The sequence below is a fragment of the Chionomys nivalis genome, chromosome 1 (genome assembly GCF_950005125.1).
Source record: "Chionomys nivalis chromosome 1, mChiNiv1.1, whole genome shotgun sequence".
NCBI classification, from domain to species: Eukaryota; Metazoa; Chordata; class Mammalia; order Rodentia; family Cricetidae; genus Chionomys; species Chionomys nivalis.
This window is the reverse complement of record NC_080086.1, coordinates 126,419,150-126,491,238: the sequence shown is the minus strand read 5'-3', so window position 1 is coordinate 126,491,238 and position 72,089 is coordinate 126,419,150. Positions and strand designations below refer to the sequence as shown.

The 72,089-nt window shown below is 40.6% G+C and overlaps 1 protein-coding gene across 4 annotated transcripts; it reads right to left on the bottom strand.

Moving 5' to 3' along the window:
- Positions 1–19,372: 19,372 nt before the first annotated feature.
- On the bottom strand, positions 19,373–62,305 carry Atl2 (atlastin GTPase 2). 4 transcript variants are annotated; one of them, XM_057768650.1, is made up of 15 exons: positions 62,174–62,305; positions 44,778–45,022; positions 35,778–35,912; positions 35,425–35,529; positions 32,442–32,492; positions 32,068–32,124; positions 30,704–30,796; positions 27,698–27,836; positions 26,532–26,659; positions 24,797–24,853; positions 23,800–23,871; positions 22,763–23,194; positions 21,179–21,193; positions 20,973–21,083; positions 20,443–20,580 (listed from the first exon to the last, which is right to left on the bottom strand). In XM_057768650.1, exons 1-14 carry the CDS (start codon positions 62,289–62,291, stop codon positions 20,976–20,978), a joined length of 1,755 nt encoding a protein of 584 aa, XP_057624633.1. In that variant the 5' UTR covers positions 62,292–62,305; the 3' UTR covers positions 20,443–20,580; positions 20,973–20,975. The 4 variants fall into 4 exon arrangements, with proteins under 4 accessions (XP_057624644.1, XP_057624626.1, XP_057624633.1 ...); XM_057768643.1 differs by having other exon boundaries at positions 20,438–21,083; XM_057768661.1 differs by lacking the exons at positions 20,973–21,083; positions 21,179–21,193 and having other exon boundaries at positions 19,373–20,580.
- Between the last annotated feature and the right edge of the window lie 9,784 nt (positions 62,306–72,089).

Here is a 72,089-nt window from a genome sequence, read left to right as displayed (position 1 = left end):
GGAGCAGCGAAGTATATATCCTATCTAAGGGAGCCATCTTAGGGTTGGCAAGAGACTTGACTCTTGAGGGGTTCGCAGGTGTCCAGGAATATGTCCCCAGCTGGTACCTTGGGCAACTAAGGAGAGGGAACCTGAAATGACCCTATCCTATACTGGGAATGTTTTTACAGAGAGGAGAGGGGAGTCTTTTTGAGTCCTGTCCCACAAAACCCAGAGCCACAACTTAGCAGATCAAACCGTATAACCGTAAGCAAAATGTCAGCCTGCAGACTGTACCAAAGCTCGTGTGCTGTGTGCGCGGTGGTTGGGGTAGATAAATATCCATGCGGAGGGTGGGGCTATGCGCGACACGACAATCTCTCGCGCTGGTTCTTGAGAGCCTTCCACCTTTTGTCTCTCACTGGCCTGGAACTCCACGTGGATCAGACTAACTGGATCGCAAGCTCTCAGGATCCCCCTGTCTCTGCTTCCTACGTCACAGCAAGGGGGCCACAGGTATGCACTGTACCTGGATTTTGGAGATGGCAAAGGCTTTACCAACTGAACCGTCTCCCCAATCCTCTGCCTATGAATTTCGAATTCATTCTAGTCACTTTGGGACATGTTAGAGTGGAAAGGGGGCACCACATAGTCGTCACCAGCAGGAGGGAAGACCGCATTTTGCACAGAACAGTTGCATGAACATCCATGCGCTCCTGGCCCCACTTTAGGAGACCTTGGCACCATCTGCCCCAAAGGAAATGACCATACAGCTCATCACTGTATGATGGATGCTTCACAGGTCAGAATAAAGGCACCAGCAAGAAATCATTTGTTTGGATGCTGGAAACCCATCTTTCTTTTGAGAGCCTAACGACCAAAGGTTATCCTAAGTTTAGAAGGGACTTTTTCTCCTTAATGAGCTTTTTCGTTCAGAATAATTCGAGATTTGCAGGAAGGTTGTTGATGCAGTTCCGAGAAGTCCCGTATCCCTCCATTCTGCTGATGCTCACAACTTTCGCTCCCTTTGACAGAATGGAAAAGTAGATGTTGGCACAGGTGCCATTGAGACTCCTCGGGTTTCCTGCCGGTGCCCCCAGACCCTCATACTTGATTCACAATTTCTCCTTAGTCTCAGTCAGTCTGCGATGCTGTCTGACTTGCCCCGTTTGCCACAATCTTCATGGTTTTAAAGGGCACTGGTCCAGTAGTTGGTAGGATGTTCCTCAGTTGGTTTGGTCCTGATGCTGTCACAGGCTAGAACTGCAAGCTTTTTAGGAAGAGGTAGGTGCCTAGAGAAGATAATTTTTAGAAAGTGGGTATCTCAGAAGTGACCAACTTGCCTTAAAGACAAATCTCACTTTGTCTGCTCCAGTCTATTGTTTTAATGATGTCATGTGCGGTGAATTTTTCCATTTCACGTTTCCATGTTCTTTACACACACACACACACACACACACACACCCTTGCCAGGCCTCTGCAGCCGTCAGCAATGGATGCTGAGAAGCAAGTGGTTCCTTTTAGAGGGTTGAGCACATCTTTTTTGGGTCCTAGCTACGATGTCCCAGCACCAAGGTTCAGTATCAGCTGCCATGGCCCTTGCCCATAGTGTTCTGCTGAAGCGGAATTCTCTACGAGTCTATCAGACTGCCTTCATAATGGAAAGTGACCAGAAGATGTCACTTCATAATGGAAAGTGACCAGAAGACTCAGACAGCTGAGTCTCAGGGAGACTTCATTTTCCTAGTGATGTGAAATGGAACGAATTCACCCTAAGGACTTCATGTGAGTCTCTATCCTCCGGGCCACAGAGCTCAACTTTCTGACTTCTCTTCCCCTGTGCACCCCGTCTGGGTCTCACCTTCCCTCCATCACTCCTTCCTTTATTTTGTTTGAAGATAGTGTTTCCTTCTGTTGTCCAGGCTGGCCTGAACTCCTGGAATCAAGCAATCTCCTGCTCTGCCTCCCCAGCCAGAGATTACAAGCTCATAGCTGTGCCCAGCTACGGATGCTGTCACAGAATCTAGACTCCCCTGTCACAGAGGCCAGAATTCTACCCCTCATCTCCTCTTTACAGACAGTAATAATAGCCCCCATTTCCTCCCTTCTCCCATACTTCCTTAGTACCCTACCTTTAGGACCCTCACAAGCATTGAAGAGACCATGGGATATTTCCAAGCACCCCACTAATGTGATTATCCCAGCCAAGAGCATACCCAGGACAGCGGAGGATAAGTGAGTTCTAGATCAGGCACCAGGGTGGGTTGGGGGTGGATCTCATGGTCCTGGTTCCAACGCTGTTGGTACCAGGCAACTACCTAACCCCTCTCTTATCAGCAGTCAAACCAGATGCCATTTTCTCCTCCTTACCTACCTCCTGGTCTCTGGGATGTGTAAATGTAACCAAGACAGCACACTTGTCTCACTTTTCTCCCACAAGCACCTGCCGAGTCCTTCCCATCTGCCCTGGAGCCTCAGCGAGCTCTCTCACTGGGCTCTCATCTGTTCTTCCCCTGCTGCTTATGCCTGCGCTCTTCTCCGGATAGCAGTGTGCAGAGGACAGCACACTCCTGTGTGAGCACGGGCCCCGTCAGCTGCTCCTGCTCTGATACCCGATGTAGGCGGGGCATACCCAGAAGTGATGAAGGAACACAAAGAACCAAGCAGGTGAACGGGCACTGCAGGCGAGCGTGTTTGTAAGCTGTCAGGCTGTGCATGTGCGAGCATTCTAAGTCCTGGCCACCTAACCTGTCCAGACCAGCTGCTCTGGCCTGTGGCCTGTGTCCCAAACCTGACCCTGCCCTCTATCCAAAGCTGACTGAAGCCGAAGCCGAAGACACCTGACTCCAGTCTGCTTGTCACCTGACTGACGAACTGCTAATGGCTTTTCCCAGTATCCGAGCTATCATATAGACAATAAATCAGAAGATGAAAATGATTGAATTGGAACGGTTTTTAGAGTCAGAGCTGGGACAGCCATGTTGGTCCACTTCAAGGACCAGACTCCGACAAAGCAAGAGGAGCTGGAAAGAAAGACAGACACGGGAGGGATCATCTGGGCCTCGGAACTTGAGAGGACAACTGAGTCCCCAAACCCCAATGGCACTTCCAGTTCCCAGATCTTTGTCTTGTCCTTGGACATCTAGAAATTGCGGCTGGGCAATTATACAAATTCTTCACTTTATCTGCAGTAGGGTTGGGCTTCGGGTGCCTGTTCCTTCCACAAACATACTCTTCCGTAGAGGCACTGGGCCATAGCACAAACAAGCTTAGCATGTGGTGCAGGGAGCACCTGCTAGGGCTGAGACGCTTGCTGATATAAGAGAAGAAGCAAAGACTCTCCTCTGGCCCACAGCAAACTCTGAACTGACCATGGCAGGCTCCCTCCTAGGGCTAAACATGCCAAGATCCTGCGCTGGCTGAGGAGAGAGCGGGCAGAATTTCCAAAGAAGAAAGTCTTAGCTGACTGGCAGCTTACAGCTGGAGCTGAGGATCAGTCCAGGAGGCACCCCATCCTCTGTAGAGACTGACTGGCTCTGGAGGGCTGGGCTGTCTACCAAGCCAGGAGGTGACCAAGCTTATATCCGACTGAGATGCAAACCAATCAGAAGAGCAAAGGAGAAAAGAGACCCCGCCAACCTGAGACGCTGCCACTTAGAAGGAAAAAATTCCCATCCAGGACTGAAAAATGGTTCAGATGGCGCTTGTTACAACGACTGGGAAACCCTGGAATTTTGTGGTTCTAATTTGTCTGCCTCAGAGGACCTTGTGTTTATTGGTTTTCTTCTGTAGGAGGCAGAGTCATCAATTTTGTATGCCATTGTTGAAAGCTCTCTGGTTTCTGCACAGCACTTGAAGCAAAAGAATTGAACCGGCCGTTTCCAGGCTGGGCTGCACCCTAAGCGTAGAGCAGACACGGGAGGGATCATCTGGGCCTCGGAACTTGAGAGGACAACTGAGTCCCCAAACCCCAATGGCACTTCCAGTTCCCAGATCTTTGTCTTGTCCTTGGACATCTAGAAATTGCGGCTGGGCAATTATACAAATTCTTCACTTTATCTGCAGTAGGAGCAGACATGGCTGTCCACACATCTAACATTCAGATTTTTCCCAACCTGGAAACTGGAAACAGTGGAAGGAAGTGAGCATTTATTCTCTACCATGTGCCCGTGTACATGCAGGACAGAGGACAACTCTGTGGAGTTGATTCCCGCCTTCCACCTTTACACAGATTCCAGGGGTCAAACTCAGGCTTTCCCGACAGCCATCTTGACTACCTCCAGTTTAATTCTTAAGACAGGGTCTCCCGCTGAACCTGGGGCTCACGGATGGGGAAGAGTGGGAAGCTTGCTCATTGGTCCTGAGGGAGACAGTGCATCTCCAAAGGCTTTCAGCACATGGGCCTTTTACTCGGAAGAGAAAACAGTGTCTTCCAAGGCTGTGTCCCGACACCCTTGAAAAGGAAGTCCAAACCAAGGGGCAGTCAGCACTGCACTTGGACTTCACACACAGGAAGGTGAGAAGCCATCAGGAAGCCACGCTCAATAATGGGCTGTCGCAAAATGAATCTGTTCATTTTTAGACAATAGCTACACGATGTCATTGCATTACTTTCTGCTCCCAACCAAAAAGAAAAAAGAAAAGAAAGAAAGAAAGAAAAAGAAGACCTCCTAGAAATGGAGTAATTGCCTCAAGATTTAAGTGTTCCAACAAAATGTGGCTTTCTCTGGGGTATTATAGAACTCCTTATTTAGACAAGTGGGACTGTTCTAATGCTTATAACCTACAGACAAGATAGAATGCTCAAATCTGAAGGCTGTCACTGAGGTCCCTAAGCTATTCCTTCAGCCTTCACATCTCATCATCCCCACAGATGGACTGTGTCTATATCTGGAAATCATGCACACACACACACTCACTCACTCACTCACCCACCAAATAAGTCGCCCACAGCTATCCATACTTTGTTCTATTGGGAGGTCTGTCACTGATGCTTTCTGGAGCAGTGGCATATGAAAAGGTGGTGGGCACAGGCAAGTCATGGCTGAGCAAGATGCATATGATCTTGTCCACAGAGCTTACTGACTTGTGGGGAAGGTAAATAACTGGACAGAATCCACAGATGTAATTAGCTCTTAGAATTGCTAGAAACTGACATAGCCTTCCCTTCCCTCTAGGGATCGGTGGCCAAAAGCTGGCAGTGATCTTGGGATTGCTCTCAGCAAAGTCGCGCACCGTTTGCTTTCTTTTCACTTTCATTCTGAAAATTTCCTTTTATTCCCTGCAACTGTAGGAGAGGCCGAAATTGAAGTGAGATTAGAGGAGTCATTATTATTGTTGAAATAAGGGCAAGATCAGCCAGAGGCGCCCTTCCAGCAACAATAAAATGTGACCACACTTTAACGTAAACTCATGAATAAACACCTGAATAAAATATCGCACTTATGGAAAACTTTAAATTAGATTCATAGTAAATCCATTTAACACTTGGTTTTTTAAAAAGAATCCAGTAGGATGGCATCCCAAAGAGCTCCTCCAGCAACTATGCCAGAAAAATCTTTACTTTGAAAGATAAAATGTACCTGATTTCTGATCATATGTCAGATCATCTAAAGTCAAACACAATTCTAGTCTAATATGGAGAATGCTGGACTAGCGTAAATGATTTCATAAGTAGGCTTTATCTGCCCCCTGCTGGACCTCAGGTGAATAACAGGCCTTCCTGGCGCCCCCCCAAAGAAGAGATGGTGTTTGGCAGGTTACTGGCCTCCTAAGTGGGAAAGCAAAGGTCCCTGAGAGTATTCCAGCATGCAGCATGGCATCTGATACACTCTTAACATATGTGCTGGAAGAATTAATAAACAAGTATGAAAGCCACGCTTCCAACCCTGAGCAGGCGTGGTTGGATGCCAAGAGTCACGAGCTCAAAAGAAAAACATGCAGATATTTCACAATGTTCTAGTCACACATGTTTGAAAACTTGGCGCCACATGCATTGTCATTTGGACACCAATCCAGAACAATCTTCGAATAATTACTCTGCAAACTAGTTCAATTATAGAACATTCGGACTTGTAGGGCTGAAGAGATGGCTTAGCAGTTAAAAGCACTGGCTGCTCTTGTAGAGGATCTGGGTTCAATTCCCAGCACCCACATAGCAGCTCACACTTGTCTGTAATTCCAGTTCCAGGGTACCCATCATCCATGGAAAATTACCAATATACAGAAAATAAAGATAAATTTTTTTAAAAAAGAACATTCAGACTTTAAAGATCGAAGTGAAGTTTTCCCATCTTTGGGTATTTTTACAAGCCCAGTTGTAAGGTTGGAAATAAACACAAGCGTGTGCTGCACACCTAGGAAAGACACTCAGAATATCTCCTCTCACGATCGCCTTTCCAAATCTGCCTCTTTCCATCCAGCTCAAGGTCTTCACTGCTGGCCTGGATGGTTTCGGTCATGTGCTAATGTGAACTTTCCATTCTTTCCTCTCCTCAAATCCATTCTCATCACCATAGTCACCCTAGCCCAGTTAAAACATAAACAGCTCTGCTCCACTCTCTGCTCCACTTGCCCTGATGTCTCCTAATTCCCCAATGAGTGATCCAAGCCTGAAAGACCTACACGCCCTGAGCTCCTAACCATCTCCTCCTATTCTAACCCTCACTGACCAATACTCCCAACTCATAACTGCATCCTAGATATACCTTGAAAATGATACCCACACTCAGCATCAGCACCATCCTCATCCCGTTTCCAGTAGAACACTCTCTCCGGGGACACAGACTCATCTCGTTCTGTGTTTTCTATAGGGCTATCACATTCTAACAAACCATAAACTTTGCTGTTACATTTGCTGCTGTATGACTTTCCTAGAGGCATCCCTTCCTCTGTTGCTCACTGACATCCCTATAACAATCATGCCTATAACGACCACCCAATAAATGATTTGGAGTGATTAAACTGACCAAAAGGGATTTCTACAACTGCTATACTCACCCTTAATAGCCCTCTTCCTTGGCCTGGCTGGATGACACCATATCACACAGTTATTTCTGTATGACATGTTACATATGTGAATTAATACTGTTTCTATTACTTACTGCCACCACCATCACCACTGGTGCCACTACTGCCACAAAGGAGTGGTTCTGCCGCAGCCTCTTTCCTGGCTCTTTGAAGTTTACTGTCTTCACCTTGAGAATTGTGCCTGGGCAAGGAGTGAACCAGAGAGCAGGCAGTTAGTGTGTGAAGAACACAGTGTCTCCTTGGGTTCCAGCTAGAATTCCAAACTGTATTGAGGGTTTTCATTCATTCCTACATTAAAGCCTTCCCTGACTGATGAGATCTAGAGTAGTTCATTCTAGATGTGTAACTCTTGAGAAAGACGTAAGAAAGATGAATTCCTTTTAATCTTGTAGGCTATGAGTGATGTGCGGAGCCTGTGACAGACAACAGGGCAATGCTTATGAATATTAAACTTAGTCTTTTGCAGCAAGCAGGTCAGGAATTTTATAAAAATATTTATGAGACAACATAATATATAAAAATATTTATGAGACAACAGGGAAAATTTAAATGAGGAGTAGATATTAGATATTAAGAATCGTTTTCCTTTGGGAATGACAAGAGGAGTGTGGTTGCTAAAATTATGGTCTTATTTTACAATGCATGTGGGGAAACACTTATGACTGAAATGATATAATAACCGAGATTGCCTTCGAAGTAAATCTACTGTGAGATGAACGGAAGTGCACACGTGAAAACAATTTGGCTGTGTGGCATGCCATTTCAGCTGAGTGATGGACCAAGGGGAATTAATTCACTGTACTGCTCTGTTGTGTTTGGAATTTTTCATAAAATGTCTTTCATCCCTTTATGAAAGTCTTCACTGATAATGCATACCTATTCTCCAACCAAGGAAAAAAGAATAATCCACAGGCACACAACAACACAATTCACACAACATCACAACCAGCATGTGACCTGACACTCATTCAGTATGACCACTCGCCCCGTCTAAGAGCTGGTGTTACTGGGCAAACTGAGGTAAAACTGACCAGAACTCTGCCTTTTTTCCATTCTCCTCAAGGCCTCTAGTTTGCCACTCTTCTCTACTGCTTGTTTACAATGTCCATGGAAAGATTTGAAAGCAAGGGCTGGAAGGATGGTACAGCCCTCAATGCCTCACACGGCTCTTGCAGAAGACTCAAGTTTGGTTCCCAGCACCCACCCAGGGCAGCTCAAAAATGTCTGAAATTGCAGCTTCAGGAGATTCTATGCTTCTGGCCTTCGTGGGCACCTACACACTGTGGGGGTCTCCGTGACCACCCGGCCAGTAAATAAAGATCCACAGGAGGCAAGAAGAAGGCAGGCGGTTTCGTTCAGCACAACTAAATAGGAGTCTGGCCCCAAGTAGTCTATTTTAGATATATTTAAACATAACACAATTTGCTGAAATTTTTTCCTGGTGATAATTAACTCAATCTCAAGTGCATAATAAAGCTTAAGATATGACTAAATAAAAACTCTTTATGAAGTAAGTGTGACACCTTCCATAAAGATGTGCTCTATAAATTAACAAGCTCACCATAAGGGTATGGGGGATGATCTGCTGTGATCTTGACCACACAGAAAGCCCAAAAGTCATCATACTATTAACCGTGTCCACTCGCAACCCTCTGGGTAGAAAACATCCTTGCCTTTGAAAGGACAACAACTATTCCGTGTGCCCTTACCGCTTAGCTGTGAGGACAAGGGCCTCGGTCCCTGCCACAACACAAGTGCTCATACCAAACACATTTGCAAAGTTTTAAAATAATTTTTAAAAGCATGGAAGAGTCTCAATTCATCTATGGACAGGACCTTTGAGCAATATTTACAAGACACTTTGGGATACGTGCGATTCTTTTTCAATGCCAATCAACCAGATCCACTCACTTCTCGGGGGCTCTCCAGGTTTTGTGCATGAAGATATTGACAGGTTTGCTGTAACCGACAGTCATTTCATGCAGCAGCCTCTACTGCTGGAATGTAGGTTTAAAAACCGAGATACATTTGAAAAACTCAGCAAGTTAATATTTGTGCATTATGTTCCCACTTGTCCCAGGTGCTGTTCTAAGGGCTAGAAAAACAACTGCAAACAAAGACAGCCCTGCATTTTAGAGACAAGTAAACTCAAAGACATATAATAATAAGTGCAGAGAACATGTGGCGTGTAAGGACTACAGTTGATATTGTATTATGGTTTGGCAAAATGGCTGGCTTAGTGAGTATAGGTGCTTGCCAACAAGCCTAAGAAAGACCAGGTTCAGTTACCCATTGTCACGTGGTAGAAGAGAACTAACTTCTGCAGGCTGCCCTTTGATCTCCATGTAGTCACTGCACCATGTGTTCCCACAAGCACGCATGGGCACACAAAGAGAGAGAGAGACAGACAGACAGACAGACAGACAGAGACAGAGACAGAGACAGAGAGAAATAAATGAAGAAATAATATCACATGCTGGAAATTCCCTGAGCTCATTTTAGCACCCTTACCATCACTCACACACACAAGAACAGTCATGTAAGATAACAGATGCTGATTTGGTTGGCTGTAATGACCACTGTGTATAGGAGAAAAACAATGTGGTGTACAGCTCAGAAGTCTGAGACCGGCTGGTTTGACTAATAAGGGCTGGGTTACTCAGTACGCTTGTTTCCAAACCCCCTTCATGGTGGCCTGCAGCACTCCTGTTTCCCAGCTCTCTGAGCCTGCCTTGCCATCTTAGTGGATTCCTCATTAAGAGATTGGCTAAATTTTGATATGTTTATCACGTGTTTTTGTAGGACAGTCACGTTTTGAAGGCTATGCTTCCCCAGCAGCCTGGACCTCAGTTGATTTATAAAATGTACCCAGTGCCCTTTTCCTTGCATTCAAAAAGTGATGAAAGAAGACGGAGCATTATAAAAAAGTCTCATGCCATTTTTGAACACATCTCTAAATAAGTAAGATTGTGATGACTGACTGTGCTCTTCATTCCTTAAGGGAAGTATTTAAGGGAGAGATCCAGTGCAGTGCTTGTGAAAGGGGAAGTTGGCACAGCCGTGAAATAACATCTAGAGTTGAGAACACATCTATAAAATGGGAGGCAACGCTGACTTTTAAACAGAAGTGCACTTCAACCTACTGTCAATACTCATCCTTCCTCACAGGGCTCCACGCCTCCCACAGAGAAGTAACAGAACACAAGATCATTTCAGATGACAACGCAGGAAGTTTCCCTAAAGCAGACAGACAGCAGAAATCCCTAATCGTGCTACTAGGAAACACTTCCCTACCACTAGATCTAACAGCTAAGAGGGTTTGTATTCATTATGTATATGGGTGGAGCCTGAGAACACGCATCTACAAATGCTCCGTGGGAGTTGAATAAGACTAAAATTGGGGCTGGAAAGATGGCTCAGTGGTTAAGAGCACTGGCTGCTCTTCCAGAGGTACTGAGTTCAATTCCCAGAAACCACATGGTGGATCACAACCATCTACAATGAGATCTGGTGCCCTCTTCTGGCCTGCAGGCATACATGGAGAGAGAACACTGTGTACATGATAAATAAATAAAACCTTGAAAAAAAAAAGCATGCTTCACTGCACCTGGCTTTAAAAAAACAGACTGAAATTGAACATGAACACATACTTTAGATAATACTATCTTACAGTATTGGAGTTGCTTAACTATTCTGTTTAAAATTCATGCATGCATCTATAACATCCAAATGTCACATCCCTCACAGGACCCATCACCTGACCCAGGCAGGTCTCTGTAACTTCATCTCAACCCCTATATCCATTTCTGCCCTTCAGTCACCCTACACTGCAATGTTTCATTCAATGTTCTGTGGTCCTCCCTCATGTTGACACAGTTCTCTCCTCTGTCTGTGGCACTGTGGCTCTGGCTTTCAATTCCCAACTGCCTTGGTAAATGTGGGTGACCTCCTTGAGCTTCAGGAGGCTGTATAGATGAAGGTAAGGCTTTAGAGAGAGTTCAATGGGATAAATGCTTACTGTATAAGCATTAGGTTCCAAGTTCGGACCCCCAGTATTTATATCAAAATCTGGACATGGCAGTCCACACCTGAGTCAGGAAGATCCTGGGGATATTAAGGGGGTAGGAGGGAATGCTGGCCATCTATTTAAGCCAATCATTGAGTTCCAAATTCAGTGAAACACCCTGTTCCAAAACAAAGTAGAAAGCAATAGAGAAAGACACCCAGTAGAGACAAGGATACCCACCCCTGCCTCCGCACCGATACACACAAAGTAGAGACGAGCACACCCATCCCTACCTCTGCACCCCTACATACACACAGTAGAGACAAGCATACCCATCCCTGCCTCCGCACAGATACACGCACAGTAGAGACGAGCATACCCATCCCTGCCTCCACACCCCTACACACACACAGTAGAGACGAGCATACCCATCCCTGCCTCCGCACAGATACACACACACACACAGTAGAGATGAGCATACTCATCCCTGCCTCCGCACCCCTACACACACAGTAGAGACGAGCATACCCACCCCTGCCTCCACACCCCTACACACACACAGTAGAGACGAGCATACCTACTCTAGCGCTATGGCACCTGCCATAGACATAGTCTAAATGTTAACCATCACTCTTTCCAAGAACCAAGTGCTCTGTGCTAAGCAATGTAAGCATTGTCTATCATCTACAAGATGAATATAGCTAGGCCTTTATCCCAACAGACAGGCCTAGGAGCCAATTCCGGGTTATAGGCAGACATTCAGCAAGCGTATTAAATCATACTGATATACCAAAACTCTGAAGATAATCTAAATATTTAAGAAGTTTCACCTCTATCTCTTCCATAGCACTTTATCAGGCTTAAGTTAATGGCTCAGTGCCCTTAGTACTTTGGTGTCAAGGGAGAAAAATCTAACCTCTGGTATCTAGGAGCCAACAGTATTCAAATACCCAGCTAGCTCATGCACAGGGGCTGTTAGAGTTATAAAGAGAAAAGAAGGTAGGCAGGGGAATGAGGTCAACTATTTTGGCCCATGTAAAAGTCTTCTGAGTGGGGTAGTGGTGGCATGCACCTTTAATCCAAACACTCAGGAGGCAGAGACAGATGGATCTCTGAGTTTGAGGCCAGCCTGGTCTACTGAGTGAGTTCTAGGACAGCCAGGGCTACACAGAGAAACCCTGTGGGGGGGGGGGTGGATCTGAACATTAAAACACAAGGGAGACTTGTTGGGAAGAAAATGGGTGGGAATGGGAGAAGATAATGGGGGTCTATGGTCAAAGTACATCATATATGTATGAAATCATGTAATAAAAATAAGTGGGAGCAAGGCGTGATGGCACACACCTTTAATCCCAGCACTCGGAAGGCACAGGTAGGCAGCCAGCAGGGTCTACAGAGTGAGTTCCAGGACAGCCAAAGGTACACAAAGAAACCCTGTCTCAAAAATAAATAAATAAATAAATAAATAAAATAAAATAAAGTGGGTTAACAGGAAATATTCTTAGCATTTACTATGTATAAATATTTGATACTGTAAGACAAAAAAATTAAAGAGGATTCATTTCATTTCCTCCTAATCTAGGAACTGTAGGGATATAGCCCCACCCATTGGGGGCGTGTTCGCCTTGGGCTAATGTTTACTGATAAATCTGCCGGGCGTGATCCCAACAGCCCTTTTTTCTCTGCTTCTCCGCGGGAACCTGTGGTCCTGTAAGTCTATTTCCTTATTAAAGCTATATATATCTTTATAATCTGTCTACATTCATTTACGCCGCCACATTTGGCGCCCAACGTGGGGCTATTTTGCCCCGCCCCAGCACAGGGGGGGGCGCAAGCTCCATCTTTCCCAGCCTTTGCGAGCAAGTTAGTTACCGGAGCTCAGGAAGTGCTATTGGGCGAGCATAGCCTGCTAGCTTTTACAGCGCGCTCCCTGCTCGCTTTCCCTTCCCCCATTCCAGGCCACGATAGCGACCCCCACAGAGCAGTTAATCGCTCCCTGCTTCTTCCAAAGCCTCACTGCCTGAATTAACGGAAGCACTTGCGGTTTTGAAGCAAAAGCCGCCAACCCCTTCCCTTGTCAGGCAGTACAATAATTTTTGTTTTGAGTTAATTGTTTCAGACCGGCTCTGGCTTAGACCACATGGACTCAGGTGCATTTCTTTCGCCACCACTGGCAGAAAAACTTCATTACAGGTACATAATTTTCTTTTATAAATAAAAAAAATGTCTAAAAACATTACCATTCAAGACTTTAACAGCCTTTTCAATTGTACCATGTGGGAGATTTTACAAAAAGTGTCTGTCAGCCCACAGATATGGATCTTTCTGGGATTTGTAGTTTTCCTTGGTACTATATGGTTTGATAATAAAAATATGATAAAGTCTTTACGAGATGAGGTTAAACGCTTAAAAACAATTAAGAATGACAACAATCTTCTCAAAAATCAGTTTAAAGTTCTCCAGGCAGAAAACAGATCTTTGTTTAACACAACTCGACAAACTAAACAAAATTTAAAAGAGGTACAGGCTGATGTTAAGGAAAAATTCATTACTATGGAAGAGGGAACAGCTAATTTGGATTGTAAGCTTCAGTTCCTTTCAGTAGAAACTAAAACATTAACTGGTTTTATGGGATGATTGGTATTTGTGAATTACTGTTTATAGAAAATTGTATTGGTACTGTTTCTTGTATATTGATATATTAAATATTAAATGTGAGTGTTCCTACCTCTATTTTTGTATGAGTATGCTTATAACTTTGTCTATATTGTATTGATACATCTACCATATTACAATGTACATTTCTACCTCTGATACTAACACATTGTTTACAGTTAAAGATCATTGTCTTCATATATTACACAGTTGTTTATTCTTTTAGTTTTCAAGTTAGATAGGTATTAAAAATTATATGTTTGTCATATTTATTTTTAAGTTAATCAGGTCTTTTAGTTACATAGAGATTATATTTAGTATAGATAGTATGATCTTCAGCCTCTTCAAAGAGCTGTAAAAGATGGCCTTTAATCTAACCTAAAATTTCTGTGCCAACGAGACACAATTACTCCTGACAACGCCACTCTACTCCCAAGAGAACATTGAGCATCAAAGACACTCCACTGGGAGCTTGTCTTCTTGGCAGAACTGGCCTTTGGGTTAAAAAAAGCCCATACTTCAACTTCTGACAAAGATACAAAATATCCCTAAGTGGCCGGGCGGTGGTGGCGCAGGCCTTTAATCCCAGCACTTGGGAGGCAGAGGCAGGCGGATCTCTGTGAGTTCGAGACCAGCCTGGTCTACAGAGCTAGTTCCAGGAAAGGCTCCAAAGCCACAGAGAAACCCTGTCTCGAAAAACCAAAAAAAAAAAAAAAAAAAATCCCTAAGTGGATAAAACAGGATTGTCTTATCCTGCCAAGACAGGGTAGGGATAGTTCTAAGAATGGTATGTCAGTTATATTAGGCCTTAGCCAAAGTTGGTTGACTCAACATTGCAAACAAGACTTTGGGTGATTGCCCAGGTAGTCAGTTGTCTCTGTCAATTGTTACACATTTTGGATATCTCTCGTTTGTTAAGTAATATTTATTCCCTTCTCAGATCTTTGACAGAGTTGAAGATTATATAATTATAGTTACTCTCTATGTTATTTAGACTCCTTGAGATAAAATGTTTAGCAAAACTTTTGTTCTCAATATTGTTTGTTATATTTATTGTTATTATTATATATAGTTGTATTTGGTTTAGTTCTATCTTATTTAGACAAAAGGGGGAGATGTAGGGATATAGCCCCACCCATTAGGGGCGTGTTCGCCTTGGGCTAATGTTTACTGATAAATCTGCCGGGCGTGATCCCAACAGCCCTTTTTTCTCTGCTTTTCCTGTTCTCCGAGGGAACCTGTGGTCCCGTAAGTCTATTTCCTTATTAAAGCTATATATATATATCTTTATAATCTGTCTACATTCATTTACGCCGCCACAAGGAACTTAATCTAGAAGGGTATCTTTCATAGACAAAACAGTATCACCGTGCTCCAAAACCCAGATAACATCCTTACAAAGCAGAACCTAGTTAAAATAGGCCTAACTTGGTAGCTTCTTAGAATGCATCGCTACAAAGAATTTAAAGGTCTGTTTATTGGTGTTTTGATATATTCTCACCACACCCTAAGATAACTGAAAAGTAAATGTGGCCCCTACTTTAAAGTTGAGGAAACTGAGATTCAACTGTCCAGTAGCATTTGTGCAGGTTCACAAGGCTTGAAAGCGGCATGCTGAGAAACAGTTCTAACTCTGACCCTGGATCACAGATGTCATGCAATCTTCATGCTCTGGGAGACTAAGCCAAGCCCATTTAGGTGGTCACCCTTGCTGTTAGTGACTACAGATTTATGGATGTCTATGTTGCCTAGTAATTACATAAAATATGTAAGAGAAAATTGTTCTTAACTCACAAAGCTGAGGATGTAGCTCAATAGTAGGGCATTTGGTCCCAAGTCCCAACCTCAGCACCACTGGTGGGAGGGTGGGTGGAAGAGGGAAGAAGAGAACATTACAAACATATTAGGAAAAGCTAAGCTATGGACACATTTCAAGAAGTATATTATTCAGTTGACCAAGCCATCACCAGGTCAGAGGCTTAACAAAAATTGAGAGGGCAATTTTCTATACCTTCCACAGATCACTAATTGAGAGGGTAATTTTCTATACCTTCCACAGATCACTAATTGAGAAGGTAATTTTCTATACCTTCCACAGATCACTAATCACTAATTTGTTCTCCTCAGTCTGTCATAAGGAAAGCTGTCATGAGAACACAACTCTTGGGCCATGTATGGTGGCACACACTTTAAATCCCAGGATTCAGGAAACAGAGGCAGGTAGCTAGGAAGTGGAGGTCAGCCTGGTCTACATAGTGAATTTCAGGTCATCCAGAACTACATAGTGAGACCCTACCTCAAAAACAAAAAGTCCATTTTATATGAGAATCTATCGTGTATAGCCTAATCCTGGTTTCATGTCAAATAAAACCAACTGTAGATGTTAGACACATACATGCTGACAAGGTAACCATCCATGTAAGATGACCACACACACACACACACACACACACAATTTGTATTAGCAAAATCTTCAACTTACTTATTAGTAATATGCATGTGTCCAAACAGCATGTATCTAGCTAGGACTGTTAGCCTCATCCTGATTCAGATTTCTTCTTGTTTTTGAGACTGGATGTCACTAGGTAGCCCAGGCTAGCATTGCTTTTTCTTTTTCTTTTCTTTTCTTTTTTTTTTTTTTTTTTTTTTTTTTTTTGGTTTTTTGAGACAGGGTTTCTCTGTGGTTTTGGAGCCTGTCCTGGAACTAGCTCTTGTAGACCAGGCTGGTCTCGAACTCACAGAGATCCACCTGCCTCTGCCTCCCAAGTGCTGGGATTAAAGGCGTGCACTACCACCGCCCGGCATGCCTTGAGTCTTTTGAGCGCTGGCCTAGATCTGAGATCCTGTGCCCCCAGAAAACTAAGATCAAGTGTGCACCACCACAACCTGCTGACTTTTTTGATGGAGTGAATTCCCTTGGACTTCGCAAGCCTTGTGGATGTTTTATTGAGCTAGTAAATACGATACCCTTCCCTAGCCCTCCCCCCCCCCCCTTTTTTAGATGTATCTTTAGGGAGTTATGATCTAGATCTTTGAAGAGCACCTGAAGTCACTCCACAGAAAGCATAGATTTTATATTTTGTTGGTAGTATGTTAAGGACAGCTTCACTCCTTTGCCCAAACCCAACAAAATGTATGTATATCCAAATTAGTCCCTAGGGAAGCAGCAATTCCATGCTCCAATTTGGCTTGCAGTACAAGTTAACAACTGAATTTCTCAATGCCATCTCTTACAGGCAGAGGCTGCACACAGAATTCAAGCAGGACAGTCATTTGGCTTGTATAGTCAAGGAGAAAGATGACTGGCAGAACACGGTGTCAACTCTTCAAGATTATTTTAATCAACCCAGGAATGGAAAAACACCGGTATGCACACATCAGCTCAGTCAGGCCACCAGGAAAGAACTCAGTCACAAAATTTCAAGCCAATGCCTGAAAGTGTGCAATGGATATACATCACACTTGCAGTGAATTAAATGCTAATTTACTACCTGGCTAAAACACAAAATTGATATCTTAAAGACCATTTGAGGGAGGAGAGGGGATTGTGAATAGCATGTGTAGTATATGTGTGCTTTTGTGTGTGAATGCTGGCAGTCAGGATTTCAGGTATGAGTGGTGTAGGAGGTCCTTCTTTCTATGTGTTGCTTGTATTGGTTGATTAATAAAACTGTTTTGGGCCCTTGATAGAGCATAATTTAGGTGGGTGGAGAAGACAGAACTGAATTCTGGGAGGAAGAAAGCAGAGTGAGAGAGCAGCCATGGAGCCACCAGAGACAGACATGCTGAATCTTTCCCAGTAGGCCACTGCCACGTGGCAATATACAGATTAATAAAAATGGGTTAAATCAAGATGTGAGAGTTAGCCAATAAGAGGCTAGAACTAATGGGCCAAACAGTAATTTAATTAATATAATTTCTGTGTGGTTATTTCGGGACTAAGCTAGCCAGGCGGCCAGGACGAACAAGCAGGCTCTTCTCCCTGCAACATGACTCCTTGCCTTCTACCTTGAGGCAGGGTCTCAAGTGCATCTATACACCAGGCTATCTGGCCTTAACTTGCAGGCAAACTCAGGTCTCTGCCCACCATTCTTCCCATAGGAGCCCTGGAATTTCAGCTTTAGATAGGTTCTGGGGATCCAAAACTCTGCCCCTAATGCTTACACAGCAAACACGAACCCCATAGCCATGTCCAGCCCCATTGTAGATATATCCAAGGAACCAAAACTGAATAGCCCCTCACTTTAATGCATGTCTTGAAAGATCCTTAACCAAGCTAAAATCAAACTTTTGAAAGCACATAATAATGCAATGTAACGAAAACAAGCAGTCTCTAGCCTGCCTGGCTCAGTTCTAAAAGGAAAACAAAGCCATGCTGAGTGCTTGAAAACATAACAACACTTGTTGCTCTTCCAGAGGATCTGATCCGTTCCCAGCACCCATCCTGAGCAGCTCACAACCACTCCAGTTCAAAGGGATCCAATCTTCTGGCCTCCCTGGGCACCTGCACTCTGGAGCACATGTACACACAGATACACAAATAATTAAAGAAAAAAAACTTTCTCTAGAAAAGAAAAATAAGATGCAAACACGAAATAGCACTATTTAATTTTACAAATGTTGTATAGAAGCAAGGATGACTAGCAATCTATATTCATGAAAAATAAGACATGCTCAACAGCAGAGTCCCAATGGTTGTCCTTTCACAAAAGATGTCTTAAAAAGATAAATCATATCATTGAGAAAAACCATCTTTAAAATAAAAAGAAAACCTATTTTGTAACACTATGAAAAAATGTACCACAGAAAATACACCAATACTGAAGTTGTTATTTCAATGTTTTGTCTTCAATTCATCTTGTTTTTCGTATTCATTACTTCTTGCTTAACAATGTCCAGAACCTTCCAAATGACACTAAAGTACTTTCTAGGAGTCTTGCAGAGAATTTTTGAGGGAAAACACTGTTTTTAGAAAGAAATACTAAATTCCACTGGTCTGGACTTAACTTGAAAAGAAAAAGTGTAAGTTTTTAATTTCAGAACAATTGCTAGTATACAACGAACTTTTTATTTTTCATTCATAAAGACAATTTACAGCATTTATAAAACAAAGTGGTCAGAGAAATAAAAAGAGCAGTGTTAGGTGACTCTTCTGTGTAAGAATGGGTGAGTGGGCAGCAGTTACTACAGATGAAAAAAACACATCATCTAAAACCAGGACTGGAATGGAGTCAGGGGAAGATAGACCAACCAAACCTTTCATGCGTGCAATTCAACTTTCAAATTCTCCTCACTTAAAAACCAAACAGGAGGGTTTTAACAGGTCTTTGCAAAGGAGGCTATAAAGTATTTAAAAAAAAGGTAGATTTACATAGCATACACATTCATTCTCTCCCTCCCCCCCCTCTCTCTCTCACACACACACACACACACACACACACACACACACACACACACACAAAAAAAATGGGAGTGGGTAGAGATGAGCGAGAAAAAGAAATCCCCAGAGAGGCTCTCACAACCAATGTTCCTTACATGTATAGACACAGAAAAACACCTTTCACAAGCTTAGCTTAGAAGTACAATACCTTACGCTCTAACTGGGTTATGTCCTAACCCATACTCTTTTCAGCATGAACAAATATGAGTTATATGGTGAGATATAGGCATGAAGAATTCCTTTAAAAAGAATCACAAGCTTCATTTTATATATACAACAAATTTTTAATTATGTACTGAAAATAAATTACAGGAAATAACTTTAAAATGCAACAGAGGACAAGTCACAATAAAACATTCCCATTGAATTCCCTTGGGGTGAGATTGCAGTGCTCAAGGAAGATAAATATCACAAATATATCAAAACTTCAAATTGTCTATGCATTCATACACTGACATGAGCCACAAACATTCCTTTCACAGGGACTGTACTTAGCCTACCACAGAACCAGATTTTGCCATAAACTACAAAAACTTTTAATACAAAATTGTATTTATATATTTATAATTCATATACATGCCCTACCTGTGATTTTTAGAAAATAAAAACTACACACTGTACAGACACTCTTAACTCATAGCTGTAGGCAACATTTTTGGATGGAATTTCTCCCCCAATAAAATTAATGGCATATTTTATGTACATGAAGGCTAAACTGCGAAAAGACAGTTAAGTTTCCCAGATATGCATCTCCTTTCAGGGCAGGTTTACAAATTTTAAAAGGCAAGACAAATGTACACCTCAGAATTACCTTCTCAGCTATAGAGTTGTCATGTGATTTCTGTGACGTTTCTGATACATGCATTTATGTAATACTGGCATTGAAGGCAGTAAAGCAATATACACTTTTCATGTAGTGGCTCAATAAAGGCTTCATTGTCATTCTGATCTGATTCTTGATACAGTGATTCATAAATTCTCTAAAAATGAAAATTTCAATGGGACACTATATTAAAGAGACTCTAAATAGATTTCTTAAAATATTTCCCTGAAATATCCTTTTACATAAGACAAATTTCACTAACATTAGATTCAGTAAAAAGAAAAGAATAAAACATGGCACAAATGTGCATGATAAACTAATGCTCCTCAGTCGTCTCCAGGTCTAAGGAGACACCAGAAGGCGGCTGGAAACCAACAAACAATGTTCACACTCTGTGGCAGCCATCTGTGAAGCCAGTTATACTAAACTACTTCTACAGTTGATTGTAAACTTTGGTTTATTTTTATTTGAGTTCTCATTGTACAGCAAGCATGAAAAAAAGAGTGGAGTCCATGAGGAGATGAACTGTCAGTCTGTCTTTAATCGGGCATGATGAGACACCTGGTCAGTCAGGCCTGCTTTGATAGAGTTTGTTACAGACTGCCTTATGTTTTCCTCCATCAAATTATCACCCAGGGGCTTCAATACCTGTGGTATGAGAAATGTGCAAAACAAACAAAAACATGAGGTAAAAAAAGAGTACATAGAAAACAGATAGAAAAATTTCAATTCAAATCAATGACAAAAATAACCAGAATGTGCGAAATAAAAGGATGCTTCTCCCAAAACAAAACAAAACAACAAAAAAAATTATGGTGCTACAAGCAATGCAGTTAGACACTTTATAATGCAACAAAATTTCTTTCCTCTTACTCAAACCACTTACAAATCCTATGAGATGGATGTGCAATCCATACCCTATATGCAGCATCAAATCTGGTATGTATACAGCATTTATGCAGACCGGCCCAGACGGTCCTGCTTATTGTCCTACATGTATAAGTGTGAACACTTCAGATAGAGAAAAAAGTTAAAAATACTGTCTAATTTTTCTTCTTGTTATTGTTGGATGACAGTCTCTGTCGCTGTGCTGATGAAAGAGCACGATGAACCATTCGACGTCTAGTAACTTCAAACAGTTTGGAAAACACCTAAAACACGGAGTGATGTGTTAGGAGAGTGACTCAAAGTGCCTTGAAGCTAGAGTTAAAGACTAGAAGAATTTCAGACTTTGTAGGTTTCTCACCTTCCTGGGACTCCTCTGAAGCAAAGGAAAAGAGAAATGCAAAGAAAGTTTAAACAAGGCCTTTTGAACACAGCTCAAGTCTTCTCTGACCAGGTGCCCCTTACCTCTCTACACTGAAAATGACCTGACACACCGGAAAGGCCCCTGTGACGCTGCTCTATAAAAATGGACCTCTGAAGTCCTAGAACCAGTGTCAACAGAAAGTGTCTGAAAAGACACTGCACAGTTATTGAAATCCAGGTGGCAGAAGAACGGTACTGGTTCAAAAATTGAAAGTAGATTATTTTTAAAGCAGTGATGTGGTGATAATTCTTAATCCATCTTCTATTAGAAAATATCAAAAGATTACAAAGTGGTAAGATTGATTTTAAGAGACAAAATTTTGAACTAAACAAAATGTCCAAACACAAACTCCAAAAGAGATCTATTAGAGTAATTTCTGAAAAAGAAAAGTTCAAGTTAATAAAGTGGGTTAGTTTATACCAGTGGTCAGAACCCCCTCTGCAAACCTCTATCTCCAAAGCTATTTACATTACAATTTGTAACAGGAGCAAAATTACAGTTTGAAGTAGTAATGAAAGTAGTTTATGGGTGGGGGTCAGCACAACATGAGGAACTGTGTAAAGGGCCGCACGCAGCATTAGGGCAGTTGAGAAGCACTGGTTTATACAGTCATAATGTATTATTATAAGGAAAGTCAGTAGCTAATCCTCTTTCTTCAGAAAAAATGTTTGGACTCCTTCAGTCTTTAACTGAAAGCCAAAACAAATGTGAACCTGCACATCCTAACCCAAGGGCCTCACTGATCCTAAACAACATAGAGAACACCTCTCCTATTGCTAATCGGTAATAACCTCAGCTTTCATTCTGCTCCTTGGGTACTTAGTGAGGATCATTTGACAACAAGAGAAATTACCTATATCCAAGCAACCAGGGGGAAATACATAAAACAACTTTCCTTAAAAGAGAATTGCTGAGCAAGAACTCCCACTGGCCTATGTGAAAGACGACAACTGTGCGTTCCATTCTGTTCACAGGATCTCTTGGGAAATCTCTGTGGCTATTCCTTGGAGTGCTGCAATAAACTGTCACCATCTTCACAGAAGATATGAAGACCTAACATCCAATATTTCTCCTATATTGTTTCTTGTTAATATTGGTTAAATTTAATTTTCCTCCCTATAGCACTGACTGTACTTCAAACTTCTTTTCCTTACTTTTAAAATTGCTCATTGACAGCATTTTCTTTTCTCGAAGAAAAATGTTAGTAAATCCAGCCATGCCCACTGCCTGGCATAATCAGACTTACAACTAAGAATCAACCAACAAATTACAGATTGAAACTAACCAAAGTAAACTATAATTATGAATTTAGAAACAAGTCTTTAACTAAATTGGATTCTACATTTAAAACAAAATCAAATACACACACACACACACACACACACACTCACACCAAGAGCCCATCCTCTTATCATTCCTCATGTAAAGGAAAAGTAGATGTACAAATAACACAGGAAGTGAGAGCTGGAAATCACATACAAGTGAGATTAGTCACTGCAAAACCAAAAGATAGATACCAACCTGTTCCCAGAGTGTTTCAGCAATCTGATCAATCATTGTTCCGATTTCTCTGAACTCCCCAGAGTACTTAACATATGCCCATGTACAAAGGGACGTCAGTGCTAGCCCCATGACAAGGTTACATATGACGGCTAGAGAGCTTAGGCCGATGAAGCCAGTCAGTCCTGAGATTATATACATAGCAAACATGACTGCAAACAGCGTGGCAGGGGTACGAGCAGCATAGAAGATATTTTTGCCATCATTGTGCTTTATAAAATTTGCATAGGTTTCTTCGATTTCAGCTTCAAGCTGGTCCTGATAACGACGGCAAAATTCATCTCCACCCATTTTTTTCACAGAACGAAACTGTTTGAGTGCCACTTCCTTGAGATCCAGGTGTTTTCGCTCCAAATCTGAAGGTGCGATGTAAGGCTTATCACCACCACACACCTGTACAAGCCCAATTAAAATGAGAGATTACATGCTAGAAATAACACTTGGAAGGCATTCCCTGCGCATATATTTTAGTCTCATAAAATTAAACCACCTACGTGACTCAGTTTTAAACCTGGGCATAGTAACTCACAGGTGATCACAAGTAATCCTATTCTTCTGTGTTTAACTGCCTCAATCAAGTAATCTCCCCAATGTGACTGAAGCCCCACAACTGAAGACACGGTGTTCACACTGCCCGGCTTCTCTTTACCCACTAGTGCCCCACAGCAGCGCAAAGAACACATGACACAGTATTTCAGAGTAAACAAGCTTAGTACAGACACTGCTACCGGTCTTAAGCTAATGTTACTTCCATCATAGGCTAATAGTAGCATTCTGAATTAAAAATCAGAAAACACAACAGTGGAATTCATGTTTCCTGCACACTAGCAAGTCATGTGACTTTCTTTCTAACAGTTTATTCCAGCAGAGATAAGAAAAAGACAATTACAGGATAATATAGCATGACAACATATAAGGAGTACAAATTAGTTCAATTACTTTAAATATGAAACATCTTCTACTCTTAACTATCATAAAGCTTAACTTTAGTTACAAACCTGCTCCATACTTTTACAATAGAGGTCTCTTGCTCCTGCTACTGCAGCAAGGTTATTAGCCTCGGCTGTTGCCTAAAATATAAAATTAAATATACCATTACTGTGGGGGGAAAAGTACCCCTTGACTATAAATTCCTACAACATAATAGATTATATACAACAAATAATTCTGAAAATGAACAGAAAAATATCAACCTCTATTTTACTTTCCTTTGAAAGTGTGTATCAATAGGAAAGATATGAAACAGATTTACTAGGACTCCCTGTCTCACTGCAATTTGAGAGGGTTTGTACTAAAACGGTTTTGTAGATGATATATCACAGGTACAGAGATAAACAGATGTAATACCAAAATGTGCTGAGTCTCCGGGAGTCAAAAATTCCTTGTATGAACAACCAGATTCACACAAGAGTCAAAAAAAGCTAGGTTGTTTTTTTTCTTTTTTGTTGTTGTTATTTTTTCTTGCATGACCTTTAATATAAATACTGTTAATCCACTATAAAACTGAGGAATTGTCCAAAGTGGTAAATTTTAAAATATAGAAAGTGTGTAAAAGTATCAGTGCCCCAAAAGAACATATACACACAGAGAAAGTCTGCTTACACAAGCAGCAGTTCATTACTAGCAAATGAAACTAATTCTTATATCAAGAAACATCCCTTCATCAAGGACTCAGGGCAAAAGCATTTAGCTCAGAGGGGCCTATATTAAACCATCTTATGCAAGAGAATTTTTGTATACTTTTAGTATCTGAAGATAAAGTAGCAAGGCTCACATTTCTAATAGTCAATACATGCTCAGGGCCTGCCAACTGCAGTTACAAAACAAACAAAAACCTTATACAAACCTTAAGAGTTCGAAGGTTATCTTCAGTACATATAATTTATTCCTATGCAACAAAGCTCATGCCTCTCCATTTTCTGTATCCCTATAAAGTCATGATTATAATTCCCCTCAAACATACAAACCACCCACCCCATACTTTCTTAATCCTACCTGAAGCATAGACTTTGGATGTGGTAGTTCCTCTCCTTGATATATTTTAATGTATGCCTAAAAAGATAGAATATTCAGTGTATTGATGTAAAATACACTTTGATACTCTGTCCCCAACAATATTAAACAATAGTTCGCCCCAATCAAAATGAAGTTCTAGGCCTTAAAACTCATATTCTCAGTAGAACAAAGTTAATCCTGTTCTACATATTATCACATGGGAATGTTGCCAAATAAAATACAGAAATATTTCAAAATATAATTACAAATTGTCTAAAGCTGTATCTCATATTTAAGAGTTTTGTATGTAAAAGGTATTCATTTTATAAAAAGAAATCTCTCCTACTGTCAATGTTTCAAATAAATATGTTAGAAAACACTTTAACCCTTCATTTTACTTTAAATATTTTAACTCAAAGGAAAAAGAAACTGTAATTTGTAATCAAAGTACATGAGGTGTCAAGGGAAAAGTGGGGTGGGGAGAGGGGATGAGCTGTAGCGAGGGAATGGAGCGTGGATTTATCAACACACATTATAAACAAACATAAAATTCTCAAACAATAAAAGAGGAGGAAAAAGAGTAAGGAGGACAAGTTTATGGCATCCAAACAGGAGTCTTCACCTCAACTTTCCACCAACTCAGATTTATTTCATAACAAAACAATGATTGCATGAAAGTGATGTTTATCTACAAGCAAGCAAAATACATTAACCTCATTAGCTGTATTTCCCACCCATCTAACTATAACTATTACTAGTACAACTTTGTGTGATCAACTTGTTCTAACAGGAAAAAAAATCTCCACAAATAGTTTATTTAGACTCAAAAACCTTTAGAGATACTTTTAGTTATTCTTATTAATTCTCAGAACTCTAAGGGAAGATTTTCGTGAGAATTTGGGATATAGAAATATGAGCCAATTCCAGGTATCACTCAGAATGGCAGAGCTGTGTTGCAGTATGATGAATGGCTCTTTTCTCCACATCAGAGATGCAGAAAAAGGAAGGATAATTCTGAGAACAAATAGTATCACTAAATAGAAGACACAGCTTACTGTAACCTTCAAAAAAAAATTATGTATTTCCTTATGTCTGTTTGTGTCCCACATGCACACACTTTCATCTGTGAGTGCTTATGTGCATGTGAGTCTGGGTGTATACACACAATTTATGATAACATGCAGAGACCAGAAGGAGTTACATGTTCTCCTCTCGTGCCCCAACATTCCTGATTCATGGTCTTCCTCTGAACTTGGGGTTTGTATTTTCTCAGTGAGTTGGTAGCCAGCAAGCCCGATCCATCCTTCTATCTTCCACCCTCTCGAGGTTGATCACAAACATATGTGCTCGCTACATGGTGTCTAGGATGAGAACTCTGGTCCTCGTGATTATGTAAGTACTCTTAACAACTGAACCATCTCTCCAGATCCTGCTACATCCTAATGTTGACATAATGAATGCAAGGCAGAAAAATAAACATTTTTTTACTTGAAAGAAAGTATATTTCTTGTACATGAAGATATTTTAAAAGTTAACTACAAGCCGGGCGGTGGTGCACACGCCTTCAGAACTCGGGAGGCAGAGGCAGGTAGATCTCTGTGAGTTAAAGGCCAGCCTGGTCTAGAAGAGCTAATTCCAGGACAGGATCCAAGCTACACAGAAACCCTGTCTCGAAAGACAAAAGGTAACTACATTTCTTTTTCAGACAGAGCTGTTTAGCTGAGTGTTCACCTACCTTAAAATACTCGACAAGATCTCTACAAGTAACTTTAGATCCACTTATCTCCTTCTCAACCAGATTTTCAGGAGCAAGCAGCAATGGAACCAGATTTCGAAGCTCCCGTTTAAAGTCTTCATCGATATCTGATGGATACGAAATTAGCCAACACATTAGTCTAAAAACACAAACAAGTCCTCACTGACAAAATCATGAAATTTTTTTATGAAAAGTAGATAGCATCTATTACGTAAGCATATTCCTTTTTTCTAAAGAGTTCATATAAAGGTGCCAAGTCTCCTACAGGGAAAAAATGCTTATTACTCTACTATCCCATTCCTTCCATTTCCCTGTAATTCTTCCAGCTCAAATGGTGGACTCAACACAAATTGCACAATAATTAAAATAACTTTTGAAAGAGCAAATCAAATAGGATTCTATATTAAATTTCTGCGTTAGACTGTTTTTTTCTAGCTATAGTGTAAATCATATCAATCTCAACCCCTTTGCCATATCACACTTAAAATAATCTGGAAATCTCTCTCTCTCTCTCTCTCTCTCTCTCTCTCTCTCACACACACACACACACACACACACACACACACACACACCTGAGTCCATTAATTCAATCAGTGAAACTTTTTTAGCGGACTGCAATCAGAGGAAGTTGTGCAATGCTCTGTCTTCAGAAGCTTCAGGACACGAGTCCTCACAGGACAACATTATAAAACGGGCTAATCAGTATGCTAAAGAGTGGCAGAGCACTGCAACGACACAGCTATCACTAGAATAGGAAATGTAAGGAGACATTTACTGGCAACTAGGGAATGCTGAGAGTAGGCAAACTAGTCTTCCCCAAGGAAGAGCAAACCAAGTGCTTATCCCATACCAAATGGTCAGCCCTGAATACATATATAACTCATACATATGAGTTAACATTATACAGACTAAGCAGTTATATTTAGAAATAGAAATGTATACATATACATGTAACAACAATTAATAAAAAAAAGGAAATGAATTTGAAAGAGAGCAAGGATGGTTATATGGTAGGATTTGAAGGAGAAGAGGGAAGGGAGAAATGTTGCAATCACATTATAATCTCAAAAATAAAAACAAATATAATACAAATTTTCAGCTGCTAACCAGTAATAAAAAGTTTTAGCATGCATGGGCATTCCCACCTTTCAGTCGTCCATCAAAACTAGGATTGGTCGCGACTTTAAGACCAGGATGTGGTAAAAGGAAGCAACCCAGATTTGAAAAACAGTTGTGGATGTGCTTCCTGACATTTTGCAACTCCTCATGCTGGTTCTGCTTTACCTGGAAGAAGAAATAAAGAGCAAAGTAGTAGAGAGATTTTTTTTTTTTTTAATTTTAAAAGGGAAACACATACATACCCACACACATACACACTACACTCAGGTTATTCTAGAGTGGTGGTTTACTAATACTAAAAGTGTAATTCTGGTCATTTTTATCAACTTGAAGGGCATTTTTCTGAGAGAAAGCTGTTTGACGTTCCAAAACATATAAACAATTAATTACAATATCTAAGACTTGAATAACAAGTTGTGATTATGACTTAGAAACTAATAAAGAATTTGCCTTTAAAATGCTTATGTCAAAATAACACTAAACTAAAGCCAAAAAAATGCAAAATATTAATTTGCCTAAAATTAAAAGCTAGCCACTGAGCAAAATATAAAGTACAGCCAAAAAGCTCCAGTGTAGGGGCTGGAATGATTCTTAACAGTCAAAAGCACACACTGCTACTGCAGAGAACCAGTCTGGTTCCCAACACAAACATTAGGCAGTTCACAACTGCCTGTAACTTCAACTCCAGGGGCATCCAACACTTCTGGCCTCAGAGTGCACCGTACTCATGGACACCTACCAACACAGGCATACAAACTTATACAGAATTTTTTTAAAGCGCTCCAAACAAACTTACAGTAAGAATTTTAGTGCTTTCTCTACATAATTATCTATTATTTTTGTCAGTCACTAGATCTTTGAAAAGAGACTGCTATGCATTTTCTTAAGAACATTCTTTTTAAAACACTTATTATATATTAGAATATATAATAATCGCTCAAGACAGGGTTTTTCTGTATAGCTTTGGTCCTGGAACTACCTCTTGTAGACCAAGTTGGCCTCGGACTCACAGAGATCTGTTTGCCTCTGCCTCCTGAGTGCTAGAATTAAAAGCGTGCACCACCGCCACCCGGCTATATTTATTTCTTTATATTGTGTGTGTGTACCTGCATATAGGGATGGGGAGAGCACAAACGTGCTAAGGCACACATGCTGAGGTCACCTTCAAGGATTGTTCTCTCCTTCTACCATATGGGTCCTGGGAGATGGAACTGAGGTCACTGGGTTTAATAGCAAGTGTCTTTACATGATGAACCATCTTACCAACCCGTGAAAGAAAGTAAATTTGGAATTTTTTTTAGACAGGGTCTCACCATGTAACTCTGGCTGGCCTGGAACCTTCTACATACACCAAGCTGGCCTTGAACTCACAGAGATCCACCTGCCTCTGCCTCCTCAGTGCTGGATTATAAGTGTATGCCACTACTCCCTGCCTGCATGCTTAGATTCATGCATTCTCCCAAATATTCTTCTGAAAGACCATTCTAACAAAACATGCACTGGTCATGACTAAAACCTGGAAACTATCTAAATCTCCATCAACAGAATGAAAGGCAGTTGTTATTAGCAAAATACTGTACAGTAACATGAATAAACTACTAAACTATAGCTAACAGCATAGTTTACTCTCAGGAACAAAAATACTGGGAAAAAAACCCTCTAATCCCAGCAATAGGGTGGCAGAGGCTGCCAGAACTCTGTGAGCCTTTTTGTACTTCATATAATCTGTCAAGAGTGATAGACAGGTTTTAAGGTGGGCAACCATTATGGAATTGGATGCTTCTGGGCACAAGTTACACACTTAGGTTCATTATATACTTATCAAGCTGAACACTTAAAATATGAGAATTTTGTGATTGGATGTATCGCTGTAAGACCCTGTCTTTGAATTATATACTTCAGAGTTTAGCTAGCATGACTAATACATTATGTGTTGCTTTCTTCTAAATAACCAGAAAAAATAAACCTGATAAATTACATCACAGGTCTGAAAAAGCCTTCCAAATAATCTAAGAATAAGGAATTAATCTCATTTTAGAAATAAAAAAACCATACTGTGCCCCAACTATTTGAATGCGGTTGAGAAATGAAATGTGTCATGTCATAATCAGACAAAATCTTCTGATAACAAAGGATCATAATATAAAATAATTATCATTTTATTATATATCATTTTATTGTGAATAATAAAATAATTATCATTTTATCATACATAATAAAATATTTTTATTTTGTTATAATAAGCACATAATAAAAGGATTTCTCGCCACTGTCTTCTGAATGTGGAGACATAGGTATTCTCACATGAAAGTGCCTTCAGGGATGAAGAAGCATGACCTTTCATGAGGTCATTTTCTAGGAATGCTTTCACAAAACACAGTGCATATGAGTGAGGATATTTGGGTTCTTTTAAAAAGGTCTAGGTGGCTTAGCAGGTAAAGTGGTTGTCACACAAGCCTGATGACTTCAGTACGATATCAAGAATTTTTTTTTTTTTTTTTGATTTTTCAAGACAGGGTTTCTCTGTGGCTTTGGAGCCTGTCCTGGAACTAGCTCTTGTAGGCCAGGCTGGTCTCGAACTCACAGAGATCCGCCTGCCTCTGCCTCCCAAGTGCTGGGATTTAAGCCGTGCGCCACCACCGCCCGGCCGATATCAAGAATTTATGTAAAGGTAGGAGAGAATCTGAAATTTCAAAGTTGTCTTCTGACCTCCACACATATGCTATGACATATTCATACTCAGACACATGTCATGAGGCACCACAATAATAACTGTAATAATAATAATAGTCACTTTTCAAAAACATCAGTCTTTGACTATTTACTGGTAGGTGGTAGTTCACCTACAAGTTGTTTTTATTTAAGAGTATCTTCTTTGGAAAACCTTCGCCACTTACATGGCATCATCTGACTATGCTAGGACAGTTCATTTATTCACATGACAGTAACCGGCAGGATCAGAGCAGTCCAGGAAACCCACCCCTTTGCCTGGCCTGTGGCATATGCTTTCTTCTCCAGAAAATGGAGCTTACCTGCAATCTCTTTTCAAGGAATTGTTTTCCACCTTCCAAACCATATGAATGTTCGTAAGGATAACTCCAATCTCGAATCAAAAACATTAAGGTCTACATGTAGGAAAAAAATACAAATCACTTCTTACAAAATTCTAAGTTTACTGAAAACTTCCTTCTACAAATAACCTCTACAGTGAGTAGCTCGGTGAGTAGAACACATAACTGTCATTCTTGAGGTCCTGTGTCCAATCCCCAGCACCAAAAATTTAAAAATAAAAAGGGTTAGAGTAGCCAAATGATTAGTATACTCTTCATATTTATAATCAATAGCTCACTAAAGCAACTTCCCATCTCTACTTGAGAACCTCACTACACATAAAGCAATGATACTCAAAGCCAAAATGAACATAGGTATAGCAATCTCTATAACTATATATAACTAGAACAATTTCTGGTAGATTTGGTACTAAAGAGACCATTTTCCCAAATGTTTTATCCATACAGTATTTAAATTCTTGGCACTACTAACAATTTGACCCAGATAAGTGCTTGTACAGGGCTGCCCTTTGAGTTACAGTAAAGTTTCTGGCCTCTACGTTACATGTCAGGAACATTAACCTCCCCTCCCTCAAAACTGTGACAATCAAAAATATTCCCAGACACTGGCAAATGTCTCCTAGGTGGATAAATTATTCTACATTAGAAAAACTGATATAATCCAAATACAGTATAATTTCACCCATCTATACAAAAAGAAGCCATGATCTGCCCAATAGTTTCATAAAAGTGATTGTCTAAAACAGAAGTGCCAGATAAAAAAAAAGAGGCAAAATTAATGCAAGTTCACTAACATTATAATAACTATCAAAGCTGTCACACAGGATAAATTCCTCACCCAGACAGGCAAACACAGCAATCATTCTCTTTCACTCACTGCAGTCAACAATACGAATACCAGCTTGCAAACTAGCTGCCTCAAAATAAATAAATAAATAAACCACTCGAACTTTTCCATATGAAATGAAGGATAGCAAGGAGACTTGACTTCAACTTATAATACATCACAAAAAGGGAACCATAACACTTTCTAATAGTTTATTATCAGTTGTAAAATAAATCTGACATACTGTAAATTCTCTACTGTCTTAAATTCTGGAATTAAATAACATCAACTAAGAGAAGCATCTCTCTGCCAAGTAGAAGTATTGCAAACTAATCTAGTTATTGCTTTTGTTTCCTGTCCTGTTGGGCTTCAACTATGAGTAAGCTGATGATGTATGTCAACAGTTTGCTTTGACTCTGGTACAAAATGAGTCTATAATGCACTTGGGACTTGAAACTTCTCACCGGTATGTTTTTAAAGTGCTAAAACACTTTCTTACCTGAAATGGCTTCTGGTAGATCTCTTCCATTGCAAGTCTTCCATACTCTGTAAATAACTATCAAACCAAGTTATTTAAAATAATGCTGCAAGGAGCCTGAGAGAAGTCATTTATAACATGGTCTATATCAAAGTAGTAGATGTTAATAAAACTATCCACATCAAGATAGTGGACTGTCAGAGTCTTTATCCTTATCTGAAAGTCAGGCATTTCACTGGCTAATGAATCAAGTTTATCAGAAATGTCCTCTAGTTAAGCAATTAACCGTTTCTTTAAAGCCACAGAAATTCAAAAATATAGATTTTTAAACATGAATTTACAATAAAGAAAGAATCAAGTTTTAATACTTCTGGCATATATTCTCTAAGACATACTTGTAAGTGTTGAAGATCATCTTCTTGAATATTCTGGGACAAATTATATACCTGTTAAAACAAAATTTATTCTGCTTTTATCAATGTTTTAATGAATATAAAATCCCTTATAATTAGAAGGGTTATTTTAGACAGTACAAATTAATCACTTCACCACTATTTAACCAGTGCTACATGGAAAGCATTTCTTATTACAAAGGAAGCAGTAAACTAATAAAGACACACATATTCATGGCCTACGTGTATTATGCACTTTCTTATCCTCTTTCTTGGTCTCTTTTTTTGTCATGGTCATTTTAAAAAGATAAGCTGAAACAGGTGTGATGATGCACTCCTGAAATTCCAACATTTGGGAGGTAGGGGCAGAAGAATCAGATGGCATCCAAGACCACCCTGAACTACACAGTGAGGGGATGTGAAGGTAAAGACTGCTTCACTCATTGTCTAAGATGGTGAATGCAAGGGGCAAAACTTTTAGAAAAACACAGTTCTTCGTGGTACAGAATATATATTCATTCAGCAGGCTCTGAGATTTTTGTTGTTTGATTGGTTCTGCTTTGGGTTTTTAAAAAGGATTTCCCTACTTACCCCAGACTGACCTCAAACTTTTATAATTCTCCTGCCTTTGCCTCCCGTGTGCTAAGATTTCAGAGTGCTGCAATTATTGGCATTCATCCTCACACAACACGGTCTCTTTTACTTGAACTGACATTACCAGGCCATGGAAACAAGTAAAAGGAACAGTAGGTGGCACTGTTGCCCTTTTTAAGAATTTTTTGGAGGCTTTCCAAGACACGGAGCAGAACTCATAGTGACTGTTCTGTGTACTCAGAACAAACTGGAGAGGGTTTGCTAGGTCCAGTCCTTTCATGACAGAGTGTTAGAAAAGAGCCAGGGCTGGCACTGCAGTGATACCTGCAAACACAACCTCTAAGGCAGAACTCAGTATCAATAAACACAGTTGCTCCACAGAGAACAATTTGTTCTAACAACAGATAAGTGATAATCTAGGCAAACTTGAGAGTCATGAGTAAACACCAAAAGGGAATGCTTAGTCACTGGCTAATCCCAACAAGGTGTCTAAAATATAAAAAGCTAACAAAACCAATTTATTCTTATCCACGTGGGCCTAAACTTTTAGAACACGAGTGTAGATCCTTTACTATAAGTGGTAAGAACAAAGAGAGATTGGTTCCTGTTATCTTAGATCATTGGGTCTTAGTATACTGCCTTGTTTCCAATAAGTCCTGAGAATCTGTTGAAAAAGTAAACAAGATCAATTTGCCATCCATCTACCAGTCCAAAAGAAAACAATGTTTTCATCTCTTATTATGTAGCCCAGGATGACCTCTTACTCTTGTTATGTAGCCCAGGACGACCTCTAACTAACTTACTCTTGTTATGTAGCTCAAGAGTTCCTAACTCAGCTCTCCAAGTGTTGAGGTTACAGAAGCACACCACCATTCCTAGAAGCCACAACTTATTTAGAGAAGAAAACAACCTTCCAAAGTTTGTAGAAAGCAATATACTGAAGGCTGAGACTGTGGTTCAGTGGGAGAGTGTTTGTTGGCATACACGACACTACAAATTGAATCCCATTACCATCACCCCTCACAAAAGTATGTATGTGTGTGTGTTATATATATATATATATATAATTATGTGCATTATCTCTTATACTATACAACAACTATACATGAGATAGGCAAGTTAAGTAAAAGCCTCATTCTATAGCCAAAAAAAATGTCTAAGTAGTATAGGTTGTCCAAAACCAAATCTCCTACCATCAGAAAGTTATATAAACAAAAGAATAGCAACAAAGTATAGCTGTAACAGGACTAGGCTGAAAAGAACCTCTCTTTGCACCCAGTCTTCTTCCCACTCAGGTGCTTCAAGTTATGGAAGAAGGAGAAGGGGATGAGATGAGACTGCTTATGTTTCAGACATTACTAGAAATCATCACAAAAGTTTTAAGATGTTTTGCCAGTCTTGCCTATGAACTAAGAGATTTTAAGGACAGTATCTTGTCGTACTCAAATATCCTTCCTGACATACTACTACCAGCAGGATTTGAGAGACCATACTCCAATCATTAATTTTTGAGACAAAAAGTTACCAACCACAAATGATCCCCCCCCCCAAAAAAAAAAGAATACAAAATGATGTATGTCAACACTCTGAATTATACAGAGATAATCTATCTTGGAAAAAGGAGAACTTGGTAGAACAAGTACAATTAGAGTGTGAGAACACACACGACAATATCCCTTTCTAAACCAAACCAGTGCTATAAATTCCTACCTATCACTTGGGTTTCTAAATTAAATATTAATTCTTGCTAGGTGTTGATGCACAACTTTAATCCTATACTGGGAAGGCAGAGGCAGGCAGAGCTCTTATGAGTTCAAGGCCAGTCTGGTCTACAGAGTGTGTTCCAGGACACCTAGGGCTACACAGAGAAACCCTGTCTCGAAAAACCTAAATAAATATTATTAATTCTTAATATTTTAATTTATTTTAGTTCAAATAATTAAGAATAGTCAAAGATACCAAACCGAAAACTGCGTTGTTATCTGAAACTGCAGTGAATGAACACATACCCAATAAACCAGTAGCATAAACTGGACATAATGGGTTGTTGGTTTTTTTTTTGAAATGAAGACACAGATGGTAGGGAGGTGGGGAGGATCTGGGAAGAGTTGGGGAAACGGAGTAAGTATAATCAAAATACTTCTCTATTAGTAAAGAACTAATTCAATATTGGTTCTATGATAAAAAGTAAAGCAAAGATGACTCACTTCACCCTTTATATCTATGTGAGGTATTTTACACCGAGCCAGAAAAGCACACATAAATGTAAATAATGAATAAGAAGGACAGCTAGCTCTCTTTAACTTCTAATCCATTTTTCTTCAATCAAAAGCATTTGCAGATGTTGCACAAAGGTAGGACTGAACGAACGGATCACAGCACACACTCTCACCTGGACAGAGCTAGTCATAGTGCTCAGAGCAAACACTGTTGCACAGTCTTTAATCGTTGATTGGCTGTCAAAGGCACCCTGGGTATCCATTAGCAGCACAGCCACCTAGAATTTGAAAGTTTAAAATACTTAGTACAATGATCACCAAAAACACCTAAAAAAAAAACACATTAAATGATAAAAGTTCAAAACAATAATTAAATCAAGAAAAGTATATATTATACATCTTAACACACTAATCATTAAAGCACCTGACTACTTATTAATAGTTTTGTGTTGTTGTAAATTTTAATGCCAGAAAATTGCTCTTGAAAAAATACAGGAAAAATAGCAAAGTATAAGTAGAAATTTACTTTTGTTCCATTAGGTCTGTCAATCACAAATACTTCATTCCAAACTTGTATGCCTGTTGTTTCTCTTTCACAACCACCTCGCCATGTAAAGCCAGTTAACGGTTCATTGTTTCCACCAATCCAACTTTGAGAATCCTGTTAAAACCAAAGATAATGTAAAATAAACACACCAAAATTAGGAACTGTAAAACTTTTAAGCCACCCATTCCATATTTAACAGAGGAGGCTGTGTCCAGCAGCACACACACGGTTCGGTCCTGTCAGAGCACTAGTCTCCTCCAATCAGCCTGGTCAAACTGTCCAAGATCTCACTCCTGACTTCTACGTGCATGGGACTATACACACACCCACTCTTCCCCTTTGGGGAAGCTCTTCTATGTTTAAAGACCACAAAATACAGGAACTAGCTATTTTAATATCTTGTACAAAACAGTAAAACCAAGTTCCAGACAGCAGGACTGTCAAAACAGTAGCCCTCTCCTAGAATAGTATAAACAAAACACTTCACACGGCTGGGGCTGTCCTTTAAAAATAACCAAGACTTGTCTGGAACCTGATTCTAGCAATCTGGTTAGGTGGAGACAGGGGGAGTCTTTTATGAAACAAACATATTGAACCCAAATCCTCCTCCCTATGAGATAGCATTAAATGGGCATAAGCATTTTTCTTTTATTTAAAATATTTTTTTCATACACTATATTCTGACTATGGTTTCTCCTCCCCAATCTCCTCCCAGATCCTCTCCACCTCTTTACCCATCCCACTCCATGCCTTCTTTCTCTCTTTAGAAAACAAACAGGTAAATACAAATTATAATTTTAAAAAAGAAAACAGGAAGAGCACCAAAAAAGACATTTTGTGTGCAAAAATAATATAACTGAGTGTTTATCTATTAGATGCCTAAACAGTAGTGATGAAATGCTTAGTACACACACAAAGGAATAGATACAGCAATACCATCAAGCGTCTATGGGTACTTTGGGGTTCATAATACTATTCTCTTTATTTTGAAGTGTGTTTGAGAACTTTTCTGTGATAAAATATCTAGGGGTTGGAAATTTAGCTTACTGGGAGGGTGCGATGGGTGGGTAGGGGGGTGTGCAGGTAATATCTTTTAACTCAAGTCACAGGGCTACAACTACTGTAATCATATAGTATGGAACTGGGGTATAGTCCAAGGAGAGAGCACTTGCCTATATACATAAGGCCTTGCCTAGGTTTTATGTCCACCACCCTAAATAAACATTATAGATACAAAGTTAGTATACCACAATGTAACATGCTGAGTTGTTAAATATGTGATGTAAATGGCTAACTCCACCATATGTTAAGATGTCCATATTTTTAAGTCCTTTATTTATTTCAAAGAAAAATATTCTTTGTTTCAGAAATCTTCTCCACCAAAACAAGGTTTCTCTGTATCGTCCTGGCTGTCCTGGAACTAGTTCTGTAAACAAGGCTGGCCTCAAACTCAAAGATTCTCCTGCCTCTGCCCCTCAGTGCTGGAATTAAAGGTGTAGGTGGTGTGAGCTACCACTCCCCAGCTCAGAAATATTTCTAAGAAACTTGAATCTCTAATCCAAAATGGATTACAAAACACAAAATGGGGGGAGAGATATATTTAAGACAAGATCACTAAAGAATGTTGTAATTTATGAAGGCACATATAAGGTAGACAAATACAACACCTAAACAGAATCTATTGAGAAAACACAGCCTTGAACTTGAATCCGTCTATTGCTATCCCACAATACTCCATTCCCAATATTATAAAATTCTCTTGCACCCACTCGCTGCCCTCACTTCTCGATACTCTAACTTGGTTCCTCATTCCTGCTGATCACAAGGACACTACACCACACAACTATTCTCTGGACTTGTGTTTCACAAAGCGCCCTTCACAGAGTTAGAAAATCAGTGACGCCCTAGACAACATGAGTAGTCTGGCCCCACTCTACAGTTCAGATATCCCAACTGGACCCTATGTATTCACTTTTTCCATGTCATTTATCTTCACAAGAAATGTCTGTCTCCTGAAATGCTATCTATGGCTTCCACATACCCATAAGGCCATCTGGAGATCTGCTGTCAAACAGCACATCTTTCACTTTTCCAATCTATGCTCTCAATATTCCACAGATTCCAACACAAGCAATACACATACCTTCCTGCCACACACACACACACACACACACACACACACACACTGTTTAGCACATCTATACCTTCTCCTGCCTAGACGCAAAAACTTTGGCATTGTGAAGGAATAAAATGTCATATGTAAGAAATTATTGTTCACTATCCCACAATGTCAAAGGATCTAGTATCAGATAGGTTCTTTCCCACAATGTCCAACCTACACAGATAAAAAGACTCTGTTCTCAGAGAATGTTTTTATTCAATATGTTATCCAGTTTCTCTGTCTCCTATATGTGAACACAAGTTCATGAAAACTGAAGTTTTGTTTCATTCAGCCTGGCTTATAAAAAAGCACTAAGAATTTTAAAAGAATAAAAAATTTACTTGTAAAATTCAATATGCTTTCTTTGGAATATGGTTATCAAGTATAAAAGGAATGTGATTTTCTACTTCTAGAAATAAGGAAAAAGACAGTAAAAAATAAATTTTAAAAGTTGACAAAAATCATAGACCTATAACATGCTTATAAACCCCCATCTTCAAAGATACTAAAATGAATTAGTGTATCACAGAAATTTATCACTATGTATAATTTCTTCTTAGTTCACTACTCTATGGCAATTACTTTTTAAATGCTAAATTAATTTTCTAGTAAAAAAGAAAAGTACATCAGGAATCCTAGATAACCAAATTCTCAAACACATAAAATCTACTATTTCTCTAATATACTGAACACTGAAGGCTTTTTTTTTTTTTTTTCTTTTTTTCAAGACAGGGTTTCTCTGTGTAACAACCCTGGCTGTCCTGGAACTCACTTTGTAGACCAGGCTGGCCTCGAACTCAGAGATCCATCTGCCTATCCCTCCCAAGTACTGGGATTAAAGGTGTGCACCACCACTGCCCGACCTGGACAACAAATATTTACCAATCTTCTACCAGTTATAAATCTAGAGTTCTCTAAATGAACAAAACATTCTTGCCCACAAAGCATTCTAGTAGGTTCTAGAAGCTGCGGTGCTTTTAGCAGACCCCATTTCATCTCAAAACTTATTAAAAGCAAACGTAGGGACTCAAAAACCACTAATCTGGTACCATTTGCTACTGTTTCAAAACCCTAATTCCCAACCTTGTTCCTTATGGGAAGAAACAAGATCTTTCCAGTGAATCTCAGCTGCAAAAGGCAACCTACAGTCATCTGGACTTTAAGTGTCCTCAAACAAACAATATAGTTCTAATCCAAGACTGACCTACATAACACAATTTATCAACAACAAACTCTACCTAAAGAGTATGAAATTCACATCTCTCCAATGAAAAGTAACAAAGCAGAGCAGCAGCTAAGTAAACTTCACAGCACCCCAGTTTCTTTTTGCCAGCAAGCTAACTCCTTTCATGATGGTGAGGCTGGAATCTAAGAGCCCTAAGTCATCTCAGCAGTGAAAAGACAAAGTAGGTGGAAGGAAGATGTTCCCTCACGACAAGCATTTCCCACAGAAATAATCAAACCTTAATCTATAAAGCCCAAGTAGCAGACAGAACATAGAGGAGTGTGCACACTTTATTCACCTGCTGTAGGGCAGAAATTAGGAACATTCCAAACAGTTTAATATGCTTGTTACCCAAGCACCCAAACTGTCCGATGTCCAACACTCCTCTATTCTGGGGCTGGACAAATAGAAACTATATGAATGACTCTGGTCACAAACTCAGGACACAAGACAATTATTCTAATGACTTGATTACATTCTAAAGAGAAATTTAAGTCAGTCTGTTTTTAAAGCTCATCTTGGAAAGTGCCCGAGACCATGAAGACACTCAACTAAGTCAAGTAAACCAGATACAAAGCGAATATAAACACTGTATGGTTTCTACAAGCGGGGAAATAGGTTAGTACCTTCAAGTCTCTAACCTTCAAACCAGAAAGAAGATGGCAACTGCTACAATGTGGCGAACTTAATGCCACTGAACTGTACACTTGAAAAGGGTTAACACAATGGTGCTATGGGTCCCATTTGGGGGGAAAAAGTGCCCCAAGGGCTGCTAGAATGAAAGGGGAGACAGTCCCAGTTACTGAGTTGTCGTCTGACATATGACATGGCAATTTCACTTCCATCCTGCAATGGACTTTCAGTTTCAGCCTCATTTGTAAAAACTGAAGTCTTTATAAGTCCTTACAAGAAAATATGTCAAACACAAAATCATGACTTTTTTTTTTTTTCTTGAACAAACAAAAAAAAAAAGAGTTCACAAGCAAAATACCACCTCAAAACCTGAGAGGCCAAGAACTGCCCATAGCGGAGTTCCCTGGCAGGAGCAGACTAGACTGATTAGGAAGCCTGGAGGCAGACCCCATCTTGTATAGGCTTTGCTCAGAAAACTCCAAAGTTCTCAGGGACAGTTGGAAGAAAAGAGTCATTTTTAAATTCACTAGGAGGAAAATGATGGTTTTCAATTACATACACCCAGAATAGTCCTTATGACAAAGGCCTGCCCTGGGGGGCAGAATAACCTAACATAGATTTATGTGGAACTGGGAAAGCACAGTTAGCCAATTTCAGCCCCCTCCATCCTCTTGTAAGAGTAAGGAGTAGGTAAGGGATGAGAAGTGAAGGACCCCACACTCAGGAGACTGGAACAGGAAAATCAGTGAATATTCAAGGTTATGCTAGGGTAGATAGCAAGACCCTATCTCAAAAAAAATAAAAATAAGCCGGGCGATGGTGGCGCACACCTTTAATCCCAGCACTCGGGAGGCAGAGGCAGGCGGATCTCTGTGAGTTCGAGACCAGCCTGGTCTACAGAGCTAGTTCCAGGACAGGCTCCAAAGCCACAGAGAAACCCTGTCTCGAAAAACCAAAAAAACAAAAAAATAAAAAAATAAAATAAAAATAAATAAAATTAAAAAAAAATAATGAAGGATATAGCCAGTCATCGTCCTCATCATGTCAAAAGGTACAGAAAAGGCAGTTGACAAAGACCTCCATCCCTTCATGGTAAGGTCTCAAAGAACCTAGAAATAGAAAAACTCCAGTATAATAAAGCCCACATAAAACAAACCTGCAGACAATATTATACTAAATTAGGAAAAACTCAAAACATTTCTTCTAAAATCAAAATTGGACAAGTGTGTCCCCTACCTTCATTCTTATTCAATACAGCCCTTGATCAGTTAACTAAATCAGTAAGAGAAAGGGGCAAGATGAAAAGGAAGAAGTCAAGTTATTTCCATTTGTAGATAACATGTTCTTATACATGGAAGACCCTGAAGACTACCAGAAAGCTCTTAGGACTGATGAACACCTTCAGCAAAGTAGCCTGGAGCAAAAATCAGCATAAGCAGCTTTTCATACAATGACAAATATGCTGAGAAGCAATCACAAAGACAACAGCTTCAAAAAAAAAAAATACTTAAGAATAAATAAAATCAAAGAAGTAAAATTACCTCTATAGTAAAAACTTTTAAACACTGGAGAAAGAAATTAAGATGACATTAGGAGACAAAGATCCTGCTCAGTCATTAGCATAAGATAGTGAAAAACCAATATAATCATCAGACTCAATATAATCATCATAAAAATTCTAATGATGGGAAAGAAAACCAAGGACAGACAACTGGGATTGTGTGAAATTAAAAATCTTCTGAACCACAGAGGAGACAGTGAAATTAAATAAATAAATAAATAAATAAATAAATAAATAAATAAATAAATAAATAAATAACACTCTGCAAACAAAAAGTGGAGTTTTAAGGAAACCCAAGACAATGGAAGAGAGTCAAGAAAATTAAAGCACACAGTCCCACAGCTAGAGGTCTCCTTCTAGCTAGATCAACAAAAACTTCACACCAAAACCCTAAATCTCTGAAATTTCACACCTGGTTTTCAGACATCCAAAATTAAAATACCACATGACACGGGTATCTTTTTTTTTATATATATTACCCAAAAAGACAGTACATATATTCTGAAGCTTAAAGGTGAAAAGGTATCTCAAATGCTACAATGAAAGAATGTTTTCCAGCAATTCATGATTTGCAATCAAAGGAGCCCCACTTAAAACACTATACTAAGGCCATCAATGTTCTGTAAATTTCACTATCTCATCCATTCCTAACTTCTTTAACTTCAGCAATATGTAACAATATTCTGCTAGCTGAAATCACTCACACTAATTTAGGCTATCTATATAAAAACATATAGAAGGCTGGAAAATTAATTCCAGCTCCAAAATCACAATCTCAGGGAAGGGAAGAAAATAGCCCAGAGCCCACTTAACATCAGCATCTAATCTCCTTCATTTGCATTTGCAGAAGAGAGGAGAGACACTAACACCAAGATAACCTACTTCATTTTCAAAGGAGGTGATTCATACAAGCAGCAGACTAAAAATTATTAAGGTCAAAGTAAGTCAAATATCCATCAACAGGTAGTAAGTAAAGTATATTTTAATCATGTTGTGAAACACCGAGAATGAGTTCTATTGCTGCATGCAGAAGTATGAATGCATCCGACACTTACAAAGTTACTGAAATAAGGCAATCGCTACCTACAGCACGATTTCATTCAAATCTAGAAAGGAACAGATGGGAAGAGGCTCAGAATAGTTTTACTTTGGGAAAGTGGTCATGAAGGTGTACATACATATACAAAGTTTCATCAAGCTAAACACTGTAGATTTATCTATCTTTCAGTTCGTAAATCATACTTAAATTTTAAGGAAAATGTATTTATCTGAACTATCAGTAGAAACAGAAATTAAAATTCTATACAACATCAGAGTATATATTCATACTCTGAAGGGGGAATCAACCACTTCCTATTACCACCACCAATTTTGTCTTTGGTTGCATGATTTAATCTCCTCTTCTATAAGTCACTACACATTAAAGTGAGTGTCATGTCTCCTTTACCTACATCTCAAAGGAGAAGCATGACCTACCACTAAATCAGTATGTCATCAACAAAATAAAAAAATCAGAGACTGTCTAATGCAATTTCTGGTTAACAAAAGAAGGCGACTTCTACCCTGCATTCCATTATACACGAAACCTTCCAACTGACAGTTAAGAAAGCCACTAAGTAGGTATGTAACCTAACTCGGGCCATTCTGTGACTACAGAACCTCCTGCAGTAAAGGGAAAGTTTAGCCCTGTGATTCTGAACACATAAATGAGAGCTGTTTCTCCCCTGTGGACATCCCTGTGGATTACCCAGAGGCGCAGAAATGTTACCTAGGAAGAAACCTTTTACTATTTCTAGACAAGTAATCTAAGTTTCCTTCCCATCCCAATACTCCACTTACTATCTCTGACCTATCTAGAATCAAATGTATTTGAAGTTCACAGTTCACAGAGGTATACTACAAAAAAAGTTAATTTAAGGAATTAGAGAACATCACACTATAGAAGATCTTTATTGACTTGAAATGAACAGATTTAAAAACCAAAACAGTACTATGTCACTGTTCATACAGTTCAGTAATTCAGAAAAAAAAAACTTTAAATGGAAAACTAAATAACAGCTTTCTTAACTGGCTAAACACCTTAAAATACTGTTCACTAACTGATACGAACTACATTCCTGATAGAAAGGTACATTTAAGAACACCTGAAGAGATTCCAATGAAAAGAATTTACTGCAATGCTTCCTAGAAAAACCAATGAGAATATTTAGTTCCTTTCTTATTTCAAGACAGATGCACTATAAAGGTAAGCAGTCAGGCAGGTGTTTAGATAATTATATAATTCAGTTAAGTGCTATTTCTAGCATCTTTATGTACCTTCTGAATGTCAAAGACACCTGTAAAGAAAAACCACCTTAGTGTCCTACTCCAAAATGTCCCATTACAACCTTCTTGCTTCTGCTTCCCTCTGCTCAACGTTTAGCTGTTAGAAAAGCATTCTGATTAAAGTGAATCATCTCCCTCTACTTTTCTTCAGGGACGAAAGTCAAAGGCAGGGAGACAAAAAATAAAAAGTCTCATACCATCTAAAAGCGAGAATGTGTAGGAGGGAAATGCACCTACCCAAACATGCCTACTAAAATTATTTTGGTAGAAGCTAGAGATATGCAATCAAGGGGGGGGGGGGGTCTCCTGAGAGTAAACTAGCAAATAAAATAAAATAAAATAAAATAAATAAAAAAGTACACACAACTAAAAACCATTATTAATAAAAATGCCTAAACCATTAAAGTAAGGAAGGGTACATAGCAGTCCCAGATGTAGGAAGGCCTCTTATGAAAAGATCAGCCACAAAAATGGCAATTCAAGGAACAGCATACATACTCTTCAAAACAAACAAGCAAAACTATAGTATTATAGTATATTTGACTTACAGGAAGAGATGAGGCTCAGACAACAATGGAAGCCACTCTAAAGAACTGAATTTTATCACTACAAGTAACAATTTGAGGAATACAGATATACTTTTACAAAGGTCTCTATTTGTCTACTTCACACATCGTATATGGCCAAAAAGGAAAATGTATAAAGAAATAACAAAGATGGGGTTTCACAATAACTCAGTGATCTTTGAGAGTATACTCGGATTTTTGAGACGTAGCTAGAAATCAAAAATTCTAGGGAAGGGGAGGCTGGAGAGATGGCTCAGTGGTAAAGAACACTAGCTGCTCTTCCAGAGGTCCTGGGTTCAATTTCCAGCAGCCACATGGTGGCTCACAACCATCTGTAATAAGATCTGGTACCCTCTTCTGGCCTGCAGGCAAAAAAAATGCAGACAGAACGCTGTATACAAAATAAATAAATCTTTAAAAAAAATAATTCTGGCCTCTGTCTTTTTTTAAGTTGGCTGGAAAAATTTAAATTGTATTAGTTGAGGTCGATTTAAAAGATGCTATTCACCTTGTTATACATATATCTAAGCATAAAGTCCAGGAGAAATGATTTTCCTTTCCGAAAAGCTCCTGCCACAGACACCACGACTATGTTAAGATCCCGAATGTGCTCCTGTAGCAGTATCTGCTCCAAGGCCTCTTCATCAAGCTCAAAGTTATGGTCATCTTCATGAGCAAGAACAATCTGCACTGGACATGGCTTCTTCATAACCTCATCTGAGTTTACTAGGTCATCATCTTCAAAATCCTCACCTAGAATTTAAAAAGAAAAAGACAGGTTACTTTAATCCCTACATTATCAACTTTTCCCTAAAGCACTTTGAAATACTCTCTCCCTGTAAAACATTTGAGAAAAGTTATAAAAAAAAGGGGGAGGGTATTCAAGTTCCTCTGGATTTTTCAATCCTTCTAGAACAGGGCAAACACTATCAGTCAGATTTCCCATTTTATATACAGTGAGATGGAGAAGCATCTATGCTAGGTCAGCAACAGCTGTCTGCAGCACTCTGCAAAGAGCTTTCAGGACTTCAGGAACCCTGCAGTTAAACACAGACACTGGCAAAGTCAACTTCACCTGGTACTTCAGAGTCTAGCTCTTTTTGTATTTATTCATCACCTAGACAATCACTCTCCACAGAACAAAGATTAAAGCAGACGAGTGATTTTTATTCTGAAATTTGAAAAGTAAAGCTAGGGCTCTAGAGAGTGCCCAAATATGACCCAATAAGGCTAGTAAGTCCCAAATTCCAATTAAGATTTACATAAGCGCCCTTCCCAAAGCAAAGTACACAGGACTGTTTTAGTGGAGAAAGTCACTGAGAGGCCAAATACTATTGCCCACTGGGGCTTTTTCTCAAACACCACAGCCACAATTTAAGAATACACAGCTATCCTTGTGTTCACTACCATACACCATGAAAAGGTAACTTTTGCAGAAAGTTTTACTGAATAATGATGGAAAAATAACTACAGAAAATGTAAATGGAGACAGCCGCCCAAAGTTTAGTTTTCTGTTGTTTAAAAAAAAAAACTAAAAGTATTAGGTCGGGTGGTGGTGGTGCATGCCTTAATCCCAGTACTCAGGAGGCAGAGGCAGGCGGATCTCTGTAAATTCAAGGCCAGCCTGGTCTACAAGAGCTAGCTCCAGGACAGGCTCCAAAGCTACAGAGAAACCCTGCCTCAAAAAACAAACAAAAAAAGAAAGAAAAAAAAAAAACAAACCTAAAAGTATCTAATAACTTCTGATATGTTCCTTGCTCAGCTTCTCTACCATCCTCCTCCTGATCCCATGTAGCAATTAGATTAACACTGGGACCTTATCAATGTTCCTATATCAAAAATTTTAAGTCACACTGCTAGATTTCCATTGCCCAGCACTTTGGCAAAATGTCTAGCCACCCCAAACTCTGGCTCTTCCAGGTTCCAGGGCAACATGTGAGCCAACAAGCTCACCCTGGGACCTCAAGTCCCTGGTAATAAATGAAGTAAGTGCTACACACACGGCAGCTACAGCTATGTAAGCCCCTGTGAGCGTGCACTAGGCAGCCTTTAAAGGCTCTACTCTCTTTCAGTCCCTTAAAGAGGTAACTACTCTCCTCCCCCCCCTCCATCTTTATCTCTCTCTTCTCCCTCTCCCTGCACCAACTTCCTCAGGCCTGCTCACGTGTCTCTTTCTCTTAATAAACTCTTAAAGTGGGTTTCATTGTGTGTTGCGTGATCCATTCTCACTCACACCCGGTAATTTTACACACTCCCTTGAGCCTGTCCACTAAGTAATAATTTTCACTCCAGGAAGACCTGGATATCTACTGTGTTCCGTGCAATGACTCTCCATTCTCTCATGAGAAGGGTTCATCTACTTAGTAAAACATTATTAGTCAACAATGAAACAACACATTGTCCACATAAACACCATCCACAGATCGGCACTTCTATCTATATAAAGTATTTTTATTTTTTGGGGGGGCGGGGGTTTCGAGACAGGATTTCTCAGTAACTATGGAGCCAGTCCTGGAATTCACTCTCAGTAGACCAGGCTGGCCTTGAACTCAAGAGATCTGTCTGCCTCTGCCTCCCGGGTGCTGGGATTAAAGGTGTGCACTGCCACCACCCCCCGACTATTAATTAATATCTGATTTGCCTCCCCGCCATATCAAAAGTCATCTTTAACACTGTATGGCCAAATCAACATTATTTCAAAATGTGCTTTGAATGGTGATAATGCACTACAGAGAGCAAGTGAATCTGAAGAACTTTTGTAAGTAAAAGCAATCAACATTTAATTAAAGAGTGTATTATCATTTCTTTTTTCAGTAACATTTGGCTGCAGCCCGTTAGGATATTTGAATTCACAAAAGTTAGCTTTGCTGGACAGATACAGACAGTTAAAAATCCCAAGTTAAGAAATCGTTAGGAAAGATCAGATAAGTGATATGTAAATTATGTGATTAAGTTTCCAAACTTAATCGGAGGTTAAAGTAAAATTCCCATATCCACGTCAGATCTTCCCTGTGTCTATTCTCATCTGTAAGTAGCAACCACATGTCTCCCTCAGAAGGTTGTCATGAGTATTAAATGCGCTTAAGTAGTGTGGCACACAAGCAAGCACTATGGGTGTTTGCTACTAAGGTAAAAATAGTTTAAAACATTCCAACAGGAACTTCTACAAAACACTTGACTTTCACTCAACCAGTGGCTATATACTAACATCACCAGATACTTATTGCTAAGACACAAATCGGGTGCCATCCTTAACATATATCCTTTCCCTCGGCCTTTAATACCTGTTCCTCTCACTATCTTTTATCTCATTTATATCATATTTAAATCATATTGGTCTTCATTAACACACTTGCTCCTCTCCCCAAAACTAATCCAACCTCCAAGAGACAACTAAATATATCTCTAAATCTACTCATTATTCTCATTAAAATCAGTCTTGCAAACTCTACTCACTGCCCATCTCTGACTGTCATTTGGTACAAATCTCCCCTGTGTAAACCAAACCAAGATTTCCTTCAGTCTTCATACTGGTCTTCATACTTCATTTCTACTCCTCTGCTGGATTATAATACACTCTTCCACATAGTCAATTAGTAGTCCAAGTTTCAACTTAAATGTCATTTTCCAAGAATAAGAAATCCCCTAAGGTCCCTTAATAAATTTAATGTTCCTATACTATTAATATAGCACTTGAATATTTATGTAAGTACATATTTGTTATATGTATCCCCTCAGCTAAACAGCTAAAATACTGATAAAACTTTCGCTGTACTTTAATCAGAGAATACATAAAATACAGAAGTAAGAAAATTCTTAGTTTCCTTGCCAAGCGTCATGGGAATCCTAAGATCAAGCCTCTACCCCCCTCACCCCCATCATCCATCCTGCAATGATCTGTCCATCCCCAAGACCCAGGCCATCTGGTCTTCCTGGTGTCCCTTCAGCAAACAGACCTGGTTCCCACCTTAGACTCTTATCCTGTACATAGGCCCCTGTATCTGTACAGAATGACCTTAGAATTTACAGAGCATCACATCTCCTCCTTCCAGGCTGTCAGCTCAACAGCTACCTCCTCCGGGTGGGTAGTCTTTCTGGACCACTCACTTATTCAAAACAACAACCCCTAAGAAAGGCATTCCTAAAGTGAGCACTATGCTCATTTCCAATCCTTTAGGAACAATTTCCTAACTACAGAGGGAAGAACTGAGCACAACTAATACTAAGGGACTTGAGGCGGAGCACTAGAGGAAAGGCAGCCAGCAATCATAAGCCTTTAGGCAAGGGCAAAAACAAACCTCTCAGGTGCAGGGAACACATCACTGTACAAGGCTCACCTGAGGCCTGCGACGCAAGGCTGGAAGGGAAACCACCACCAGAAAGCAGGCCCTTTGGAATTCTGGCTGTGACAGACTGGAAAGATCTTACTATCAAACCTCAGGCTGAAACACTGGAAAAGGCCCAATCAGAATTAAGGACCTTGTCCTCAAACAAGATCCTATCTAAGACAAGTCCAGACAGAGCCTAAAAACCAGGACTTGAAAAGATCTGTAGGATGCAGTTTTGAAATACAGTACAGCGGCAGGGGAATCAGCTAACTAAAGTGCTTTCCATGAAACAGGACCAGAGTTCAGAGGTCCAGAACATGGTGCAGATGGGAAATCTTAGCCTGAGGAGGAAACAGACAGATTATTCCTGGGGTTTTCTGGCCAGCAGGAACAGTCAAATCAATGAGTTCCAGGTTCATGATGTATGCTCACACATAACACACACAAAGGAAATTTAATACAAACAATGCGGAGGGTCCTTCTCAGTTTTTTGAATATATAACCAAGAGTGAACCCTAATCTATCAATTCTGAATGATCATAAAATATCAGAGAGGCTAATTTTAATTATCACAACAAAAACTGAGTAAAAATCCAGACTCTATAATGTATAATATGATCAGTGAGCGATGTCATCTCAAAAAATAAGGTGAAGAAGAAATATCTGACATCAACCTCTGACCTTCAAACACATATGTGCACACGTATACACCAACTACATCACATACATAACCAGACACATAAAAAAAGATATTTAGAATAAGCACAAAATGCTTGCCACACAAGTATTAGGAAGTGAGTCTGGATCTCTGGCATTCATAAAATAAGTGGGTGGGTGGGTGGATGGATGGATGGATGGATGGATGGATGGATGGATGGATGGATGGATGGAGGGACGATAGGCACATATCTGTAATCCCAGCACTGGGAAAGCAATAGCTAGATTACAGCCAGTCTAGATAAGCTGGTGAACTCCACGTTCAGTAAGAGACCCTATCTCAAAAATAAGGTAAATAGCAACTAAGAAAGATATCAACCACTAGCTTGTGGTTGTTCACATATGCTCTTGTGCATGAGTGTGAATTCGCAAGCACACAGGTGCACGCACACATAAACATAAACACACCACACCAACAGAAATAAAAGAAAAATCTAGAACTGAATAACATAATAAAATATTCACTGAGTAGACGTGGGAGATGGGAAGCGGCAGAGAGTTTGAGAACATCCAAGGACATACTCTAATCTAAGTAGCAAGAGGAAACACTAAGTCTCAGAGAAGCGTGGCACAACATCCAACATGTTGTTAAGAGTCCCAAAGGAGAACAGAGCTGAAAAAATAATTTTCAAAAGAACAGTGAAAGTGAAAATGTCACTTAATTTGTTTATAGAGCCTCACAAACTCAGTATAACACTGAACTAAAACTCACTACCAGTTTTAAAATCCTGAAACTGTGCTTAGCCCAAATATATACTGCTGTTTTCTTTGTACAAATGTTCTTCAAATTTTGAATTTTTCTTTACTTCATTATCTCAGTTTTTAAAAAAAGGTAAATCGTATCAAATGTCAAACTGTTTAAAAGTAAACCAATAGTCACTCTGGAAATATACAAAGCTATTTTAAACTTTGAAAAGTAAGAAATGAAAGAACATTAAGTTATCTTCCAGCCTCAGCCAATCATATCAGCAAAGCACAACTGTGCAGAACAAGACGTCCCAACTGAAGGAGTGGATCTCTAGGTCAGTGCAATCACCAGTCGTTCCTACTAAAGCTGACAGGTTGATTAACGTGGAAAACATTGTAGGATGCCTATCAGCATACACAAGAAACCCAAAAAAATTGAGCCAAGTAATAATTTTTTAGACATACTTTAATCTGTAATCAATAAAACACTTAAATACTGGGAAGTAAATTCTCAAAGGAGTAAGATTTTAGTGCAAAGTATGAGAGACTGAGGGAGACAAAAGATTAACAAGTGCCATTAAAGATATACTACAGAGTTTTTCAGTGATATACCTAGAAGTTAAAAGGGAATTGCTATTGAGAATATCATCAACAAAATAAGAATTTTTCGTGAAATGAATGCATTATGTTAAGCTACAAGGCCAAAAAAAAAAAAAAAAAAAAAAGAACAATGAATGGTTTCAAAGAAATTTTATCTGAATTACTAGATTCTCACTAAAAGGAATTCATCAATAAAATACTTTCAAAGTGGGGGAAAAAGCCTGGTCTACAGCAAATTCCAGGCCAGAGCTGTTACAGAGAAACACTGTCTCGAAAAACAAACAAAAAGGGGGAATTAAACATTTAAAGGAAAATGCTTGTTCTCTGATATTTACTATAAAGTTTTAGCACATTAACAAGAAAAATAATGACCAGTTATTAATTAAGAAATAGTCCTAAAATTTTGGGGTCGGTAGTCCTCCCAAGTTGCTAAAATCTATCAAGGAAAGGGTATCTCCTAAACTTATTTTATTTTATTCCTAGGAGAGCTTTAAAAAATGTAAACACCTCGATCAATTTAGTCAATATAGTTAGAAAATTCCTTTAAGAAGCTTCGTTATTACTAAAAACATAATCATTATTCAATATGCTTTGATTTTAAAAAATGATTGCCAAATATTTTTCCAACCATCATTTATTTTCAAATTAAATAACATGTAACACAGAACAAAATAGATTTCCTAAAAGAATCTCAACTAAAAACAATACATTTACAGGAACTAATAATTGTTAGTTGAGGGGCTAGAGAGATGGCTACAGGTCTGAACACTGGCTGTTCTTTTAGGGGAGCCAGGTTAGAGTCACAACCAGGCGGCTCACAACCATCTGGAACTCTAGCTCCAGGTGATCCGACACCCTCTTCTGGCTTCCACAGATATCAGGCACCAAAGTGGTGCACAGACACACATCAGACAAAACAGCCATACACATAAAATAAAAGATTATTTTTAAAAAGGAAAGAAAAATGAAATTCACTAACAGTTGGCTGACTAAAAGAAGGTACTCACTAGTATGAAGACTGAAAAGGATCATCTTTAAAATCAAATCCATCAAATGCCTTCAAAGAAAAAAAACTAGCTATAGAGAGCTTCACTAGTTAGTTATGCCAAACATTTAAGGAAAAAAAAAATAAGACCAATTCTATAGACTCTTCTAGGAGAGAAGGAAAAGGAATTCTTCCCAATACACCTTATGAAGCCAAAATTATTTCTGATATCAAAATCAGACAAAGACAACGATAGAAAACAAAAGTGTAAATCAATATCCCTCATAAGTAGACATCAGAATCTAATATTCAGAATAAACAGGAACTCTTACTTAAATAAAGACTATTTTTAAATACACAGGACATTTCTACCATACAATTTGAGGAAGATACACAAATAGTAAACTGGTGCAGGAAAAGACACACAATGCTATTAGGTGTTAAGAAAATATAAATTAACGACACAGCAAAATGCTGTGGCAGAAGGGCTATCATTAAAGACCAACAGAAATACCTGTTGGCAATCATACCCCAGGTAGCTATAGAAGTGAGAACATATGACAATAAAAGACTTAAATACAAATATTCACAGCAGATTTACTCATAATATCCAAAATCTGGAAATGACCCAAATGTTTGTTCATATACTAGAAAGTAAACAAATTATGTTAAGTCTGTAAAACAAATGGCTACTTGGCAATGCAAGAAATGGATCATATACATACATTCATATATAATATGTATATAAATATACACATAAAAACACAAAAGCCTAAACAGCATTTTGTATGTTAAGTGAAAGGTGCCACACATATATTATTGTACTGAATAATTTCATTTTATAAAATTCTTGAATTAAGCAAAACCACAACCACAGAAAGATTAGTACTTACCAGGAACTGGGAATAAACACATTGACTACATAATATGATTTCTATATATGTCATTATATAATAATAATAAAATGATAATGAAAATACATATATTGACTACAAAGGACTTCTTTAAAAAAAAAAAACTTTTTGAGGTACTATTCTGCATCACAATTCCAGGTTATAAATTCCGGCAAACCCCATCCAAATATACTACCAAATCAAGATTTTATGTAAATTATCTCAGTAAGGCATATTTTAAAAATCATAATAAAATCAATTCTACCAATTTAAAAATCATTCTGCAGAACAATAACATTCTCATCAGTACTATCCACTTCTATGGCAACTTCAGAAAAATTATACCAAGATGATTAAAACCTGGAGCTGGAGAAATGGCTCAGAGCTTAAAAGCACAAACTGCTCTTGGAGAGGACCTGAGTTGACTAAGCACCCATGGCAAGCAGCTTACAACCCACCAGTAACTGGATACAAGGCCTCTGGCCTTCACAGGTACCTGCACTCGCGTGACCTACCCACACACAGACACTGAGACACACACACATGCACCCACAAAATAAATATTTTAAAACTGGAACTGTGCATTAATTCTAACACTCCTCAATTTAAAATTACTACTTCCTCATGAACTAGTTATAGGATCTTGAAAACATAATTTTGAAGTTTCTGATGGTGACAAGAAATCTCATGTCCACTTAAAAAAATTTAAAACTGGGCAGTGGTGGTGCATGTCTTTAATCCCAGCACTAGGAAGGCAGAGGTAGGCAGATCTCTGTGAGTTTGAGGCCAGCCTGGTCTACAGAGCAAGTTCCAGGACAAGTTCCAAAGCTACACAGAGAAACCCTGTCTCAAGAAATAGAATAAAAAAAAAAATTAAAAATAACTCTAAGTTGCTCATACTTAATTTCTTTAAGAATTCTTTGAACCTCTTTTATTAGGAAAGAAGGGCATTTTCCTAGAGCTAGAAGTGTCTTACACATCAATAAACTACACATATACTCCCTAAAAGACATGGCATATAACTCATATACATATACTGAAATACTAATACATGTGCTTAAAACTAGCCTAACACTTACATGCCAAGGACTTTACAGACTATGCAGTCCAATCCACTATTCTAAAGCTGCATGACTAATGTGAGCAGGAGACTAGATCATGACATATCTTCTACAGCAGTCATTCTCAAAATTATCTATTTCTTTTATTTTAAGATTTCTTTATTTTACATATACTGTGCTCTATCTGCATATAGACCTGCATGCCAGAAAAGGGCACCACATCCCATTATAGATGGCTATAAGCCACCATATGTTTGGTTGCTGGGAACTGAACTCAGGATTTCTGGAAGAAGAGACAGAAATTTTAACCACTGAGCCATCATCTCTTGAGCCCCATTCTCAAAGTTTTAATACAAACTAAGGATCTTGTTAAAATGCATATTCTGACTCCTTAAATCAATCTAAGGTGGAAGCTGAGAAACTGGGTTTGCAATTAACTTCAAGATGCCAAAACTCATAATCCTAAAAACTCATATCCATATCCTATATGGACAACAAAGGTCACAATATTTGACCTTTAGCATATAATGTTGTGTGCTTAATCTTATTTCATCTAGTCTCTAATAATGTTCAAAAATGGGGGAGACAGGCCGGGGGCGGGTTCAGGCTGTGCTTTATGTAAGCTCCATTCTTTTCTGGAGACTGCTGATACTCTTATTCAACCAAAGTCAAACTATTGAGTCTATAAGCACAAGAGACAAAGAACTAAAACAAACTCTACTTTAAAAGTAAAAAGGATGGAAAGGGTACTTTAAAATGTTACCATGTTCTACAGCCAGGCCTGGAAACAACTGCTCCAGAGTGGTCACTGACTTAGCGATGCTTATGCTAGTGCTGGACCTGCCTCCCAGACTGCAGTCTGGGATAGGAACGCTGACAAACATGCATACCTGAACTTCAACTAAAATGCTTTACTGAAGGAGAGAAGCAGCTATTATCCAACTGGGCAATGGGAAGCATTTTAACTCATTATTTGCTCCTACAAAATATATATATTATATATATTTTATTTATTTGCATATATATGTATATATATATACATACACACACACAAGAAGGAATTTAAACAATTAAGCTTTACTCTAGAAAACTGAACTATGTAAATGGGGTGGAGATGGAGTTCAGACTCCAGAAAAGGATTTACTAGCATGCCAGTTGTCACATACTTCCCCATTAGCACTGTTTGCTAGTCAGAAATACACTAAAGGCCTTAAAAATGCTTTGGAGCGTATATATTATAGTTTATCTCCTTCATTATACTCAAACCAAGAAACAAAGAGTTGTTTTTCCTATAAGATTCACATATTATCTTCCATTCGAAATTTACCCTGTTTCCATAGCAACCAGCACTGATGCCATACCATTTTTTTGCTGTTCCCACTTAAAGAACACTATGGTATAAAATCCTTTTACGCACTTATGGAACTAGATGAGGAAAATGTAAAATAGATTATATGTGGACACAAATTATTTTTTCCCAAAGACTGCCATGAAGTACTGACCAGTTCTTTAAACAACAGATAAGTATCAGATGCATTTAAAAATATACTGAAGCTGAACCCAGTAGCAGCCCTATTTTGAATTATTTAAAATCAGGTTATCATACACCCCATCTATGACCTGCTTGAGCACAAAACTGCAGGATCTCCACAACACAGGGCAATAACAGAATAATCAAGGAGTCCCGGTGAGGGCCCAGCATCAATAGAGTAGCAGAAACCAGAGGCCTCGAACCAGACAATGATTCTTTGCAACAAACACTTGTAAGTAAAGATATATGGACAAACGGGGCTTTCTGTGTGACTCACTGTGTCACACTGCAGCTTCCATGACAAGATTTTTAATTTTTTTTCCTTTTTTCTTTTTCTCTTAAATTTTGTTTTATGGGGGGGTGCAAAGGGATGGGGAAATAAATGCAGGATGTGAAAGATATTTTGGATAGATAAGAAGAAAGTTTTTTAAAAATCAGATGCTGGGCAATAGTGGCTCACTCCTTTAAGCCCAGCACTTGGGAGGCAGAGACAGGCAGATCTCTGTGAGTTCAAGGCCAGCCTGGTCTACAGAGTGAGTTCCAGGGCAGGCTCCAAAGCTACACAGAGAAACCCGGTCTCAAAAACCCAAAAGTCAGATTGTCAATTAAAACATTCTAGAGTAGGACATCTCTCTGGCCCCAGAGCGTGTAAGTGAAGGCTAGCTGACCTTAAAACCAAAGGCTAAGAATACAGGGCACTATCCCTAAGGACAGCGGACTGACAAGATCAAAGCTACGTGTGACAAACTGAACGTGATGAGTGAGAAAGAACTGTAAAGGTGTCTAAAACCAGAGAGATCAGACACAAGGCAATCAGAAGAGCTTCATCTATGGCAAGAAGCCCAAGGCCAAGGTGACAGCACAAACGGGCAAAGACACATACAAGAGCTCATTCATCAATGCCCTTCCTTGGCCTAGACAATGAGTTAACACTAAAATTATCCCATATTTTTATAAGGGACACTATGTTTTCATAAAAGCCTTTATTAAGTGACAACATACACCATCTACTTCTAGAATTAATACCAGTACAAAGACTACAAGGTTTTATAACAGGAGAGAATAAATAAACAGAAAAGGTTTCCTTTATTTAGACAAATTACTGTTCCCTGTTTGGCCCAAAAAGCAACTTTGCGGTAGTTAAAAGATAACAAACCTGTGATAACCATTTAGCAAGAGAATCAATCTCTCTCTCTCTGTCTGTCTGTCTGTCTGTCTTTAATCCCAGCACTCCAGAGGCAGAAGCAGAGGCAGGTGGATCTCTGTGAGTTCATGGCCAGCCTCAAACAGAGTAGAGTTTGAGGACAGCCAATGGCTACAGAGAGAAATCCTGACTCAAAAAAAAAAAAAAAATGCTAGTTTTCCCACTCTGCTCTCTCCTTTTCCTCCTTCTAAGACAATTTTAGGGTCCATGTCGGGATTCTCATGGTAAATAAATAAACCTGCTCAAAAACAAAGGAGAAGGAAAGGTGCTCCAGAATTCCTGAGCCACTTTTTGGCTACTAAGTTTCTCCAAAAATTATTCAGGCATTTGAGGTCAATTCCTTGTTCCATTTAATTACAGAAAAAACAGCCCATATTCCTTTGTTATTAAATATGCTTAACACCACTCGATTTTCCAACAGCCTCTAGTTGCTTTTAAATACTTTTAAGCCTTTTTTTGATTGAAAATTCTTAGAAATAAAGAATTTCAAGAATGCTATAAATTTTCTAGAGTGCTTATAAATTATTTTGTAAGAGGATCACATAACACACTGCCTATCAAGGTGTAAGTCTCTTCCACAGCTAAGACCCACCCATTCTCCAAAGCCTAATAGAACCCACACTAGGAGTGGGGAGATGATGCCTTGAGTAAGTGCTTGTCACCAAGACTCAAGACCTTAAGTTCAATCCTGAGACCCACATGGTAGGAGAGAAGTGGCTCGCTGCAAACAGTTCTCTGGCCGGTAGGCATGTGTGCACATGTACAGTGCTACTTACTCTGTCACCTTGATACAAGCTAGAGTCATCAGGGAGAGGGAACTTCAGCTGAGAAAATGTCTCCATCATATTGCCTATAGGCATGTCTGTGTGGCATTTTCTTGATTAATGATTGAAGTGGAAGGTCCCAGCCCACTGGAGGTGGTGCCATTCCTAAACAGTGGTCCTGGGCAGTATAAAAACCAGCCTGAGCAACCCATGGAGAGCAAAGCAGTAGACAGTGTTCCTCCATGGTCTCTGCTGGAGTTCCTGCCTTGGTATCCCTCAATGACAGACATTGATCAGAACATGTAAGCCAGATAAACCCTTTCTCCCCTAACTGCTTTTTACCTGTGCTTTAACCCAGCAATAGAAAACAAACTAAGACACACATAAATAAGTTTGTTTGGGTTTTGTTTTGTTTTGTTTTTCGAGACAAGGTTTCTCTATGTAGCTTTGGTGCCTGTTCTGGAACTCACTCTGTTTAAGTCCAGGCTGGCCTCAAACTCAGAGATACACCTGTCTCTGCCTCCCAAGTGCTGGATTAAAGGCATGCGCCACCACCACCGGGCTCACAAATAAGTTTTAAAGGGTTACAAACACACACTCTATCATCTGTTTCCCACAAAAGCCTAGGTAAGAACTTATAGATACTACAGATGCTGGCTTCAAAACTTCAGCAGTTTATATAGTAAGTCTTCTTCCCCTACATCACCATCATTCTCTAGATTAAAGTCTATAGACAAAACTGGACATTTAGAAAGAAAAAATAAATAAATAAGATGAAAAGTACTGATTCTAGATAACCAACTTTCATCAGATGTGAATCTTTCCAGCTAGTGTTCAGGCAGCTAGGTTATCTGGGCAGCCACTAACTGCTTACAGTAGTATCAGTCACAGAGATACAATTCTATGAAATAATCTTCATTATTTAAAATTAGAAAGTAAACCCATTATATTCTACTTGTACTGGCCAGAAAACCATATACAACTTAGTCAAAAGTGCGTATTATCTCATTGGAAAAGTGACAGACTATTAATTTGTCTTTCATGATTTATAGTCATTTCTAGAAGCTATCACACCAACTACTGTATAGGCATTTATCCCAAAGTAGTGAAAAATCATGAATTTACTTCAAAATTCAATCTGATGTGTACAAACACAGATATATGTAACAGTCACTTGAAAAGTCCTAACTAAACAGCTATTTGGGTTTTGTACTTCTGAGTACGTTGACCCCTCACTGTCCCTAACACTAGCACTGCTCTACTTCCTTCATTGGTTTTTCTACTTTCTACATCTACCTTTCCCCACCTACTTTTAATTTCAAGTCTAGCTAGGGTAGTAGAGCTAGTACAGCTCCATGAAAACACTTGCCTCTCTAGGCCAGGAGCTAGGTTCAATCGTAAGCTCCACATCAAAGGCAAACAAATACAGTCCAGCACTCAGCGAATTGTCCACACTTCCCCTTGTACACTGCCTTCTGTCCGCCTTCCCATTTAGCATTTTAAACTTCATTTATTCAGCCATCTCTAATCACATGTAGCAACCCAGTGAAAAGCCCCTACCCTACCTCTTTAAACATGGGAGTAATGAATCAAGTACCTGAGAAATTTCTGTGACTGGAGAAACAGCACACTCTCCAGTGCGCAGTGACTTAACTCCCTCCCCAAAAGGGGGGCTTTAAGAAATAAAATGCTGGGGGCAAAATGCTTTGTTAAGAACCAAATAGTACCTGGTTGTAATCAAATTTTCAGGTTGGTGATTTTTCTGATTAAACACTTTTACAACAATAAAGAAAGCCTTCAACTGTTCCATTTCTTGGTGGCAAAAGAGACTAAGAGATGAGACAAAGCGTCAGAAATGAGTTCATCGTGGGATCAAATCAGTTATTCTATGGTCACATCTTAAGGTTAAAAAAAATGCCAATGTCTATGAAGTAACACACATGGCCTTTAAAAACCTCAAATGGCTACAATATCAGGGTACTACTGCATCTAAGGATGAGGAAAAGAGAGATTAAAATTGTTTCTCTGTATCTTCCCCAGAGAAAGCACTCCTTATAAAGTAATTAAATGAACATTTAAAAAAAAAATCTACCTCTGCCCAACCTTTATGGCTATTAACTTTGAGAGCTGGCCTGAAAAACGCTTTACTCGCATGTGTATGTCAAGCAGATCACTCATAAACAAGAATTCGCAAATATGTGTCACAGTTCAAAACGTGTCAACTCTAGCATCATCACACTGGTTGCCTTCCTGTCGCCCTTGGGAGCCACCTGGTACCAGCTGCAGAAGGGCATGATCTCAGAAAAGGTCTAACAATTTCAAAACAGTCATTTTGGGGAACAATCAGGAATTCTACCAAAGTTATAATGAAGCCACACCAAAAAAAGAAAGGCTGGAGAGATTGTTCAGTGCTGAAGACGGCATACTCTTCCAGAGAACCCATGCTCAGTTATAGCACCAGCACGAAGTGGCTCATAATCACCCCCTCCATCTCCAGGGGATCTGACACCTCGAACCTGTATTCAGGTGCATCTACACACACACACACACCTTTTAAAATAAATCTTTGAAAAAAATCCTGAAAAACTGTATACCTATGTGGGCTCCACCTACAGCTACGACCTCATTTTCTCCATAATAAACACCCCTTTGCTGTAGCTTCTTCTTCCCATCCCCATAAAAACAATTCCACAGAATTTCAAAAGCACTCTATCTAACAGACTGATCTCACCTACACAATCCTAGACTCCTATCAACTTTAAGGGTCAATAATACTTTTTCATTGAGCGCTGCATCCTAAATCCACTCAGGAGGTAGGCTGTAACATACTGCACTTGGCCTAATATTTGGAAAACCCTTGGTTTGATCTTCAACACACTGGGGGTGGAGAATGATCTGGGATTGATCTTTTTTTTTTCATGAGTTCACGCAAACACAAAACTTAAAATGTATGGTCACTTATTTATTAAATTTCCCATTTAATATTTTCCCAACTATGGTAAACCAAGGGGTGACTATGTGATTTCACCAGTTGCTGTGTGCTTAACATAACACAGGTTCCTGTCTTCATCTAAGTAAGATATGAGACCATCAACACCAGAAGCTTTGAAATACTAAGTTCCTTGTACATAAAATTCTATTTTAATTGTATATTAACTTTATGAAATCCCTAAAGTTTATATTTCATGGTGGATAAGTTCTAAAACATCCTCAATTCTCAAAGAAGTTTGTTTTCTAGAGATCCTAAACTCCTTAAAACCCAAGCATCTCTCTTAGAGGAACAGAGCATCTTCCCAAAACTGTGCTGCTAAAGGGACACCTGGCTCACCCCAACTCACTTCTTTAACTTTAAACTCAATTCCTCAGCTTGCTGCTCTAAAAAGCACAGGGAGGAGGAAGTTTCGACATCATCAAAATAAAGGAATCCCTTAGGAATTGGCAGTCTGTTTGCTCCTACCTTCAACACAAATCCTAACAAGTCTATTTGGTCTGAAATACAGTAAGAGGTGACTCAGATACAAATTAGCAGGTGCTGGGGACTGTCTTAGGAAGTCAGGCTACTCAGTGAAAGTCTTACACACACACACACACACACACACACACAAGGGCTCCAAAAGAAAGGCCGAAATCTCTGAGCAAGAGACAAGAACATTTCATAAATGTTGGGCAAGCACTAGTTATCAACAGTCCCAAGGATCTTTCTTACCCTTCTCAGTGTCCAACAGCATAAAAACATGCTCTTAACCATGGATGTTTTTCCTAATAAAGTGTTTTTGACACTACATCTCAAACTGTTACACACACACACACACCGACATTCCAGGACAAATACTTAAATTCAACCATCAGCCACCTAAAGTAAGTAAAAGTCTCTCCGGGAGTATTTAAGGACAAAGGGCTACTCCTGTAAACAGTTCTGGCAAGTGTTTGTAGGTGACGGGTAACATTTTTTTCCTCATAGACAAATTCTAATCAATCCTCACCTCTGACATATGTCCAAGAGCTACCACATATGAAGCGTAATCTAAAGTTTTCTATAAATGCCTGTGGTTAATATTTAATCAAAATGTTTTAAGTTTCACCCAGTAAAACCTCTATCAGATAGTGGAAAAGGAAATATAAACGCAATCTCATACACAGTGTGTTTACTATACTCTTATCTTGACCTCACGTCTCTAATCGTCAGCTTTACTAATTTATACGCCTTTTAAAAACTTTATGCCTTTACCCACCATCAAAATTCTCAATAAGGACTTCGTGCGTTCAAGTCACACCAAGGTGAAAGATCAAATGCTAAACTCCTAAAAATAAGGGCGCTGTGAGTGAGAGCAGAAACTGCGTCTTCGAGGGGGCAGGGGCGCCATGGACACGTACAGTAGGAGCTCACATTCAGCAAAACCCGGGAGCGACAGATCAGGTGACTTCACACCAGCCACTTTCCATCCAGAAGCCAAAGACTAGCAGCCCCAGGGTTCCTAACCCCGGTTTGACAACCTAAGCCAACACTTGGAAGCCCGGCCAAGCGCAACTCCTGCGCATGGGTAGGGAGGATCGAAGAGCTCGGGAACCTGAGCCCGGGCCACAGCCCTGGCCTGCGGACTGCGGCTCCCACCGACAAGGGTGTTGTGTGGCGAGCACCGCGACCTGGCAGCCAGGTGCCAGCGGTTCCCGCGTCCTCCGCCGCCACCGCCACCACCACCGCGGGGGCCCACGCGTCCCGCTCTTCCCTCCCTTCCCCGGCCCGCGCGTGGCACCCAAGGCAGCGAGTGCCCGCCGGGTGACCGACCTCGGGGCGTCCCGGCCCCGCGGCCCCAGCTCGAGGCCGCCCCCTTGGGTCGGGGCGGACGCGGCAGCAGCCACGCGGCGGGCAGGGGGCCGGGCCGCCCGTTCACCCGCCAGCTGGGAGAGCCGAGGCCCGTGGGCCGCCCTCTCAGGCCGCGCACGAGAGCGAGCGGGCGGGCGGGCTGGCGCGGGGCACGGCTAAGGCTAGGCCCTGCGAGCGACCGCGGCGGCGAGAACGGAGCCCGGCCAGCCGCTGACTTCGACCCCGCCGGGCGCGCGGTGCTCGCCAGCCCGAGCGGCCGCGGCCTCCCGGACACCCGGCCCCCGTGGCCTCGGCCCTACCGGCCCGTACCTAGGGAGGTCGTGGACGAGACGTGGTTCACCCCGACGCTCGGGTCGCTAGTCTGCCGCCGGCGCCTCAGCCCCTGGTGCTGCTGCTGCCTTCGCGCTGCCTCGTCCCCCTCCGCCATCTTGTACCGATTTAAAATTAACTCCCCACTGACGTCAAACGCCGCCGCCGCTTTATCAACCTCCCGGGAGCTGGCGGGGCGGCCTGCGGGTCCTAGCGCCGCCCTCGGCCTGCACCGCCCTGCGCGCCCCCGCCACGCCCATCCGCTCCCTCGCCCCGCCTTCGCCCAGCCAGCCTGCTGCCCCGCTCCGCTGCTCTCAAGCTTTAGGAAGAAGTGGGGGACCCGCTGTGGCCTGCGCCACTGTCTCCCGCCCCCACCTTTTCGGGCTCGGTACCACACCCCCTTGCCGCAGGGCGGAGAAGGCATCTTCGGAGAACCAAGTCCCTCCTTTCCCAGTTCTCTTCACAGCTCTGATGTGGACTCGTGCCCTGCACGTGAGGTTGCGTTCGCATGCTTTCCTTTCCCTCCTTCTCATCCCCAACCCTCTCCCGTGCCAACTGTCGCTAGTGCCTGGCGTCTCTTGATATTTTCTTTGCCCTGCACAGAGAACGTTCCTCTTCCCACCCCTATTCTACAATTCGTTTGCATTAGCTCCTCATATGCTTCTGAGAGGCTACTTTGCCCTCTCAACTGTACATGTCTGGTGGGGGAAAAAAGCGCTCTGATGATGAGAGAATGGATTCCAACAGGTCCTTTCCTAACTGAAATAAACCTTCTTGTGGAATCCAGTGACATCATGTAGGAAGTTCGATTAACTTTATAACGGCAATGTCAACCTGTGGAGGCATCTGTGGAAGATGGCTCCTATTCTCATGGATTTTTACATCCACGGTGGCATCAGAAATTCCTTTTCTATGGTAAAGATGAAAGCCCAGGTTTCCAAATGGCTGTCTTGTCCAGATCTCTTAAGCCTAGACTTCCCAACCTTTAATCCCATGAAATCTCTATAAAAAAAAAAAAAGCATTAATTGTCATCAACATTTGCAAGGACTTTTTATTAGACTGCTGGGGATTCCTCCCCACCCCCACCCCTCGCTCCCGCAAGGTAGCCCTGGCTGTCTTGGAGCTCATTCTGTAGACCAGGCTGGCCTCGAACTCAGAGATCCTCCTGCCCCTGCCTCCCGAGTGCTGGGATTAAAGGCGTGTGCAACCACCATCTCCTTGCTGTCCGGAGATTATTAAATCACCTGTTCTCTGTCTTTGGGAAAACAGATTGTAAACTCTTTCTGTACTAAATCCCTGCGACCTGGTTCATGTTCCAGGAGCAGCCTAAAGATTTACTTGCTGTGTGTGTGTGTGTGTGTGTGTGTGTGTGTGTGTGTGTGTGTGTGTGTTTGGCTTTCTTGAGACAGGGTTTCTTTGTGTAACCGCCCTAACAGTCCTGGACCCTGCTTTGTAGAAATCCGCCTGCCTCTGCCTACCAGTGCTGGGATTAAAGGCATTTGCCACCACACCCAGCTTTGGATTTGCTTTCATAATTCTCCCTTTCTGATATCTATTTTAACAGTGTGGGCTTGGAAGATGCCAAGATGAGTACTTATGCCTTCAAAGACTAAGCTCCCATTTACTGCTGACGGTTACATGGCACTGAGTGTGCCCTATCAGATGTCCTAGGAAAGTTAGGCAGCCCCAAAGCTACGCTGCTTGCCCATTGGTCTGCAAGGGAGTCCTACTGTCAGACACTGAAATCTGCAGCGCCCCAGATAGACCCCCACCTCTAACATAGAGAAACCTAATGGTCACCTCGAATTCAAATTTTAAAAGCCACCTTCCATTTAGCTATCTCTTTTGAACTTCAAACCCAAGAGAGATGCATTCCAGACTTCATTCCTGCTCTTATATGTCAGGGTCCAGCCTCGATGAGTTCGTACATTCCAAGGTAGGGGCGTGTGGATTAGAAATGTTAGGCAGAATACAAAATATCAAAATACAGAGACATAGGATAGGGTCAGAAGGGCAACCCAGTGAATACCGAATCCGCCTATGCTTATTTCTTATGATCTTTAAATGCCCCAATTCAAAAAGGGGGGGGAGGCGGGGAGAAAGCAAGACTTTTTTTTACCATGACACAAGGAACAAAGTGATTACCATCTTAATACCCCAAACACCAAGTAACCACACCAGAGGTCAAGACATCCTGTTAGTAGCCACACTACAAATCTCCTGTCAGTAACCTTGAAGAAGCAAGATTAGGTCTGAACTCTGACCTTTAGTCAAGGTGGCACGGATCCACCTCTGTGGGTTCGTTCGTACATTTATATCCTCCCCTTTCCTCCTGACCCATCTTCTGTCGTCAGTTACGACTCCCGAGTCTCTCCCTAACTCAGTTCCTCTCCAGCACCGCAGCCAGCCCGTTGCTCACTCCCACCCTCCTCATCTTCCCCTGCTCTCACCAGCACAGAGCTTTTCCCGTCCAGCAGATTCGCCCAGCCACAGGCTTCGTTCTCATACACAAAGAAGATCGCAGTTTCTCGACTCGGAATGAAGTCCAGGCTGTCCTTGACGAGCTGTCCCTACAGTCTGGACCCGTCATTTTCCTCCCCATTTCTCGGCCCCATTCTCCCATCACTCCCTGCTCCCCCATTCTTTGATGCATGCATTAATCTTGCTCTGGGATATTGAAGATGCAAGTGATAGAATAGATGCACATCCCCTCTACCACCAAAGAGTCAGTGGCAAGAGTTCAAAGTCAGTCTTTCTATGGTGTCTGCAGCGTCTAGACCAGTGCGTGGCCAGTAGCAGATCCTCCATAGCTGTTCGTGGGGTGATTAGATGAGCTCATTAATGAAAGAATGAATTAAAATTCCGAGTCCCCTACCAACTCCAGGTTCCAGGATGCTAGATTAAGGCACTCTCGTGGGATCAAATCAACACACTGAGAATATGATATTGACTATAAACAACATTTATGGAAAGCGTGCCATTCCTGCCACTGTTTAAAGTACTTTACGCATTAAGTCATTGAATCCAGACAATAATCCTGAAAGGTAGGTGCTGTCACCACTGTCTTCTGGTAGGTGGCCCTCACAGTGCAGCAGGTGTGAGCTGACCTGCCTTGGAGGCAGGTGTAGTATTGGAAGGTAAACAGCAGCACACCAGCACCTCCTAAAATCATCGCCACTGCCCCCAGTGCCCTGCTTACAGACTGAGGGTGTCTACAGGGTGCAACTCATGGCTAGTCCACAAGGATTCTGTGGTTCTGCCTTCAATTAGCATGTCATATCAAAAGATATACTGCCAAATAGGCAAATTGGATCTCTTTAATTCCATAGGATTAAAAAAAAAAAACGGGCAGAAGAAGTTTGGGGATTTAGCTCAGTGGTGGAGAGCTTGCCTAGCAAGTGCGGGGGCCCTGGGTTTGGTCTTCAGCTCTGGAAAACAAACAAGCAAACAAATATAACAAAAAGTGGGCAGAAGACATCCATAAAGTCCCTTAAAATTTCTAAAAGTGGACCTTAAACATATAAAAATGTCCTCTTTTGTTCATATGAGAAATAGATTAACATGACAAATAGTCTACTTCACACACAACTTCAAAAGTTTATGATGACACATTGCCGGCACACACGTGGAGAACACTCTTCCGGCACATCGCTGATGAATGCAAAGCGGCGGAACCCTAAGCAAAAGAATTTGCAACAGCCACAAAAATGTATGGCTTCCCCATCGGTGCACCAACGCCATTTCTGAGCACCAGCTGTTAAGATTGGAATGCCCAACAACATGTAATGTTACGCCCGAGGTTGCCCACTGTCATGGTCCTGCAGCCGCAAGAGTGGAAGCTATGTGCCCAAGCTAGAGAAACTATAGTAAAGAATCATCATGATCGCTTTGAAGTTCTTAGATGAAAAAAAAAAAAATGAAGATCTCTGTGAATTGATCTGGAGTGACTTCCAAGAGAAATTCTTACATGGGAAAAAGGGGGGGGAGTACAGAAAAGCATACATATTCAGTATGTTCAGTATGAAGAGCAGAAATAACACAATACACATACATCTGTAGCACAATTAACTAAAAACTCAGAGACAGATACTGGAGTTGGAACTGAAGATCAGAAAAGCAAAGCAGCCGGCCATAGGCTCTTACCTCTACCTCAGACAGAAATAGGCGGTCCTACCTCCAGGAGTCCTCCGATTGAGACTGAGGGTGAGACGTGTCTCCTCCCACTTCATATTCCTCTCTAGCGCTGGGATTAAAGGTGTCCACCACCACCACCTGGCCTCTGTGACTAACTAGTGTGGCTGCTTTGCACTGATCTTCAGGCAAGCTTTATTTATTAAAACACAATATACCACTATATTTCTCCTTCTTGTCTAAAATAAAAAATTATAACTAATATAAGAAAAATTCTATACAATAATGATGTACAGTTTATACAGGTAATAAATACATTAACCATGTCTAGTCCATTTGCATTTGACAAATTCAGAGAAAATCCTCTATATCCTATCTTGATGAGTCCAAAATGTTGTACCTAATTCACTTTCTATTCTATTTTGCATTATCAAATTATCTTTTAATGTCTCTCAACCTTTTACACCTTACAATGAGGGAAGGCTAGGTGACTCTTATGGAGTGGATTTAATTTCAAGTGTTGATATGGATTCCAGATTTCTAATATACATAAAAGTATAACTGTGAATAGGTATATATTCTGAAATCAGAACCAAAGGGCAATTAACATTCCCTCTCCTTTGTGGCAGGCTCTTCACCGACTTGTGAAGCTGTGTTGCTCTGTCTTTGTGAAGTACAGTTTGGAGAGCTCCCTTTAATGGGATGTTATTATCCCCAAGAACACGATGTTCTTCAAAAAAAGAAGACAAAGAAAATGAGAGAAGGAGAGGAGCCTTGAAAGGATGGTTCCAAAATGGTCTATCTACTGTCAATTACTGGGTAGATGAGAGGCGCTCATAATAAAGAAGATGCTCATTCACAGGACAAGTTAAAAATTCAGACTTTTAGGAAGTATTTCTAATGTCAAAACAAAGGCATAGCTTTTGCTAAATTAAAGTTGATACAGTTAGCAACACTTATCTATCAGAGTATGTTCTAACCTGGAATCTCACCCATGTCAGCTCACCCTCTGCTGTTCAGGGTAAACACTCTTGACTGATACAGACATCCGCTATAATAAGAGCCTGCATGAGTTTCTCCTCACTGTTAACTAAGGAATCTAATCCTGTTCATCCTGGCTTCTGTGACCCCTTGTGTTTTCCTTCCCTCCCTCTCTCTCTCCCTCACCCTTGTCCCTTTTATCCCTCCATACCACTCCCTGCATCTCTCTGGTTTTTTTTCTTTCAATATTCTGTTTAAGAAATCTCTTTTTGCTCCCCCACTTATCTTGAACCCCAAACCTACTCCCTTTACATTCTGTGGTCACTACACCTGAATCAAGATGATTCAAACTTTAATTTTTAAAAATATACATATATAGGGGGCTAGAGAGATGGCTCGGTGATTAAGAGTGTTTGCTGTTTCACAGAGGACCCGGGTTCAGATCCCTGCTCTCACATCACAACTGCCTATAGCTCCAGTTCTAGGGGACCAGGGTCCTCTTCAAGCCTCTGCAGGTACCTACACATGTACGGTGCTCATACATACACTCAGGCACACACACACACATAAACATAAAATAAAAATAAATCTTTTTGAATGTGTGTGTGTGTGTGTGTGTGTGTGAGAGAGAGAGAGAGAGAGAGAGAGAGAGAGAGAGAGAGAGAGAGAAAGAGAGAGAAGCTAGGCATGTGACTCCTGTCTGTAATATATAATCCTAACACTTGGATGAAGAACAGTAGTTCAAGGTCAGCCAGGATCACATGATACACCCGATCTCTAAATAATAAACCTGTATTATTGTTTATGTATGGACTGTCCACCAAAAGGGGCCATTATTCCTAAAGAAAACCTTTTCCTGCCACTTCTGAGGAAGATGAGAGTAAAGGACCTATTAGGTCTTGCCCTAACATCTTGCTGACCTTCAGAAGATGATGTAAGATAGGAAGACTCTTCCTGAACAGGGAACACAGCCCTAGGCTCCAAACCCAGCACCACATAAACCAAGCCTGGTGGCTCACATCTGCAATCCCAGTACTCAGGGTGTTGAGGCAGGGGGTCAGACGAGGTAATTACCACCTACATAAGGCTGGCTTTGGTTGCCTAAGACCTTGCAGAAAGAAAGAGGAGTCGAGGGAGGAACTGAAGGAAGAAGAAAAGGGAAAGGTGGGGAAACGAAAAGGGGAAAGATTCTCCTCGTACGATGTAGAGATTTCGATAGCGTTCATAGAAAATGTTCCTTTGATAAGGAGTCTATCAGATAGATGAGGCAGGGTTGGGCTAGGAGAATTGGCAGAAAAATATAAACGAATGGCCAGGATAGTAAAAGTATTAGATATTGCTGTTATTCAAATAAGTTAACTTGCTCTCTCTGTGTTAGGGGCAACTGGATTCTCTGGAGACCTGGGGACCTTTGCCAGGATGGGGTTTCTGGAGGAACAGCAGCCGCCCATGTTTGCAAGCTGTAGCTCCTGGAGACGCGTGCAAGAATGGCTCACAGGAAGTAAAGTTGCTGCTTCCCTGGGACACGTGGAACTCTGCACATCAGCAGAGCCACTTCGCAGCCCAGAAGATGAAAAGCAGAACCAGGCTGCTAGGGCACCACCTTGGGGACAGGTAGCATTCAGAGCATGGGAAACCACACACTTGGCCTAATCACTGGCTTTCTCACAAAGGACCCGGCATGGGACTTCCCTTGACCTCAGCGCCTAGCTGATTACTGATTAATCCCAGAAACCGAACAATGACTGTTCCTAGTAAGCTGATTGGCCTCACAAAAGGCTTCTTTGGGGACTGAACTTTTCATGGAGTGGCCAGACAGGAAATTTCCCATAGGTGCAGAGGGAAATTGGAGTTCCTGCTGGAGTAGATGTGGATAAAAACCAAGCCTTCGTGTTTCTTAGCTTTTTGTTACTATAACAAATAGCTGAAGTAAACTATGTATAAAGACAAAGGGTCATTTGGACTCAAGGATTTGGAGATTCTAGTCCATGATCAGGCTGACTCACTGTTTCTAGGTATCTGGTGCAGTGGCCAATGGCAACTTCAAGGAGTGTGTGAGTGAGCAAGACCTCTCTCCTCGTCATAATCCAAGAGGAAACACAGAGAGGAGAGGACCCGAATTCCACATCCCCTGAGGGCTAGGCCCCCCCCCCCCCCCCCGTGGCCTCTTTAGGGATCTTTAATTCCCCCACACATACACCAAGCCCCGTCTCTTAAAGGCTCCCACCTCTCAGTAGCACCACCCTGGGGATTCAGTCTAGAGCATGAAGGGTTTCTTGAGGCTGATCTTTCTAGGGATGGAAAGCTGCACATGCATTCATCGGGTCATCTCGTCAGGTCAAGAATTGTGGGTATCTTGAAAAACAGCCGTTCCTAACAGGACACTGTTAGGAGTATTTTCTAACATGAGCTTTCCACCGATGCAAAACAATCTCAATCAAATCAAATCAAACCAAATTAAAAGATATCCAGGTTTAATTGGACTCCTGCGCTCTCAGGTGGCACCGAGGGGAACCGGAAAGCCGCCAAGGTGACCATGGGGTCCCACGTGTTTATTTTGGGGGGAGCAGTTTATTTATTTATTTATTTTTTGGTTTTTCGAGACAGGGTTTCTCTGTGGTTTTGGAGCCTGTCCTGGAACTAGCTCTGTAGATCAGGCTGGTCTCGAACTCACAGAGATCCGCCTGCCTCTGCCTCCCGAGTGCTGGGATTAAAGGCGTGCGCCACCATCGCCCGGCTAGCGGGGGGAGCAGTTTAAATAGCCTGGGGGAGTGATCTTGACCTTTTCTGGGAAGGGGTCAAGGTTTGGTGGGCTACCTTGACCCTCCTCGAGGAGAGTTCAAGGTTCAAGGGGCACAGGAGCAGGGCCTCCAAAAATGGAGGCCGGAGATTGGGATTTACAGACACTATGAATAGAGTGTTTTCCACCTGCTGCTTCTAAGACATGGGAGTCCATTTTTGTCCAGAATGAGGGACCACTGTCCTTCATAAATGCAAGAGAAAGTCAATGATTCCCATATTTGTCTTGAAGTGCAATGCCTTAAACTGAGACACACAAGTTTCACATAGGTAAATGGGAATCTAGTCACTCAACATAGTGAAAAGAACTCCAGCTCTGCCCCTTGGCTTATGCACTTGAAAAGATAATTAACCTCGTTCGGTTCCTCTGCCGTGAAGGCCTCCACCCAGCAGTTTTTATTATCATCACATGTAATATAAATAAAGCATTTGGCCCAGGGCTGACACATGTCAATACATGAAAACCATCATGGTTATTTTTTCCTACAGAACTATGGGCATCATACTCAGCCTTTGACAAAGGAGGATAATGAAGCTTAAAAGGCTGCAGACCATGTTCAAATAGTAAGCTGAGGAGCTGAGGTGCCAGCCGTTTCTGTCTGTTTGGATTGCCCGTGTCTTTAAACATGTTATGACCTCTGAATAACACAGACTACAAAGTCTACACTCATAAGAGCCATTCATTCAGGGCCCTAGACAGCTGGCTGCATGGGTTCTGGATGCCTACCAGACTGTTTCAGACAGCTGGAGCAAATGAAGTCCAGACTGAAGGCATCCATGGGAAGCACTCTCCTGGGTGGAATGGGGAGCATCTCTACAAATGACTTCTGTAGACTCCTAAAGGATCTCGCAGTTACTAGTATTGCAGTTTAGATCGGCAGGATGTTCAAGCGGGTAAAAGCACTTGCCGCATATACCTGAATACTCGGATTCAGTCCCCCAAACCCATGGTAAAGGAGAGGAGAGAAACAACTCTCAAAAGTTGTTGCTGACCTCCACGTGTGTACCATGGGACACACAACACAAATTAATGTTTTAAATCTTTAAGTATAAAGTTTAGTAGATATAACATCAAAACTCCAAATCCATCCATTAGACACACTTGAGTATTTCTGAAGACTACATACCAGAATGGCTTTTAAGCCATGGTCTTTATACAAAATATTGTTGGCAGAACCTTTTAGGAACTATAACATACTCAGTAACACTTTTTTCAAAAATAATAAACGAGTGGAAATAGCCACTATAACACCGAATATGGTGCTTGTGGCATGAAGTAAACATTGTCATGAGCTCTCAACTCCTGTGAGAACAGGAAGACTGAAAGGTCTCTACTTCAGACTACCCTGCTGGCATGTCTAACGTATTCCCACAGCCAGTCTGCCCAGGGAATGCCTTTGAAGTTGGTGGGAAACTCAGACTTCACAGAGGAACTACAGATGTGTATCTCTTATCATTGATAGAGATCTGCATTCATATATTATAACCAATATACTTCACAACTGCAGAACAGCCAAATCTTCCTATCTCAAACCCAAATGTAATTAACTCTGAAGAACTTACTGCGCTGCTGGTAGCAGAGCCGCTCCTCCTCCATGAAGCCCTTAGCATCTGTCGACTGCAGCCTATTCAATTCTTGGTTTCACTCCCACCAAAGGAGTCTCAACACTGTACTTTGGTAGGTAAATCTCACCTACACCCCAATACTTTGTCCCACTTTAATGCCATGTCCCCTCTTGCCCAGCATCCTTAAGGTCTGTCTTCAACTGTAGTAGAGTATAAACCCCTTCTCTCCATTTCCTGCAGTAGTTCTTTGATGTGGGATTCCCCTCTGTATGCTGTGAATACCATTGGTTAATAAAGAAACTGACTTGGATCTGTGCAGGGAATAGAGATGGAGGGAACTAAACTGAATGCTGGGAGAAAAAAAGGCAAAGTCAGAGAGAAGTCATGTAGCCCTGCCAGAGACAGATGCCAGAACTTTATCCTGTAAGCCACAACCAC

Excerpts from the sequence above, each read along its gene's own strand:
- Atl2 (XM_057768643.1), bottom strand. The coding sequence starts at position 62,291 with ATGGCGGAGGGGGACGAGGCAGCGCGAAGGCAGCAGCAGCACCAGGGG. Across the intron at positions 35,913-44,777 it reads TTAGATATATGTATAACAAG|GATTCTCAAAGTTGGATTGG; the intron begins GTGAATAGCATC and ends TGGTTTTAACAG. Across the intron at positions 26,660-27,697 it reads TTTTGATGGACGACTGAAAG|ATATCGATGAAGACTTTAAA; the intron begins GTGGGAATGCCC and ends CGTATCCATCAG.